Genomic DNA, 72,089 nt, shown 5'->3' on the forward strand with positions numbered 1-72,089 from the left:
TCACACAGCCACAGGGAGGGGAGAAACATTCTTTAAAATGTGAGTGTAAAAATGCACATGCATGCACACACACAAAGTAACAGGGGAACTTAGGGGCAGGTTTAGTGCCTGAAATTGCTTAATTTTTTTTTTTATTTAACCAAATTTTGAATTGATGACGTCCCTTTAATTCTGATTTTTTTGATTGCCCAATTTGAGATACTTTAGGCATCAAAAATTGAAGCACTCAAAATTAAAGCCACTTTTGAAAATGTGTAACTTAGTGTTTTCAGAATGTAGCACTTCTAGTGTAGACTGGCCCTTGATTTGCATTGCTCCTAACTTGAGCCGCATCCACACACACGACCCCTTAACCTAAGCGGCAGTGCTCTTAGCAGGAGTTGGGTGGCCCACGGTGCGGGGAGAGTGTGTTTGTGTTGTGTGAGGGGAAATAGCACAACTCATCATCTGTTAACATGACCACTCTGTGCAGCTGGAGTGTTTCACTGTATAGCCACTCTCACTGAGTTAGGTTAACTCAAGTGTAGAGAACTTGTGCTAACTCTGCAGTGAAGTGTGCCCACAGCAGTGATTAAAGCCAAGTCTGAAGAAGAGGAAAAGTCACCATAACAAGGTTTACTGCCAGACTCTTCCTCTCCTCTCGTGATGGATTTTGAAATTCCACTTTGTCCTACTTTTCTGATAGTCTGGAGGTATGATACATGGCTTCACTATCATCCAGCTCTTCAAAGGCGTATCTGTCCCATTATCAGGGGAAAAACCCCAACCCAAACCATATCACAACATACTGACTTTTGCTAGTGGGATTTAAGGGCATGGTGCCCTTTGCAAAGGGCAAGTTCTTATTGTTTCTCTGAATGCAAAACTGTCAGGGACTGCAGGAAGTCACGCAACAGTGACAAATTTCAAATGACGTTATTTAAACAACGAATAACATTGAGCTGTACCATATGTTCACAGGGCCCAGTCCTGCTCCAGTAGTACTTCAGAGGAGACACACTAGGCCTACAATGCTGTAAATATCAAAAGCAGACTTTTTCATGTAGCATGCTAAATAGCAGGGCTTCAAAAGCTCACTTGTGGAACCCACAGAAGGTTTCAGTTCCTCCAAGCTGTATTCTTTCCCTTCTCCCTAGATGTACTATGTTAAAAGAATATTCTGGCATGACACTAGAAAAATATCCCCAAACCCTGCAATACCATTATTGACAGCTAGTGTGCTTGGGGCTCATAGTGTAAAGTATTACTGTGTATTTTATAAGAGCAAGGAATTTTACATTCGCTCCAGTGAAATTGGCTGTGTATCAGAACCAACACAGATGTTTACGCTAGAGCGAATCCTGCAAGACAAGAAGCATGTAGCTGCAACAGAGTACAGCTTATGGCCTGCAATAGTTCCAGTGACCCAGTGTGTATTCCTGCAGTTCATAAACTCCCTGGCTTACAACCCTCCCACTCCTCCAGTTTACCAACAACTTTCCCTATTCATTCAAGCTCAGCTGCTCAGTTCACCATGTACATCCATTCCATACAATGTTTCTGCTGCATTATGTGCTTTCTGGGGTCCCTCTGCTGCCCAAGATTTCACACAAACCAATTAACAGACACAATAGCTAATCTCCCTGCAAAGCACCAAGAATGCAGCAGTGTTCTGTGGAAAGCCCCTTACTTTCCCAATCCGTGAAAGTCAGTCATCACATGCACAGGCTTCTTGTACTACAACATGAGTCATCACTGGGAGTTTTCTATCATAAACATCAGAGCAGTGGAAATAAGGGGATTTTCCTCTCCTCCAGCACACTGTGTAGTAAAGTAATGGAAATATGTTACTCTTACAGGAACTATAGTATTTAACTTATTTGCTTAAATGAACCTGGAACCTGACTTAAGGGGGAGTCCTTGTTGATCTCAAGGAATCAGTTAATATGTAGCGTCTGAGGAGAAGGAAAGAGTGACTTCCTTGTCAAACGTTAACCACCCAGGTTGTGATCCTAGTTAAGCAGAACTGAATCTTATCTTATAAATACTGCAATGTCTAGAATTGCAGTAACTGAACTCTGAAAGAAGGTTCATAATCATTTGCAACAATAAACAGTTACCAGAAAGCAAAGAACCCAGGGGAAGGAATATATTTCTTCTCCAGTTGCACAAAAGCTTCAACATATGAGGTGCCAGACAAAAACTGCAATACGTTGGAGGTAAGGAACATAGAATGTGTCAACACTTTAGGGCAAACTAGAGAAGAAACATCTTTCATCAGAAATTGCATATTTGTCTGACTTGAAATGTTTTGCAGAGCTGGCACAATTTTTAAGAATTTCCTCTGGAAACCAGGCAGGATTCCGTCAGTATTCTGCCCGCCAGACAGATTTTCATAGGAAACTTGCTTGGTTTCCTGCCAGCTTGTCTGCCTCGTTCTTTGGCAGCCCACCTGGCAGGTTGCTGGGGAGCCTGGGTCACATCTCAATTCTGTCTTGTGGAGCATTTTGAAATTTTTTTGCGGGGGTTCCCAAACTGGAATGAAACCAAATTTTCAAATATCAGAATCTTCTGTGAAACAGAATTACTTTTCTCTGCACAGCTGTAGTAAACTGCACTGCAGGGATATTATAATTATCCCTAAACCAATCATCATAAACCGAGAAAATTTAGAATTAATTTCAGATTGGAAAGAAATCCAAATAGGTGAAACTATGGAAATGAACTCTAGGGCACCTGAGCAACCTTAACTCTGCCCTGTGGTGACACCATTCAGCTGGCTGAAAATTGGAATTTTCTTCCCATGGGAAAATCTGAGGTTTGGTTTCATCTCAGTTTGGGATGAAAAGGTAATCATTATTTCAAAATATTTTGTTTCAATCATATGAAAATATTTCATTATAATAAACATTGAAATGTTTCTACTATCATATAGCCTAGTGGGTAGAGTACTGGGCTGAAACTCTGGGTTCTGTTCCTGGCTCTGCCACTGGCCTGCTGACCTTGGGTAAGTCACTTTACCTCGCTGTGCCTCCATTTCCCCATATGTAAAATGGGGATAACATCCTGACTTCCTTTTGTAAATCACTGCTCTCTAAGGAGAAAAAGTGCTATATAAGAGCTAGCTATTGTTTTATTAATAATTATGAGTGACACTTTAGTGTGTGTGGCCCTAGATTAGTCTAAATTGATTCTAAAAGACACTCATAAAATTTACAAAAATCCCTCATGTTATAACAGAGTGGTTTGGGTGTCTTCAATTATCTCCATACCTTACCATGTGTGGATTTCTTTTAAGTTACGCCTTCGTTCTGAATTTCCTAGGTTTATAATACTTGTTTGGGAGATAATTACAACATCTGTGATGTAGTTTACCCTAAAATTACTGTTATGGACTCTCAACCTTAACTCTGTTTTTGTCTGGAAATATATATTTAGCAAAAGAGAAACAGAGAAATGCGTGTAAAAATACACACATCCTCAATCTTCAAATATGCATAAAAAGGCACATCCCAGAGGTTATATTTGAAATTCTGGTTTGTGTGTCGAACAGCTATCATTTTAATGACCATCCTGAATGTAGTACTTGACAACCCCAGGCATCCACAACCTCTGTTTATCCATATCTTCCTCCTCAGAAACATTCAATCCTTTTATCTTCAAACCTGAACAAATCCCAATTGGCACAAGCCTGTGCTATATATGGTAAATATTGTATCTGGAACTTATGGCAAAATCAGCGTAAACCATTTGATGCAAGTGTTACCCATTAATACCTCTAGAACAACTTCCCCTCTGACAATAGTCTACAAATAACTGAAGGGTGTTAAACTCCAAAGGTGGACAGTAGTGCGTTAGGATGTCGTATGCAGGACTGTCTGAGAGGAAGGAGGCAAATTTATAGGGACAATTTTGGCTGAAACCCTTCCCAATGCTGTGATGCATGAGGTTGTGTACGAGTCTTCCTGAGAAAGTGTGGTGAAGCAGAGAAACTGTCCACCAGCACAGAAGGGGTGAGAGAGCCTTTGGGCCAGTTAGCCCTGTCCTGTTGTACCTGCAGCCAATGCCAGGCCTGGAGGGGAGAGGAAAGGAGGGAGCCTGCCTCAGTTTGGGGCTGACTGGTGAAAAGGCAAGAGCTAGCTGATCGCTAGCCTGCCAGTCGAGGCAGCCACCAGGAAGTAAGCCCCATCTTCCTGGCCAAAAGAGACAGTATGTAAGGGAGAAAGAGAAATTGCTCATACAATAGAGGGCTCTGCTTCTCGTCAAAAATACTTTCTAGTGTAGCACGCTTTTTCTATAATAGCTGACAGGAGCACCCGGCCTAAGAGGAACCCAGGTGCCTGAAGCTTGGAGACCTTGTCGGGGTCTTGACCCTGCCAAATTTATGGCTGCCACATGTGGAGGAACCTGGGACTGCAGCAGGATGCCACCTAGGGTCCACTAGGGAGCACTACTAGAGACAAGTCACCACAGGAACTTGGACTTTTGGGGCCATGCCCCAAACTGAAAGGGCAATAGTTGGAAGTAGCCCGGGGCAGTGGACACAGACTCCCCTACTCAGGGGTTGACTTACACAGAGCCTTGGGCTGGGACCTGGTGGAGGGGAGGGCCTGGGTTCCCCTATGGCTCCTGTCTTAAAGACTGAGGAACCTTGACCACAGAAGCAGGAGGCAGGAACACTCCAACAACTAGTGATGTGAGGCTTTGATAACTTGACAAAACACTAGCTAATGCGCTGTGGGGAATAATCTTGCATTAGCAAGCATGTAGAGGAAAAGCACTTCTTGACTTTCTACCTCTTTCCTGCTGTGTGAAAACAGGGGGGTGGGGGGGGGATTAAAAAAGAGAGGTGAAGCAGGCAATATGAGAACATGTTCTTTCCTGATACTGCCATTAATTCCTAGTTCAGGAAGACAGCAAGTCTGCAAGAACAACCTTTCTAGTTCTATGTGACCCAGGGACCCCTTGGTGCCAACTGGCAGACATCTCCTAGTTCAGACATCTGCATAATAGTTCACTAAAGGGTGGCATGTGAGGTCTGTACCAAGAGCCATAGCCCATTGGTCATTATAATCACTGTGAAACATATGTAGGGATAATATTTAAGTAGTTATGTATCTACATCTCTTGGTGACATGCCTTTATCTTGGAGAGGTTCCTTTCAGGCAGGAGGTAACTGACACGTATCTCCCTGTCTGGCCATCTGTGTCTGGTATATTACATGCCTAGATGCATATTGAGTTAGGTGCCAGTTGAGAGACTGTGAAATCTACAAGAGAGGAAATCTGCAGGAAGAAACAAACAGCAGGGGGATTTTCTGTTTAGGAATAAACGCACAGAATTGGTCTGGTATATCTTGGAGTGCAAAGGGACACACTGAATCCTTCACCCAGGAGGCAAACTGACTGCATGTCTGCATCATGAAAGGAGGGTCAAAGCTAGCTTGTCCGTAAAGCACTACACAGATTCTGAGTTATCAGTCCTTTATTGGACATGAGAATATCCTGTTAATTAAGTCTAGGTTGTAGAAAGCATGTTATGATTTTATCTTATATGTAACCATTTGCTATTACCAGCAGGAGAGTGGGCCAGGGGCTGGATGCTCCAGGGAGATGCTTGGAGGGCTTGTGGGCTGGGGTGTGCCAATTGCTAATCTGTAGAGTGACAGCAGGGCCAGCAAGGCCTAGAGGAGAGTGCTTGTGTTGCCTGTGACCGGTGGAGTTGGGGAACTGAACCATGGCAGGCACAGACAAGAGTTCCTTATGCTAAGGGCAGGTAGTAGTGAGGAAGCATCACATGATATTGATGAAAAGCAGAAGTGTGTTCTCTTTCTTTCTCTCTTTTAAAGAAATCTCCAAGTTTCATATTAGATTCAAGGGTTGTGTAAAGATCCTGTCTGTTTTCTTACTTTAGGCAAAACACTTTGGATATCCCTAATTGTTACTTGAATTTCTCAGTAGTTATTGGGTAAATGACACTGCATTGTGCTCCATTAAAGCAAATTAAATCAGTGGAAATATGTACTCTGGAAAGTTGGCAAACAGATCTCCTGAGTTTTAGTAATAATCTTTTGACAGATTTCTAATGTGTTATTTGTTGAGCAGTTCTTTATTGTAACAATCCACTGTCAGGCTGAGGCCTCATATCAGGCATAATTCTGGGGATCAAGGACTACATGTTGTTGCAAGAGAAATTACTCTTGAATGAATTTTTGCCACTGAGGATGGCTCAATCTCATCACTTCATATTATTTTCCTATTTCTTTTACTTCCTTTTCTATGGTAACCTGATTCTCATTTTCATCAGAATGAGTAAGGTGAAGAGCAGGGCACTCAGCTGAGAATCCTGGAAACTCAGATTACAAGATTTACAAAATACATCAAGCCTGAATCTACTTAGTGAAATCTACAGCAGTATGGCTATAACCCCCGTCAGTGTGATCAGACACTTGGGAGTAAGAACTGGATGAAACTTTTTGTTGTTGTTGCAAAAGTTTTTGTCGTGAAACTCAATTATTTGGTAATTTGACAATCAACTTTCCCTCCCACTGAGTAAGCATAAAAATAGAACTGCTAACCTGTATCTAACTTTTCCAATTAACCACCTCACTTTGGTGTTATTTTTTTGTGATCTTATATGGCAATTTTGAAGCATGTGTTGCAAAACTTAGATGCATATTTGCTTGCCTGCTAATGGAAAACCCCTGAGAAATGGCAATGGGCAAAATGGTTGTTTTCCCCAAGTTTTTCTCCTGGAATGGACACAAACGGAAGAAGAAAAGGAATAGTTGTGGCACCTTAAAGACTAACCAATATATTTGAGCATAAGCTTTCGTGAGCTACAGCTCACTTCATCGGATACATACTGTGGAAAGTGTAGAAGATCTTATTATATACACACAAAGCATGAAAAAATACCTCCTCCCACTCCACTCTCCTGCTGGTAATAGCTTATCTAAAGTGATCACTCTCCTTACATTGTGTATGATAATCAAGGTGGGCCATTTCCAGCACAAATCCAGGGTTTAACAAGAACGTCTGGGGGGCGGGGGTGTAGGAAAAAACAAGGGGAAATAGGCTACCTTGCATAATGACTAAGCCACTCCCAGTCTCTATTCAAGCCTAAGTTAACTGTATCCAATTTGCAAATGAATTCCAATTCAGCAGTTTCTCGCTGGAGTCTGGATTTGAAGTTTTTTTGTTGTAAAATAGCGACTTTCGTGTCTGTAATCGCGTGACCAGAGAGATTGAAGTGTTCTCCGACTGGTTTATGAATGTTATAATTCTTGACATCTGATTTGTGTCCATTTACTCTTTTACGTAGAGACTGTCCAGTTTGACCAATGTACATGGCAGAGGGGCATTGCTGGCACATGATGACATATATCACATTGGTGGATGTGCAGGTGAACGAGCCTCTGATAGTGTGGCTGATGTTATTAGGCCCTGTGATGGTGTCCCCTGAATAGATATGTGGGCACAGTTGGCAACGGGCTTTGTTGCAAGGATAGGTTCCTGGGTTAGTGGTTCTGTTGTGTGGTATGTGGTTGCTGGTGAGTATTTGCTTCAGGTTGGGGGGCTGTCTATAGGCAAGGACTGGCCTGTCTCCCAAGATTTGTGAGAGGGTTGGGTCATCCTTCAGGATAGGTTGTAGATCCTTAATAATGCGTTGGAGGGGTTTTAGTTGGGGGCTGAAGGTGACGGCTAGTGGCGTTCTGTTATTTTCTTTGTTAGGCCTGTCCTGTAGTAGGTGACTTCTGGGAACTCTTCTGGCTCTATCAATCTGTTAAATCATAGCAGCACTGCTATGGGTACCCGCATGGCCCCACAGTATACCAACATTTTTATGGCTGATTTAGAACAACGCTTCCTCAGCTCTCGTCCCCTAACGCCCCTATTCTACTTGCGCTACATTGATGACATCTTCATCATCTGGTCCCATGGAAAAGAAGCCCTTGAGGAATTCCACCATGATTTCAACAATTTCCATCCCGCCATCAACCTCAGCCTGGTCCAGTCCACACAAGAGATCCACTTCCTGGACACTACAGTGCTAATAAACAATGGTCACATAAACACCACCCTATACCGGAAACCCACTGACCGCTATTCCTACCTACATGCCTCCAGCTTTCACCCTGACCACACCACACGATCCATTGTCTACAGCCAAGCTCTGCGATACAACCACATTTGCTCCAACCCCTCAGACAGAGACAGACACCTACAAGATCTCTATCAAGCATTCTTACAACTACAATACCCACCTGCGGAAGTGAAGAAACAGATTGATAGAGCCAGAAGAGTTCCCAGAAGATAAGCTTTATCCACTTTAGATAAGCTATTACCAGCAGAAGAGTGGGGTGGGAGGAGGTATTTTGTCATGCTTTGTGTGTATATAATAAGATCTTCTACACTTTCCACAGTATGCATCCGATGAAGTACGCTGTTGCTCACAAAAGCTTATGCTCAAATAAATTGGTTAGTCTCTAAGGTGCCACAAGTACTCCTTTTCTTTTTGCGAATACAGACTAACACGGCTGTTACTCTGAAACGGAAGAAGGACTGTCATTTAAACAAAGCTAATGAGGCTTTGTCAGGGAATGAAACTGACTGATAACAAGTGTCGTTAAAAAAATCCCTGTTCTCTTCTGGATCAAGAACACACATGCTGAAAAAAAGTAATCTCTGTTTGCTGCTATACTGACTTGTCTTTTGCCTGCCTTTCTCCACTGGCCAGGCACACACGCACACACTAGTATATTTTGTGAATATTTAAAGGCCATTTTTATTTACAGTATGATACTCCAACATCATATCTTCTTGTTACTGGGTATTGGTTTTCTGGCGTACACTAGTTTAAATCCTAGGGCTACAATTTTCTTTTAAATCTAATTTAGTATTTTATTTTTTCACTTGATGCTGGAGCTGATGGGATGTTGGGTGACTGGATGATAGGGAAAACCCCAGATTGATACAACTTCAAGCCCAGCGTGCAATCAGTCCCCATTGATAGCTTCTATGCTGGGATTTCTTTGCTAGAAGAGGCAAATTTTACTTCCCAAGAAAAGAATATGTGCAAGCTAATTGTGTGTGACTGAGATCCTTGAAATGGGTTTGCAGACAAAGAATAATCATTTAGAGAAAATAACCAAAAAGGCAGAGGTCCTGATTTTCCTCTTACTAGGGTGACCAGATGTCCCGATTTTTGGAGCTTTTTCTTACATAGGCACCTATTACCCCCCACCCCCGTCCCAATTTTTATACTTGCCATCTGGTCACCCTACCTCTTACTTACATCAGGGTAACTCCCTGGACTCCTGATTTTCACTAGGATTGGTGAGAGGAGAATCAACTTCAGAATGGTCAGAGAATGTATTCAAAGACTAGCTGTTGTAGTTTTCTCTTGGTCCTCTGGGCATTTTGTTTCAGTTTTTTTGATACTGAGGCGTAACAATAGCATAGTACACAAAAGAATCTATTATTATTTATTATTTTATTATTCAGAGATGTATTATTGTTAGTCTCTGTCACTTGTTCCTTAGCAACTAATAGCCTTAAAAGTTAAGTATAGCCCTCTGCTAGCTAATACAGAAAGAAGCCAATATTTTTGACTGGAAGCAGAACATTCTATTGTATGAACAATTATCCTTTCCCCCCTTACATATTGTCTCTTTCTTTATGTAATAGAAAACAACTGACTGATTCCTTCAACCCAGTATATTGGCCAAAGTGCTACTACCTTTCCAGTAAATTCTATGATCTTCATAGAAAGAAGCTAAACACGAGTCATTTCACACTCCGCAGGCTCTTTATCCAGATAGCATGAAAGTTCAGTCATGCAAGCAAACCTTTATCTTTCCGTTAAGTTAAGTGGTGTATCTCGTTGTGAGGATATATTTGGTGCAATACTTGATTGTACACTGCTAAGCAGCGCAGTGACGTGCTTCTAAAGTGTGGCCCATCCACATGCAGTCTATCTAGCAGATGCTATGCCAATGAACTGGGATAAGTATGGTTTATAATCAGGTCAGGTTTGGAAGTCTACAGTTCCATGATAAATGAGATACATTTACTTCACTAATGCCAATTACTTCAACTCGATTTCAATCATGTTGTTTGTTAATTCTTTTACTTCCTTATTCCTCAAGTACCCATTCTTGCTCCAGCCTTTATGAGCTGAACATTTAATCCAGTTATAAACACAGAGAGCAAATAACTATCTTTGGATCTTCTTGTATTCTCAAAACATCTTATTCATTGTTGGCAAGTTTCTCAATGTTATAAAGACTGAGGCAAAGCTAGTGGTTAGAATTAATAAAATAGAATTCTCCTAATCCTTAACTTGTGATCTGGCAAGTGGGCCCTAGGAAAAACTGGGTTTTCAAGCTATAACAAACAGAATAATTCACAAATAGCTGCAAGGTGTATTTGTACAATCATTCTCTTTCTTTTATGCTCTACACTCTCTGGGATTTCACAGGGTTTTAACCCAAATACTGCCTTTTAATTTGGACAATTTGAATCCATCTGGGTAAGACTTTTACACAACTAGAGCAAGTTAGTTCAAGAAGGCGATGAAGCTCACCTTCTTTATACTTGGACATGGCTGACATCACAGAGCGTACTTTATACAGATGCCTTTTTGTCTCCCGTTAGGCTGATCTGCTTTTGGCGATCAGTTCCTTTAGCTAAAAGTATTTGCACTACAGCCCTTTACCCTGCTGGCAGAATTCAGAAATATGGCTAATATAGACAATCAAGGCTAATCCATTTTTCCCCCTCCCTTCTTGTTTTCTTTTAACATCTTCATCTAAACTAATAACACAACTCCAGGATAGGATCCCATTGCCTATAAAGCTCTCAAGATTGAATTATTGATAGCTATAGATTTCATGGGGGCTATATTGCAATACCATCCGTTTATAATAGACACCGAGCAGTAATGGAAAACCCTTAACAAACATAGTTAATGTCCCATAAGACCCATATTTGATTCTTTCTCTCCTCTCTTTTCATTGATTTTAACCTAGAGAATCTTTGCCAGTGACTAACGTTTGCTGGAAGGTTACTGCTCTTGCTAGTGTTCTGTAGAGCAAAGGCTACTGAAGAGAATTAACTAGATTAGAAATAAAATAAAGGAGATGTTACAGAAGTTTAAAAATAAATGTCCAGAAGCTGTTGGAAGATGAGAGATCTTGTGCATAGTTACAAGTCTTACAGCTGACCTCTGCAGTCTTCACTACTTGTTATTGGTCTCTAACCCTAACCTTTTCTTGTGAGGGTACAGGCCAAACTAAATGTCAACTTCCTCTTTTTGTTTCCTAGGGAATTCCCCTCCCATGTGAAGTTTGAACGGAGACTTTAACTGCTCAGAGATATGGATGAGTAATAGAAAGCTTTGAAAGCTGGAATTTTCCCCCTTTCACTTCCCACTCTCCATAAGAATCAGATAATTTTCACCTTTAGAAAATGACTTATCATAATATGTCCCATTCTGGGAAACTGAGGGGTGCTGATAAAACTCAGCAGCACCACACAGCATCAGGGCATATATGTTCACAATATAGTCTTATCACTTTGCCCATCAAAGATCTACAGTTACCTTCTGCAGCAAAACGTGGCAACTGTCTAAAGGTATGCCTACACTGCACATTATGGCCAGGATCTGACTCAGGTTTGAGCTGAAGCTCACCTTTTGTCTACACACAAATCAGTTTGACTCAGGCCCTAGAACCCTGCTGGGCTTGGGGGTCAGAGCTGAGTCCCTCTGCAACTCAAGTCCAAGCCCTGTCATTTTGCAGTGTCAACACCGCTCAAGCCACAGACCCAAGTCAGAATGTCTGTGTAGTTCACTATGTATGCCTTAGCGTGATTGTGAGATCTAAGTCCAGCAATTGTAAACCCAGGTTTACAATGCAGTCTGGAGGCTCAAGCGTGCACTTTGAAACAGAGTCTACAAGCCCGGGTCCCACAGACCAAGGTTTACAATGCAGTGTAGACATACCTGTAAGAGCTTACAGCAATACTGTATAATACGTTTGGATGGAAAGTGGAGAATACTACCATGTGCAATTGAAGTAGGGGAACTTCTGATATTCAGAATGTAACTACCCAAACTGAACTTGGTGTGCACATTGGGGTTAACGTCACAGCTCTTGCAAAAAGTGCCAGGAGAATTTCTGAACGTCAGTAGCTAAAATCCTAGTTCTACATGTGGTATCAAATTTACTAGTCATCATCTCTGGCCTGTATGCAGATTAATAAAGGCCAGCTGGGACTGATTTGATCAATTAGTCTGACCTCCTGCATAACACAGGTCATAGAACTTCTCCATTTGAACTCGAGCCTCTGTTTTTGAAAAACATTAAATCTTGAATTTAAAATTGGCAGCGATGGAGAATTCACCACAACCCCTGGTAAAGCATTCCAGTGGTTAATTACCCTCAGTGTTAATGTCACACTGGAATTAAATTGTACATCCGCTTCCAGCCATAGGATCGTGTCATATCTGCTAGACTGGAGAGCCCATTATCAAATGTTTGTTCCCCATGTAGGTACTTATAGACTGTGGTCAAGTCACCCCTAAACCTTCTCTTTGTTAAGCTATATAGACTGAGCTCCTTGAGTCAATTGCTATAAGGCATGTTTTCCAATCTTTTAATCATTCTCTTGACGCGTCTGTGAACCCTCTCCAATTTATCAACATTCTTCTTGAATTGTGGATGCCAGAATGGATGTAGTGTTCCAGCAGTGGTCACACCAGTGCCAAATACAGAGGTAAGATAATCTCTTTACTCCTACTCAATATTTCTCTGTTTATGCATCCACGGATCACATTAGATCTTTTGGCTACAGCACCACCCGGGGAGCTCATATTCAGCTGATTATCCACCATGACCCTCAAAACTTTTTCAGTTACTGCTTCCCAGGATAAAATCCCCAATCCTGTATATATAGCCTGCATACTTTTTTCCTAGATGTATGACCTTACATTTGGCCATATTAAAATTCATATTGTTTCCTTGTGTCCAGTTTACTGAGCAATCCAGATCTCTCTGTACCAGTGACCTGTCCTCTTCATCATTTACCACTCCCCCAGTCTTTGTGTCGTCTGCAAACTTTATCAGTGATGATATTATGTTTTCTTCCTTGTCACATAGTGTACGGCCAAGAACTGATCCCTAGGGAAGCCATTAAAAATACACCCGCTAGATGATGATTCCCCATTTACAGTTACCATTTGAAACCTATATGGTATCTAACAAGAAGAGATAATTATATTCTCCTGCCGGCTTCCTCTGATTCTCTGCAGATTCTCTGCAGGGAGAAAGGGTCACATGTGTTGAGTGGTGCATTGTGTGTTGCATCATTGGTCCTCAAAGTAAATAATTTGATGCTCATTTCAAAGTGAGGGCTTTGACAAATCCCTTTCAGAGCCCAATGTGTGAGGACACTCACTTACGGATACTGAAGAGTTAAAAAGAATAGGATGATTACTTGTAAAGTGAAATCCATCATAGGAAAACACTATACCAAGGTCCTTGTTTCAGCATGCAGGGATGCAAAATACGTAGATTGGGCAGAATTCAATTTTATTTTTTTTATAATCTTGAAGAATAGTATCACTGTTTATTTGTAAGCCTTCTAAATTGTTTAATCATTTAGAATTTTCACAGTTGCGGGATGTTGTGGGGAGGTCAGACAACAATTATTAATGATAGTAGACATTCTGATTCAAAACATTAAATCTTTAAAACTTAAAACATCACATGTCAAAATATACAAAGTAAATATTCTTAAATCAAACTTGAACAAGTTCCCAACCAGCATTGTTCTTACTTTGCCTGCCCGCAAATTTTGATTATTTTTGAGGGAGATATTTTTGTTGGTTGTGTGTGTACAGAGCAGTCAATGTTCACTGACATTTACTGAAAAAAACCTAATCTTCACAAGCTTAAAAATATGCCAAAAAAAGAGGACAGGGAGAAGATGGGATCGTGGTCCCACCAGGACCAGCTCTAGGCAAAGCAAGCAGGTGCTTAGGGCGGCACAATTCCAGGGGCGGCATTCCGGCCACTCCCCCACCCCCCTTTTTTTTTTTTTTTGGCTCGGCCAGTTGCACTCTCAGAGCTTGGGGCAGCTAATTGTTTGCTTGGGGTGGCAAAAAACCTAGAGCCGGCCCTGGGTCCTACCCACCTCTGTAATAGGTTGTGGAGTGGGGCCAACACACAGGGACAAACAACTGCTTCATCCATTAGGAAGAATAAACCAGATTGTAGAACCCTTCTTTCAAAGAGCAGCATGGGGAAAGACTGCCTGCCTCAGGCACAATCTCTCTGGTCTTCCCTCTGGGATGACGCTGCTCTGTGCTGTGTCCTGCACAAGCCTGTGACCTGACTGCTATAATCCATCCCTCAGCATTCAACTTAAGAGGACAAAGAAAAAGGGAAAAACGAAGAAGAACGCCACTCTGCTCATGCTTGAATATTGTGGGCTGTGTTTTCTCTGCTTGATGCACATGTTTTTTCTATCCCTACTGCAAGTGTAAGTTTGGCACAGGCAGTATGGAGACCAGGTGCATTTGCTCTATGGGAGCCTTGTGCTAGCCAAAAATATTGAAAGAGAGATTTGCTTCTGTCATTGTGGCTGTGATTGAGTCAGTCAATAGTGCTTTTATCTCCATAAAGGAGCTATCATTAAAACAATGAATTAATCCTAACCCAGGCATGGGGTCAAGAAGGCTAATCTTTCAATGTCAAACGTAACATGTTTTTGCCGTTTATATACTGTGACAAAGTTCCTGCTCTACCTTGGTGGGTCTTGGGCTTATTGGCAGATTTGCTCGCCTTGGAGCTTCACGGCAGCCCTCAGCTTGGCCATTTTTCTGAATTCACAGTCCAGGTTGACTCCTCCTGTGTCTGACCAGGAGTTAGGAGGATTTGGGGTGAACCCGGGCCCGCCCTCTACTCCGGGTTCCAGCCCAGGGCCCTGTGGAATGCAGCTGTCTAGAGTGCCTCCTGGAACAGCTGTGTGACAGCTACAACTCCCTGGGCTACTTCCCCATGGCCTCCTCCCAACACCTTCTTTATCCTCACCATAGGACCTTCCTCCTGGTGTCTGATAATGCTTGTACACCTCAGTCCTCCAACTGTCCACGTTCTCACTCTCAGCTCCTAGTGCCTCTTGCTCCCAGCTCCTCACATGCACACCACAAACTGAAGTGAGCTTCTTTTTAAACCCAGGTGCCCTGATTAGCCTGCCTTAATTGATTCTAGCAGCTTCCTGATTGGCTGCAGGTATTCTAATCAGCCTGTCTTAATTGCCTCCAGAAGGTTCCTGATTGTTCTGAAATCTTCCCTGTTACCTTACCCAGGGAAAAGGGACCTACTTAGCCTGCTCTCCTACTGCTGCCCTCTGGCCTGGGCTTTCCTTGCTTTTTGCCCCTGCTTTTGGCTTCGCCCCCAACGGGGCCAAACGCTCTCCCCCTTTCTTTTCTTTTTGTTGTTTTTTTTTCTTTCTCTGCTGTTGCTAGAGTGCTGGCCGGCTGCCCGCTGGCTGTTAGCCCCCCGCCCACCCGCCCTCGGAAGCTGCTGCCGCTCCAGCTGAAACCCCCCCCCCCCCCCGAGAGAGGGGGGGCCTGCTGACCCACTCCTCAGAGGAGGGGAGTGGAAGGACCCAGCCCACAGACCCAGCCGCTTGCTGTTTGTCTGCGGACCCATCTCCTGCTAAGAGAATTTCTTATCATCTGCTCCCGCATCCCTGGAATGTGAAAAAGAAAGCTCGGAACAGACAGAGAAACAGCTGTCTACCGGAGGAACACCGCCCGGGGAATCTACAGATCGCCATGGAGGGGGCCCAAGACTGAGTAACTTTTGAACTGTGCTCTCGTGTGGGGGGAGGCCTTGACTGTGTCGTGACTGTGTTTGTAGGGACACAGGGGGTGCGGAATGGAGCTGTCCCCCGATCCATCTGTGTCCCATCCCCCCCACACTACTATCCTCATCGCTGCCCCCTCCATCGTCATTGCTGGCTGTTTAACATCTGCCTCTGGACTTAGCTGCTCACCCTGATTCCACCATGTGGGCCAGAAGCACCAGCCAACCAAACAGGACTCTCTGGACAAGCGTACGGTGGTTCATGTGCCCCCCCCGAACTGCCTATCCCACAGTCTGTGCCTTTTTACCTGATCCCAACTCCAGTTAACCACCTGCCACTGCCCCCGCTGGGGCATTGGCAATGGAGGGCACGGGGTGACCTCCGCCGCTGCCATGCCCACCGCCTCCCCAGACTCTAGGGGAGCCCCCCCCAGCTGGCGGGAAAAGCCAGGGCAAGAAGAAGGGGAAGGGCCCCACTAAAACCATGAGGCCCTCCATGGCAGGGGCCACCCCCACTGCTGCGGCCCCGCCACCAACCACGGCATCCTCCCCGCTGCCCCCTCCACCAGCTCTGTGGGTGTCCCTCCCTCACCCCCCAGGATGTATGCCTGGGCAGCAACAGCCCCCCCACCTGCTGCCTCGTCATCTCTCCCGCCCACCGCCTCCACCACCATCAACAGCAGCCGGGGCCCCTTCCCCACCATGACAAGGAAGCACGGTGTCCGATGCCTCCTGGTGCCCACCTCGCCTCACGTGGAGACCTACGTGCAGGCGTTGGCGAGGGTGGTGGGGCCCTCGGCCATTGTGGCGGCCTCCAAAATGTATGGGAAGGTTGTCTTCTTCTTAGCATCGGAGGCTGCCGCCCAGAAGGCAGTGGAGAGGGGCCTGGCGTGGGGGGGGTGTTTGTCCCCCTAGAGCCGCTAGAGGACCGGGGCGTCTGCCTGGTCCTGACCTCTGTCCCTCCTTTTCTCCCCAATGCTGCCCTGTTATCTGCCCTTTCCACCCTGGGGAAACCTGTTTCTGTTATCAGCCCTCTCCTGTTGGGCTGCAAGGACCCCACCCTCCATCACATCTTTTCCTTCCGCCGGCAAATGCAGCTTCTACGGCCATCGGCGGCGTGTGACGGAGAGGCGCTCGAGGGGTCCTTCCTAGGCCCCCACCAGGGGGCCCGTTACCGGGTGTATTTCTCCACGGGGGAAGCCCGGCGCTACCTCTGCTGGGCATCGGGGCATGTCCGGAGGGACTGCCCCTTAGCCCGGCAAGGAAGGGCACCTGGGACCCCCGAGACCTGGCAGGACATCGGCCCCGTCATTGCTGACGTCCCTGGCCCCCCGATACCCGAACCCACCCCTCCTCCTCTTTGGACCACCACTTCTCCCGCTCAGGCCCAAGGGGCACCTCCCCTACAACGCCCAGACAAGTGGGAGAGCCCCGCCCTCACTGCTGACAATCTGGCGGGGCCTATGGAGGAGGGTGTGGCAGAGATACCACCAGGCATGGGAGAGAGCCTGCCCAAGGGAGAATCCTCCCTCCCTTATGCCGCCCCACCGTCCCCCGCACCCCCAAGCCTCTGAGCCATCGCCTTTACCCCCTGATACGATCCCTGCTAACCAGCCCCCAGATGATGCCATGGAGGGCTGGGTCCTAGTCCAGGGGAAGCAAGGCAAGCAGAAGGCTCGAGCTCCGCCTCATCTAGCTGAGGCGGAGGCCCCCTGGAAGACCAGGAAGGGGGGCACCGATGCCGAACCTTCTGCTTTGCCCACGAGTGCGTCCCATCCACCGGGAAAGACGTGGTAACACCAGTGGGAGACCCTCCCCTCTGAGACCCTCGAGGAAGCCCCTTCTGTCCAGACACTACCCGAAGCCCCTGTGAACCCCGAGGCAACCGTCATGGTGGGTGCCAGCGGGGAGAACCCCAGGGTGATGGAAAGTGTCCTCTCCTCCATGTTCGAGGAGATCCCTAGATCTGACCCCAGTCACCCAGGGGGAGGATGACCTTTTGCCAGCAAACCTCGATTTGGGCAACCTCACTCCACCCCTCTTTTCCCCATGCTCCCTCCCGCTAACTGCCGTTTCTGCTCCCACCTCCAAGGAGCCCCACTGACGACCACTGAGCCTGCTCAGGTGACAGCCAGCGCCATGCGGCCAGGACACAAGCCACCAGGGACACCCCCCGTTGGTGCAGAGCAATCGACTTCCTTCCCGGGCGGGGGCCCAACAGAAGATAATTCACCTCCTGATGCTGTGGCTGCTAAATCCACCATAGAGCCCATGCCCGGTATTACTGAGATCTCCCTCCCCACCCCCTTAACCCTCGAGCCTGATCGGGAGGTGCCACCATCCAGCTGCTTGCCTCCCGAAACCCAGAACCTCGCCTCTGCCCCTGCCCCTGGCCCTACCCCTGTCCAGTCTACCTCCTGTGATGTTATTGCCGCCCCAAGGGCTGTCTCCTTCCCTTTTCCAACCGATGACCCCCAGGGAGCGGCCTTTGCATTCTCCTGCCCTGACCCATTAGGGGCTGCTATTTTCCCTCCACCGCCCCCTATCGCCCCAGGGCTTGAGGCGGGCCTAGAAGCTCCAGCCCATCAGCCACCCCGTCGGGGGGCCGCACCCTGCTTGCCTGTTTTAGTGGGCCACGGGGCTGCACCAAGGGCCCCGCCAGGGAACAACCGGGAAACTGTAACCCCACCCCCCCATGAGCTGCAAGGAGAGTTGCGGAAGTTTTTAGAGGATGTCCGTGGCTCCCGCAACAAGGTACAGCTTGCTCTCCAGCGATGGGGGGATTTTTTTCAAATCCTCCGGGCCACAAGGGCCCTCATGGGGGAAGGTAAAGGGATGGGGAAGCAGGATGCTGTTGCCTACTGGGGGGTCCGCGTCTTCCGTTACCAATTACTCACCTACGGGATAGGTCAAGGACTGTTGCGCGGCCCGCTGTGGGATGCAAGTGTCCCTGCCAGTGAGGATCCCCCCCGGCCCTCCCCAAGACACCTCTCACTATCACAACGTTGAACACCCAGGGCTGTAGGATGTCTCTCTGCAGGTCCCAGGTGCTCTCCTTCCTTCGGGAGGGAGGGTACTCTGTGATTTTCCTGCAGGAGACCCATACGGATCCGACTGCCGAAAATAGTTGGTGGCTGGACTGGGGGACAGGGTCTACTTTAGCCATTCCACGATTCGGCAGGCTGGAGAGGCGACTCTGTTCTCCCCCGACCTATGGCCCGAGGTGCTAGGGGTTGCCGAGGCCGTGCAGGGTCGCCTGCTGCATCTCCGGGTCTGTATGGAGGGGCTCGTGGTTAACCTCGTTAATGTCTATGCCCCGACATCGGGCCCGGAGTGGCTGCAATTCTATCAGCAGGTGTTCGCCTTCCTTGGCACCTTAGATTCTCACGAGTGCCTGGTCCTGGGAGGGGGTTTTAATACCACCCTCAAGAAGCGAGACCGCTTGGGGACCGAGCAGTGCCCAGCCACCGCGGACACCCTCTGGGAGATAGTTGAACATAACTCCCTAGTGGACATCTGGCGTGACCACCACCCGGATGACACTTCCATGTTCACCTTTGTCCGGGTGGAAGCCCATCGGTCGAGCCACTCCCGGTTGGACCACATTTATCTATCACGTTTCCATCTCTCACGAGCCCACTCCTCCAGCATTTGGCTGGCCCCATTTTCTGACCATCACCTAGCCACCGTGACAGCCTCCCTCTGTGCAGAGAGGCCGGGACCAGCCTATTGGCATTTTAACAACAGCCTGTTGGAGGATGAGGGCTTTGTGATGTCCTTCCGGGAATTCTGGCTGGCCTGGTGAGGGCAGCGGCGTGCCTTTCCCTCAATGCGGCGATGGTGGGACCTGGGGAAGGTGCACACCTGGCTTTTCTGCCGTGACTACACCCGGGGCACCAGCCGACGGAGAACTGCGGCGATAGAGCAGTTGGAACGGGAGGTCTTAGAGATGGAGAGGTGTCTGGCCACCAGCCCCGAGGACCTGCTCCTCTGTGGAGCGTGCCGGGAAAAGCGGGAGGAGCTCCGGGCCCTCGAGGACCATTGGGCCCGGGGCGCCTTTGTTAGATCCTGCATCCGCCTCCTTTGGGAGATGGATCATGGCTCCCGCTTCTTCTATGCCCTGGAGAAAACGAGGGGGGCCAAGAAACACGTCACCTGCCTCCTGGAAGAAGATGGCACCCCCTCATGGAACCAGCGGGAGGGAACCAGCATGGAACCAGCAGGAGGGCCCGAGCCTTCTACGCAAGTCTTTTCTCCCTGGATCCGACCGACCCTAGCGCTTGCAGAGTGCTTTGGGAGGAGCTCCCTACGGTCAGCGTGAGCGACCGAGACCGGATAGAGTTGCCTCTCACTCTGGCCGAGTTCTCAGAAGCCCTCCATCTTATGCCCACTAATAAGTCTCTAGGCATGGACGGGCTGACCGTGGAGTTCTACCGTGTGCTTTGGGACGTCCTCGCCCCAGACCTAGTGACCGTCTGGGCTGAGTCTCTGCAGAGCGGGGTCCTCCCTCTCTCGTGCAGGCGAGCTGTGCTCGCCTTATTGCCGAAGAAGGGGGACCTCCACGATTTACGAAATTGGCGTCCCATCTCGCTCCTCAGCATGGACTACAAAATCGTAGTGAAAGCAATCTCGCTGCGGCTAGGGTCTGTGCTGGCGGAAGTGATCCACCCAGACCAGACCTACATTGTCCCGGACCGCAGTATCTTTGATAACCTATTTATGGTTCGGGACCTTTTGGAACTTGGGCATAGAGACCGTCTGTCGTTCACCCTCCTGTCCCTAGATCAGGAGAAGGCGTTCAATAGGGTGGACCACGGGTACCTCCTGAGCACTCTGCAGGCGTTTAGCTTCTGACCGCAGTTTGTGGGTTTTCTCCGGGTGCTGTACGCTTCCGCAGATTGTCTGGTTAAGCTCAACTGGACCCTGACCGAACCGGTCAGCTTTCGGTGAGGAGTACAGCAGGGGTGCCCCCTCTCGGGTCAGCTGTACGCTCTGGCGATCGAGCCCTTCCTCTGTCTCCTCTGAAGGAGGTTGACAGGGTTGGTGCTGTGGGAGCCAGAGCTGCAGCTGGTCCTGTCGGTGTACACTGATGACGTGCTCCTCGTAATCCAGGACCCCAGTGACTTGGCACGGGTGGAGGCTTGCCAGGCCATCTATTCGGCAGCCTCCTCTGCCTGGGTCAACTAGGTCAAGAGCTCTGGCTTGGCGCTAGGAGACTGGCGGCAGGCGAGCTCCCTCCCACCCGCACTTCAGACCATCCGGTGGAGCGCGGGTCGACTGCTCTACCTCGGCGTTTATCTTTCTGCCACGCATCCCTCTCCGCCAGAGAACTGGGAAAATTTAGAGGGCAGGGTGATAGAGCGGCTCCGGAAATGGACGGGACTATTCAGATGTCTCTCCCTCCGAGGGAGAGCACTGGTGCTTAATCAACTAGTCCTGTCCACGCTCTGGTACCGGCTCAACACCCTGGTCCCAGCCCCGGGTTTCCTGACCAACCTCTGGACATTGATTCTGGGGTTCTTTTGGTCAGGAACGTACTGGGCCCCTGTAGGGGTCCTTCATCTATCCCTGAAGGAAGGAGGACAGGGCCTGAAGTGTCTACACGTTGAGGTCCGTGTCTTCCACCTCCAGGCCCTACAGAGGCTCCTCTATGCTGCAGGCAGTTCGGCGTGGAGCACACTGGCGCACGCCATCCTGCTCCACATCCGAGGGCTCCGATATGACCGGCAGCCTTTTATCTCTGTCCAGGAGGTCTTCCGCGAGACCTCTCGGGGCTGCTGGTCTTCTACCAGGACTGCGTCCGGACTTGGAAACTATTTTTAATGACCAGGTCCGTGGCAGCCACTGAGGGGGTAGATCTCCTTGTGGAGCGCCTGCTACACAACTCCCAGCTCCGTGTGCAGGTGCCGGAGTCCCGCTCGGTGCGCCAGAGCTTGATCCTGGCAGAAGTCACGAGAGTCGGAGACCTCCTGGACTACTACCGGGGAGACTGGCTGGATCCCCTGACGCTTGCCCGGCGCATGGGGCTCTCCAGACCTCGTACCCCCTGGTGCGTACTTCAGGAGGTGAAGGCCGCTTTGCCGCCCGCTGCTCGAGCTTACCTCGACCGGGTCCTGCTTGAGGGCATGCCCCGCCCACCCTCTACCCCAGGCCCATCGGACTTTTTAATTGGACCCCTGCCCCGCAGAGCCAATCGACCCCCCCCTACCCCTTCACTGCGAGCCGGCTGCATGAACTGCAGCCGGTCGCTTCCAAACCACGCCAAGGAAATATCTATACACGCTCGCGCTCCACACCCTTCATGCCCTCACCCTAGTGTCCCGCCCCGACACAAAGTGGCAAGACCTTCTGCCACCTTTGGAGGGTGAGCAGCCCCGGTGGGCCAGCCTATATTCCACCTTGGTTCTGAGGCCAGTTGGGGACATCAGTTGGCGGCTCCTTCACGGAGCTGTGAGCACGGGCACGTACTTGGCGTGGTTCACCCCCATCCCAGATACTTGTCCCTTTTGTGGTGTGAGGGAAACCCTGGCGCACATATATCTGGAGTGCACCAGGCTGCAGCCCCTGTTCCAGCTCCTCACAAATCTCCTATGACACTTTTGGTTGCATTTTTCCCCTCACCTTTTTATTTATGCACTCCACATCCGTGGCCTCACAAAGTCGCAGGATCTCCTAGTTAACCTCCTCGTGGCCCTGGCTAAAATGGCCATCTATAAAACCCGAGAGAGGAGGTTGGCCGATGGAGTTTTCTGTGACTGTAGGGCCGTTTTCTGATCCTTGGTCTGTTCACGTATCCGGGTGGAGTTCCTCTGGGAGGTGTCCACTGACTCCCTTGATGTTTTTGAGGAGCAGTGGGCGCTGTCCGAGGCTCTCTGCTCAGTGTCCCCGTCCGGGTCCCTTTGTCTGACTCTTTGATTGGAGGAGAGAGTAAGGGACCCCAGCCCCAGCCATTGCTGCTGCGGACACCATCACCTTAGAGGGGTCCTTTCACACGTGGGTGCACGTGCCCCCTCCTCCTCCCAGATTGTCCACCCCACGGCCTGCCCCTCTTGTTCGGTGCTTTCAGAGGAGGGAATTGTTGGTGACACTCGGGCGTGGCGCCAGGTAACTCGAGGGGGTGGCAGACCTTGAGAGTCGATGAAGCCCCCTCGCTCTGGGCCACCAGATAACTTGGAAGGGTGGAAGACCATGAGAGTTGAGGAAACCCCCTGCTCAGGGCCCGGGCAAGCTTGAACACTTCCCTCCCCTGAAGCTAATGAGAAAACAATTGTGATTGGTTGCTGTGTTACACATTGCATATGCTGCTGTTTTTACTTTGTAAGTGTGTTATGCAAATAAAAACATCTTTTGCTTCAAAAAAAAAATTACTCTCCTGTAGCCATCTGGCCCGACCCTGTCACAATACACACACACACTGAGTACATAAATTTCTGTAGCTGACTATTGCAGTAAAGCTACAGAAAGACATAGGTACAGTGCTTGTTACTGCACCCATACAACTTAGCTCCCCACCCCCATTCAAAACCCCTGCATGCTTATTTGTGGGTTTCATTCCCTGTGATGGGGGGCTGCATTCATTAAGAAAAATCAAAATACTCATGCTTTAATGCATACTAGGACTGTGCTGCAGAGCATGCCCACTTCCAAATTCATCGGGCAAATGTGTAGGGTGAGGAGCAGTGACACAGGGCAAGGTGAAAGGTTAGTGAGCTGAGTTATGATTCAGTTATGAACAAGAGCTAGCTAGCATAGAGTAGTTTTAAAAAGGGACTGTGAAGGTATTCTAGATCTGACAGACTTAAACTGAAAACGGCATGTACTGTATCTGGAGGCATTTGACAATTTTCCTATGATGGCAATGATTATAGGATTTCAACATTTCCATTATAAACCAGTATTTTTAGGGGGTTCCCACAGGGGAACAGGATGCAGCCTGTCTCTTTAAATAACACCAAAAGAAAACAAGTTGATTGCCCATAATTTTTGCACATACTTATACACACATGGCAGGGAAGTAAACCACTCTGTCTTCTTGGTTTTGCAGATCAGCTGTTTGAAATCATTGTGAACCTAATTACCCACTAATCTGAGATCTCATAGCAACGTAAGTATCACTGTGTCCAAAAATAGTCGTGCCTTCATCAAACTTTTCACATCTTATCACTGAGCAAAAGCATGTGTAGGAAATGGTGTCTGTCAGATAAGAGCTGTTAATTATCAGAAAATGGGTGAATGCATGATTGGCTTTCGTCAATGTCATCACATATAGTTAACACGTAGATTGTTTATATGTGTATATTGTTTGTACAGTTCATTGGACCCCATTAAACATTTTTTAAAATTCTTTCAGATGTGCTGAACCTACCTTACAGTGAAAAAGATAATCAGTACAGTTCCCAATTACTGTATATTTTCCTGTTCTTCACACTTCCTGTCGTACCTGTCATATTTCACATAAACCAAACATTTGTAGGAAAAATTATACATTAGTGAAATTCCACACCTGTGAGTGTAAGGACACAGGCTCTGTAGCTCTTCTCAGGCCAGAAAAAAATGCCAAAAATATTCTGCCAGGGAACTTGCACCTGAAAAACGGAGTTTGAACACCCCATTACTTACTTTAGTTGTTAGTAAATTACTGAGAGATCCTGTAGGATTCTTCCAGACAGTGGTCTGTATGTAGTAGTTTATGTGCAAGCTGTGTAATACAGTTCCCTATGGATGAAGTTAATGGCAAACTCCCATTGACTTACTTGAGCCTGAATTTCATCCTAGAACTACCACAACTTCATATGCTTATACCTTTGTGTATAAAACATACAGAAAGCATCTGTTATTTTTAAGCACAGATATAATTTACTCATTGTGAAGTTGTCTTAATGCAATAATATTAATCAGTAGAATCATAACCCATAACTAATTGTTTTAGGCCCTACATTTACTAAAGCTTATTTGTTCATACAAGTTTGCACAGCTCAATGTAGCAAATCCACAAGATGCCAGTTAATTATCATACACATTGTAAGGAGAGTGATCACTTTAGATAAGCTATTACCAGCAGGAGAGTGGGATGGGAGGAGGTATTGTTTCATGGTCTCTGTGTACATAATGTCTTCTGCAGTTTCCACAGTATGCATCTGATGAAGTGAGCTGTAGCTCACGAAAGCTTATGCTCAAATAAATTGGTTAGTCTCTAAGGTGCCACAAGTACTCCTTTTCTTTTAACCTAGCCTCAAAACTCTTGGGCTAGTAAACTCCTTGGTATATAGTCTTGCTCCCTTAAAATTCATCTTCCCTGAAGAAAGGGGATATCTTCTGTTACAGGAACTGATTGTTATTCTGTGGAACTCACCTTTCAAGTAAGGAAATCCCGTACCACAGAGAATTTCGAAGGGATGGGACTAGTTCCAAAGGCCACTGAAATGCGGTAAGAGGAATAGAAAGTTCAGACAGAGAGTTGAATGCTGATTGCACAAAGAACCTAAAAATCTGTGGAGTACAACTGCATGGAACCAAAACTGAGGCTACTTTATTTAAAAAAAATAAAAGCAAGAAAGAAAAGAAACTAAGTCGCTGCCTTATTCTTTCTGTGAAATATAGACTAAATCTATTTTGTACATAAATATTTAGAAAATAGACCAGCTAAATCCCCTTCTGATGCGAAGCAACTGACCTAATGGAAATATGAGTTGACCTGGGCATCATGGAAGTAATGAACTACTGTAGAACACGTATACAACCTAACAATTGAGTCTGTTTTCTGAAGCATGCTGTGGTTGCAAACCAAGAGTCTCTTTGACTTTTCATAGTCTGTATATGGCTTTTTAAACAACCAACCAAACAAATGATCTGCATTATATTGGGCCATCTTGAACAAAGTGTTCTTTGTGGTGTCAATGCTTTGGAGGAGACACATCGTCTATTAATAATGAAAAAACAAGTTGAGAAGGCGGAAAAGAGATAAATAAGGAAATGAACTAGATTTTCCAGGATGTAAAGCAACATGTGAACCAGAAGCACTGTGGGTCAATAACTGGCTGGCAATGAGAAGCAGTTTATTTATATACAATGGAAAGCACCAAATGATTTTTTAAAAGGGTACTTGCATGTTCTCTCAGTTATTGTAGTAACCCTCTAATGGGCTTCTAAACGCTGAAGCTATGTCTCTATAGCTATTTCAAGAAGCACATGCCATTGCACTCTGAATGTCCATTCTAAGTGCTTGCGGTTAAAATTATTTTGCAGGAACTCAGCAAATTGCATGTCATCTGCCTGGTGCCTCTGGCTAGTCTTTTCAACATGGCTGGTGCCTCTGGCTATCTTTTAAACATGGCTGCCTGCAGCTCAGCAGCTGCCTAAGCAAATAGCTAGAAGTCTTTTGAAGACATAGTGTCACTATTCATGTATAATGAATTGGTCCAGATTTTCCTTTATTCACACATTTTTAAATTGTACTTCCATTGACTTCAGAGACTCCACCGTGGTTACGAAGAGAGCTACCAGGCTTAGAGTATCACAAATTGTTTTCTTTGAATACATTATATGTGGGTCAGCATATTTGACTTTCCCATTTACTATCTACTATGTGGTCTATTGTATAAGGGTGAATTTCAAAATACACAATAAAATTCACAGTCCTACTACACTGTGTATGTAAAACTTTGCACGTGTAATTACCCATGTGTAAGTACCTGTGTGTGTGTGTAATGGTCACCTATGCATTTTGGACTGGGCTTTGACAATTGGTCTTATGTGCTAGCAGGTCCTGTCTGCTTTGAACTATGCTTTATCCGGTGAAGCAAGTCATAGATTTCAATTTTTTATTCAAAAATTTGCACTACAAAGCTGTCATATTCCTTCTGAAGAATATGTATTTCTGTGTGGTCTCGGTCTGGTTTCAGGAAGACCTGGGTCTATATAATATAAATGAGAGGGACACTGAGTGGGGGAAAATAATGCTGCAAAATCCAAATAATCTCTTGCTTGGAGAGACTTCCAAAATGTTCCAAACCCAGAACGAAAAACCTGCTGTCTGAAGTGGGGCAGTGCCTGACAGCCAGTGCACTATGAAGCAGTCCTGTCCTCTACACATGGCACTGAGCTATGGATATGGGGCACCTGTCAGTGTAATGTCAAAGAGCTGCTCAGAGAAAGGAGGGCCATCAGTTCTGCTATCATAGGCAGAAATGTGAAGGCAGGAGACGCAGCAAAAAGTCACACCAATTAGTTGGTGGCCAATGTGACAAGGGCAAATAGAATAAACAACCAATATATCTCCTGCTCTCTTTCTCTGTGTATTAAGAAAGAACCCAGATGTTTTAAAATTTGGGGTCTACAACTGCATTTAGCCAAACTTTCATGTGCAAAAGAAGTCAGGAAATGACATAAAATGTCCTAAAATTCTGTTGGTAGGCCTGCTGTCTCCCTTCTCCTAAAATGCTTCTTCCCTAATTCTATGTGGGATTCAGTGCTCCAGTGGCTGGTTCAGGCCTCTCTCTTGAGTTTAGGTCATCCAATCAAGGACCAGAAAATAATATTATATGACTTATGTGTCCAGTCACATACAGTGACTAAGGAATAATCATAGGATTCTATTTACAGGTAATTCAGTGTCTGTAATTTGTTTGGATAAATGATTTGGTACATTATTGCAAATAAGAAATGTGGGAAAATTGGGTTAGTGAGAATAACTCATGATTTTATATAAATAGTCATTCACCGTGGTCTAGTATTTTCAGCACCTTCCCTTGTTTTTGTCTGAAGTTGATAGGTTTTTCTTTTTCAAATAATTCTTTGCCTCTTGACCTTCAGAATCACAAATATTTAGAAAAAAAATTGCCTTCTGACAGACTACAAGCTTGAAAGCTTCATTTATCTTCCAAAAACATACTCAGTTAGATAAACATAACCCTCTTCATGATTATTTTATATTAGTAACGCTATTTATACCTTGGCATCCTACCAAATGCATCTTGAGTCTGTTACGATGGCATGAGAACATTTCCAAAATAACACATTTCCAGTTTCCAGGAGAAAATATGCATCCCTTTCATAATCTTTTAATTCATTTATTAAAGCTCAGCCAATAAAAATAAATATTTAGCATGAACATGAGGGCCTTTTCATTTGCCTGGAGCTCCTTAGAATATTAATAGCATTTTTAAATGTAACTTGCATGTAAAATCTTAGGCCCTGATACTAGAAAGACAGGCACATCATGACATCAGACAGGCTCAACTTTCTACCTGTGAATAGTTGCTCTGATGCCAAAGAGACTACTCATGTACTTAAAGTTAAGCATGTCCATATGCTTTGTAGGAACAGGTCATTAGAACATTTCTGGTTTTTCCTTGTTCATGTATAATTACAGGTGGACCTAGAAGGTACGTCCTCCAGTTACAAGCAAGTCTCCCTCTGCATTCTTAGAACTCTGCAAAGTTTGCTGTTGTGGTTTTTTTAAGGCACTGTTTTGATACATCAAAGTAAATTATGATTAATTATTGATCTGGTTCATAATGATAGTTCTTAAAGACCAACCAAAAATGGGCCCCCATTATGCTAGGCCCTGTACAAACATAGTAGTTGATGGGTCCTGCCCCGAAGAGCTTACAGTCTAAACAGACAGTCTCCTTCCCTGACCCTAGCACACAGAGTGAACAATGTGATTGCAGGAAATAGCATGTTGGTTCCATGATTTTTTTCTTTTTGCAGAGGATGAGGGGAGGTTTAGTCAGGAGGAGATAAGCTAACCAGAAAGAAAAAGGGAAGGAAGAGGCAATATGGAAGGGAAGAGGGGGACAAGGACGGGGAGAGGAGGTTAAGAGAGGTAGGAGTGAAGTAAGGCTGAGATGAAAAAGACTGAGAGAGATTGGAGCAAACAGCCCATCAGCACAAGGCAGAGAAAGTCCAGTCAAAACTGTAGAGAATTTTCTGAAATCATGGAAGTTCGAAGGGCTCTGCTTAGCCTTTGAGTTCTGCTTGGCCTCCAGTTCTACTGACTGGTGTCTCAAGCTGGCTCCTTCCTGCAGTTTTTCCCCAATGGTGGGAGGAACACTGTTGCTTGAAACCTAGTGCCCAAAGAGGAAACTGCATAGCTCTGGGTAGGGGACATCCTGGAGGGCGGGGGGAAGAGGTTGCCTAAAGTGGGCCCCATTTCACATAGAATCATAGAACCATTGGGTTAGAAGGGACTGCAAGGATCATCTATTGTAACCCCCTGCCAAGATGAAGAAGGTTTGGCTGTGAACTTTCAGGGCAATATGAGCTATCTGACCAATACTGGAAGATGGGGAAAGAAGCAGAAAGTGTTGTGATGAATCTGCTAAGCAGAAAACTACTATTCCCATCAACCTCCTCCCCACTGATCTCTGTCTCTGCGATACAGCCATGTGAGCACATCTCTATTCCCTGGCTGGTTGGGGGAGGGGCAAGCTGACCCTGACCCAGGCAGGAACCTGGCACTTGGGGAAATGGCAGCCACATGGCAAGCCAGAAGCTTCAGGGAATGCGGATGCAGGGAAAGCTGCTAGGGAACTGCGTGCACAGCAGGCTGCAGCAGGAGTGGGAAACTGCCTCTGGAACAGGGTGTGCCTGCCAGACATTGCTGCCAGACTCAGGTCTGTGCAGATCTCGTGGGGAAGCAGCAGAGACTGGCCAGGCAGCTAGTGCAGAGGGGCCCCAGTGAGACCCATCACTAAGTACTCCTGAGGTGGAAACCTGCAAGCTCCTATTTGTCTCTAGCAGAAGCTGGACTAGGGTTGCCAACCCTCCAGGATTGGCCTGGAGTCTCCATGAATTAAAGATTAATTTTTAATTAAAGATTATGTCATGTGATGAAATCTCTAGGAATACATCCAACCAAAACTGGCAACCCTATTGGAGAGGCATCCCAGACACTAGGTCAGAGGAGCCCTGTGCCTCTCAGAGGACTGTCCTCCCTAGGGCCCAAATAGGAACTACAATTGTTTTACATTAAATCGTAACTGTTTAAGCCCCTGTACCCAAAGTATTTGCAAACTTCCCCTATATGCCAGCCCTAGTAAAATGCCCCTGCATTTAGCCACGTGTCCCAGTTGTTATTGAGACACACCAGGTTGGACTTAGCATATGAATGCCTTCTGCTCCTGTCTCTGGACTAGTCTACACTAGAAGTGCTACAGGGGCATATTGAGAGAGATGTGATGTCTTTTGGGCTGATCTAGTAAACATTAGGGGGGAAATACAGATTGGTATTTAACATAGCATAAGTAACTGAATTAACTGGAATGAAAAAACTGTTTCACAACAGGCAAGAAAAAGAATAGATTATTATTCACTAATCTATAGTCCCCAGGAACAGGAAGCTCGGGACATTGGCCATTTTACAGATTGACAGAGTACAAAGGAGGCTTCCTGTAACTGATAGCTTAATGGTTTTATATTAAACTAAACAATCCAATACACTATCTACAGAAGACAACTGGCATAAAATCTAATAAACTGGATAATCAGTTATAGGTTAATCTACTGCTCACAGTCTCCATTCGAGGTGGCCAAGGGAGGGCAACAGAGGCTTGTCAGACAGCTAGATAATGGGCTTGCCAATTCTCAGGCCAGTCGCTACCTCCATCTGTGTCACAGATTTGAGCAGCCTTAGGGCTACCTTAAACTGTATCCACTAATATATGACCCCAAACTGGGGACCATTCACCCACTTAGAATTGTCAGAGCATTCTAATCATTCCCTCACCTACCCGTGCCTACACTAGGGCTAGGAGAGGGTTTTGTGTAGAAGCTGGCTATGCAGGGTCTATGCCAGCTGAGGAATTCTCTGCTAGTAAGTTACTGCCAATATACAGCCCCTTTACACCAACAGAGCTTCATGAAGGGCTGGGATTGGATGAGAGAATCTTATCTAATATGCTTTGAGATAAGTAACGAGAATTGGTTTATAACTGGAGCACCATATATCAGAGGCCGTAAGTGGCTACATTCATGGTGACAGATGCATTAGCAGTATATGAGAGCAAAAAAGAGAGGGAGAGAACATGAGTGACGGTGATCTAAATTTCAACCTGCCTATCAAGTAGCGATCATATGAAACCCCAGCCCCCTTCCTGCCTCCCCTGCATAGTTTGTGGCCCTCTTCATTCTGCCATTGCATGAGACTAGACTGAAAATGCATCCGGATAGGGAACATGTTTGCATATCTGAACTAGGAGGCACCAATCACACTGCTGAGTGCTATAAAATAATGCAAATAATACTAATATTACCCACACTTAATAATGGCAATGTCTAGTTTGTTTGGGTAAAGACTGCAGAATTAGGCTTGATATCAGTTTTCATCTGTCATATTTTTTAATTATTCTCTGTGTGTATGTATATATAAAGTATATCAGTGAAAATGTACTATCAAACAATCTGCAGTTGCTGTTACAGTACAGTCAGAGCATGTATTAAGCATGCTGCAGTATTTGACATAGGGGCAAGGTAAAAGTATGTACATTGGTATCCAGAGCCTTATCTTTAAACACCTTGTGTTCAACATATGTGAAATGGTTCTGAAGCTGGTGCCCTCCAGTCTGCCATATGCTATCACAATCAGACATAGATTAAAAACAGGGCATTTTAAAGGAGTCCCATGACTGATATACTGTACTTATCCATTGCATGAAAGAGAGTAGTGACTGATAATGACTGCTGGAACATCATCTTGTCAGATAATACTGGACCCAAAATATTAATCTTTCCTTGTTAGCTATAAAACATTTATTGCAAGGAGACTTGAAATTTGAACATTCAAAAGCAAGCAAACAAACAAACCCACCAAGGAAAGGCCATTATTCTTTTACCCTGTTAAAATATAACTACAGTTGTGTGGCAAAGAAGTAAATGTTTGTTAGGGTACTGTTTGAATATGTTTATTATGGTTTGCATTGTAAATATAGGAAATACAAAGCCATGGTACTGGACAGTATTAGTTTACTCTTTAATGGCACCCATCGAGAAGAGGCTTGTGCCCCTGCCTTTTTAAATTATTTTTTTTAATTTTGAAGAATTTAATTTAAAATCAGCTAAAAATGTCTTATAAAAGATACACTGCTGTTACAAAGTAATGATATTAGCCCAGGTTAATGTCTGGTGTAACGTCATTGGGTTTGACCCATTGTTTAGGTGGTTTTGTTATTTCCGTAGATAACAAAGCATGAAAGATAGTTTGATTGGGAACCAAAGCCGATGCCTTTATGTTGTTCGCGTCTTCATGTCTCTTTCTTCTCATCCTGAGTTTTCCTGTTGTCCTGTGCCTCCAGTTGAGTCTATCTGCATTCCTGTTGTTGCTCTCCCCTCGCTATGAGGTGAAGACATTGCAAGTTGCCCAAGAAAGATTCCTCAGCCCTCAAGCCCTAGCAGTAATGCACTGTGAAAAGTGGTTCAGAAATGTGCTCTCCCCTCAATCATCATCCTCTTTATGTACATTCCATAGCAAAGATATTGTTCTCTTAGGGTGAAATTCACACCAGTGCACAGTACGCACAAAAGGTAGTTTACATAGCGTTGTGGGCTTTGTACAGTGACATTACAGTAGCTTCCAGAAACCCACTATCTCTTGGCTGCAAATCTGGGCAAGAGCCAAAGTGGTTTCTGTTTTATAGATAGTGAACCAGAGAGGTAGGGAAAGCTCCTAAAGTGATTCACCAAAGGAGAAAAAGGATGCAGTTTAGTATAAACAGGATTTATTTAAGATTTAAACAGATATTTTTTTCTCCTTGGGGAAATAAGCTGCCATTTAAATATCTATTTAAGGATATTTTACACATTGCTGCAATCACTTTCAGATGATTTAAACATATGCATAGTTATTGTTTATTCCGTCTGTCATTTCATACATTTTCATTCAGCTTCTGTTTATTTTGAAACTCCTTTGATGTATCTTGATTTTAGGTGTTGCCACACTGAGAACTCTTAGTCAAGGGAGCAAATACTTCAAAAAGACTTTTCAGCATTAAGTGTAGCCCTCCCTCTTCCTGCCCCTCCCCTCCTTAAGCAGAAGGGAAGGGAGAGGATTTAAATGCTGACCTCGCTTGTAGCAATATGTCAGCTTACCAAATATGGCTTTGCTTGCCAAATTTCTTTTAAGTACATGTCTAAACCTTTCTGATCTCTGTACAGCTCACCACAAAGTTGTGGTCTTTTGCTTGGGGGTATTTCTTGCTATCAGATACCATTACTTGTGTCTTGAGTAGGGCTCTTAGACATCCGCCCTTAGATGGTGTCATTTTCTCAATTTGTCTAAACTAGGCAGCTCTGGCATTATTATTAGTATATTATTACAGTTATAATTTATTTTACAGTAGTTCTGGAGGCCCAAACTGAGGTCAGGGCTCCATTTTGCTAGATGCTGTACAAAGACAAAAATGAAACAGTCTCTTCTCTGAAAAGCCTGTAGTCTAAATGGGGAAGTGTGACAGAGTGGGAATTGTTTGTCTGAATACTGTGTGTGCCTCAGTTTCCCCTATATGCTGCATGGTTAACTAGGTGGTGGGAAAAGGCTGTTTACTTTTGGGCAGACTACAACAAAGGTGTGAATGGTGCCTAGCTGCCTTAGGTTTGGGGTCCCAGGTCAGTGGAGGTCTATGAAGACAGTGGTAAATCCAATTACCAGGATATTTACTACCTAGCAACTCCCGACCATTGAGGGCCCACTCCCTCCACAGGAAGCCAGCTGTGTTTGACCAGCTGGACAACAAAGGATTGAGGAGGGGCCAAGTGGGACTGGCCTGGGAATTGGAACTAAGAGGGACAGAGCAGGAATCAAGCGTGGACACTACTTGGCTGGAGCTCTGGGTAACCAGAATGGACTATTCTGTAACTTTCTTTTCTCAGTGCTAAGCAAGGACTTTCTATGCTATGTTCTAGACAGCTAGTAAACCCTACTGCTTTTACAATGCTGGGTAAGAGTCCATTGCAGATGCTGAAAGTGGGGATGCATTGCTCCCTTTGGGTGTACAAGTCTCCCTCAGGTGTCTAACTCAGGTGGACTTATTGATGGGAGCTCACAGTGTGAAGCAGGGGTGCTGAAGACTCCCAGGTTCAGTCCAGGGAGGCAGTGAAACCAAGTGGCTTACCCTAGTGAAAGGGTCATACCCTAAGGGGGTCTGGCACCCTGAAGGGGTCCTCCCAGGCACTGTTCCAAAGCTGTCCCAGAGCACCATTCCTGTGGATCCGTGACAGCAAGACAAACAAATTGTGGGACGGAAAACAAAGAGGTGAAGAAACTTGTCCAAGGTCATACATACAGTAGGTCAGTGGCAGAACCAGGAATAGAACCCATGTTGCAAAGTCCCACTTCAGCACCCTACACTCTGGATGTGCAGCCTCTTGGAAGTGCTGGATGTCATAGGTTAAGGATATTTTTATTTCCAGTTTGTTTTCCTTTCCTCCATCTATGTTGTTTCATGTCTGTTTCCTTTTGTGAAAGTTAAATTGTCAAATTTGACTTGCTGAATGAATAGTCACTAAAGAACAAATCTGTCATAATTTGTGTCACCACAAAGAAGTGAACAGTTCTTAAACGGTTTGACAGATGTACCCCTTTTTTTACTCATCAATAGACTAATTTTTTGCTAATTTGTATACTCTTTAAAACTGTTTGGCTGTTTAGGCTGAAATTTGGTTGCACAATGGATTGCTTGCTAACTGCGTTCTGTGAGTATTCCTTTATTTGTTTTATGTATGATCTCTGTGATTGGTCACTTAGTTTGTGTAGTTTTATTTCTGTTCTGAGACTGGATGAACTAATGTTCATAAACTTCTTCCACATGCAGTGAATTTTATTTTGTGATTGAATATATTTCAGCTAGAGACCCCAAATTCATGTTCTGTGAAAATTTTGTCTGAACAAAACTTTACTCACACATATGACTAGAGAGGGGGTGCAAAGCAAAATTCTATTTAGAAATTAGCGCCGTGTTCCTGCATCATTTTTCTCAAAATTTCCTCAAGTCTAGTCACCACTCGTGATCTTGTTCTGGACTTCTTTGTAATTGGTGAAACAATGGCAAAGGTTCTGAGATATAGTTTTTTTTTCATGAGTTATTATTTTAAGATGAATTTCATCTAATGCAGGAACCTCTGCACTGGGATGAATTTCACCCCTAATGGTTCTTTTGTGCCTCTGGGGGTGGTGTTGGTATTGGGATAGCGCGTGATCTTTCACTTTTTAAATTTTATTCTTCTCTTCCATAGTTATCTTTGGAGCACCCCACACTTATCTGGCCTCTTACAGTATTCAGAAAGTCACTTCTGAATGTTTTTATTGATGGTTTTTGTGTTGTTTGCAGTCTTGTTATAAAGTTGCGGAGACATCTCATTCTGCGAGCAATTTCTACATCTGCCTTGCTCAAAATGTAGCCCAATATTTTCTCCAGCACCTCAAATTTTATTCAGTATGACACTTTTCCTACTCATGCAGGAAAAATACATACTAGATATAGTTATTTCCTTTGACCTTCTAGCCTATGTTTGTGCCTTTCTCTTGTTTTCTTGTTGATGTCTTTCTTTCTGCAATTACTGTTCTTAATTATGACTTTCTTCACTATCTGGAATCTTTGAAATTCTTGCCATTGCTCATCATTATCTTATAAACTTCATAACATCGCCCAAAGAGCTCGTTAAATATTATAACTCCTCTCCTATGCACACGCTAAATTATTGGTGTTGTCCACACAGAGGCCTAATCTTCATATAAAAGTTATATCAACATCACCATATTGCTCAGCAGTGTGGATTTTTCACACCTCTTACTGACACAGCTATGTGGACCTAACCCCCAGTGGAGATACAGCTGTGTTAATGGAAGAATGCTTTCATCAACATCGTTCCTGTCCTTCGGGGAGGTGGTGTTCCTACGCTGGTGGGAGCTGCATCTATGCTACAGGGTTATGTCAGCATAGCTACAGCAACACAGCTATGCTCATATAGAATCCACAGAGAAGTGTCTGAGGATATGCCTAAGCTTCATCAGCACCATGTTCAGTTTTTTATGGGTGAGTCTTTACAGCATAGTTAGCTTGGGTTTTAACTCCACTGTTACTGCTGATTTGAGTTCCATGCACACACAAAAATCTCCAGCTTGAGTTAAGTGGTACTTTAACCAGTGTTGGGTTGAAGCTTGAGTGCTGCTAAAGTTTGAGCTAGTAATGCAAGAGCTCCAGCTGCAACAGCTCGAGTTACAACAACTCATCATCAGCTAATCCAATCACTCTGCTATAGCCGTATATTGAATCTTGAACAGAGTATGAGGATGTTCCAGTGATATTGGGGGAGAAGAATATTGAAGTCAAGATCCACTGTGAATATTGAGGAGTAAAATTTTGACTTTAGAAAGGAATTATTTGGCATAATGTGTGAGGAATGGTGGGTTCCCAGACAGTCTTCAGATACTACCACTCTGCAGCTAACTGGTACCAGCAGGAGACATGGAATGGGGGACCCTAGCTTACCAGAAGCACTGCCCACAAAGCTCCTGATTGGAAGAGAAATCCGGCCTCTCTAATTGGCTTAGACAGTGGTTCCCAAACTTGTTCCGCTGCTTGTGTAGGGAAAGCCCCTGGCGGGGCGGGCCAGTTTCTTTACCTGCCGCGTCCACAGGTTCGGCCGATCGTGGCTCTCAGTGGCCGCGGTTCGCTACTCCAGGCTAATGGGAGCTGCTGGAAGTGGCGCGGGCCGAGGGACGTACTGGCCGCTGCTTTCAGCAGCTCCCATTGGCCTGGAGCAGCGAACCGCGGCCACTGAGAGCCACGATCGGCCAAACCTGCAGACACAGCAGGTAAACAAACTGGCCTGGCCCACCAGGGGCTTTCCCTGCACAAGTGGCGGAACAAGTTTGGGAACCACTGGCTTAGACGCACTATTTAAGCGAGAAGGAGTCACAGGAATTTGTCTGAGCAACTAGGTGAATCCCTAGTTGGCTGGTACTTTGGACTTTGCCCTTTAGCCTGAATCCTGCCTTGTTCCTAATTCCTGTCTTCCTGTCCTATTCCTGGTTCCTGCCCTCCTGTCTTGTTCCATTTCCCTGCTTCTATGCCCTACCCTTAGCTACTGACTCTGGCTCCAACCCTTGGGTTCAGTCCTGCCTGTCTTTGGCTCTGATCCCAGTTCCTGACTCCCAACTCCTGCTCTGACTGCTAGGCCTGACCACCACTGCTCTGAGCACCAGGTCTGACCGCCTATGTTCCAGTCCATGACATAATATAGCTAATATGCCATTGTTTAGCTGTTAGGGAAGGACCTGGACTGGAATTTTCTTTGTATTCTAATGTCTTTCTCTATATTAATGAAATTTGGGTTGCAGAAAATGATTTCACTTCACTCTGCCGGTACCGTGTACAAGGAAATAGTGACATTAAGGAATACAATTAAAGGAGTCATTTGTGACTTTGCTTTGTAAAGTCGTATTTAAAAATAAAAATGATTTCTGTATTGTAACAGATTTAATTTCCATGATTCTTGTAACCTTTTGTTCCCATATTCTATTAGCTTAGTTGCTTAATATGCCCTCAGGCTCAAGTTGGTTATGTAAATGAGACCACAAGTGAGGACACCCGCACAGGGACTGTTAGCTACTAAAACCACATTTGCAATCAGTCTTTCATTATATTTAACCTTGGCCAAACACAGCTGGATGAGGTTCAGTCCTGAGTTATTAGACAAACAGAGTGAACAGACTGAATAAGTATGGCCCATTGTTCTTTTTTTATTAAGGTAACTATTTTTCATAACTTAATGGCTTCATGGACTGTACTTCAAAAGCCATTATTGCAGTTCAACTCATAAGTTAGTTTCAAACAAAGATTGTCAGTAGAATAAAGTGAAATATAAAAAGTGCCTTGGACCTCGCAGACCTAGAGCTGTAGCTCACGAAAGCTTATGCTCAAATAAATTGGTTAGTCTCTAAGGTGCCACAAGTCCTCCTGTTCTTTTTGCGAATACAGACTAACACGGCTGTTACTCTGTGACCTAGCCAGGTGATCCCAACTCAGGCTTCCACCGGTGACACTCATGCCTTTCTTGGACATTAGTCTGGTGTCCTAGAAAGCGGAACATCAGTGTTGCTTGCTTGGTTCAGAACTAAACTAGTGCCTAACAGCTCAAGGATCTGGAAGTCAAGCCACCTCTATCACCCTGCTGACAAATTGTACCAGGTGCCAAATGGTCAGTTCTGAAAATCTGGCCCAGTTCATCCCATAGACAAAATACCTGCAAAGATTTTGTTTTTTCCAAATATGTGGCTACTTACTGATCTATATTACAGGAAAGTTAATTGATACTTTGCTCTATATTTGGGAGCCTGTTTTTGAACCTCACTCCAAGAAGTGAATCCCATAAAAATCACTTCTGGCAATGAACTTCTTAGAATGATAGAGTTCATGAGTGGGGGAACAGAGGGGCTTGAAAGTGTCTTTGAAGGGAGTAAATATTAGAATTTCCATACATTTATTCTAGTTTTAAATGTTCTTTTTCTTATAAAGGCTTTCAAGGAAACTCTAGCATGTCTCATGTTCCAACATCTGCCTCCGATGTATTTGACACACTTCACTAAAGGAGCTGAGCTCAACAGAGTATTGAGACAATGCTGCCAAAGGCAACAGATGATATTTTAGGAGTTCTAAATTCCGGAATATTATCACTATTCATTGTGCTGTATGAGAGAGCAGCGATTAAACTTTCTGTCTCTTGATACAGTGTTTGAAGTCATCTGCTGATATCCCTGGAATAGTGTCAGATTGGATCTGCTGGACCCTCAAACACTAGTCTATGCTATTAGCCAGTTTCTTTACAGCTATTAGTGTGTTTCACACATTGTAGAATGTGTTCTGCATCTATCTGTCTACCTTGGGTGATTCGTTCTTAACATTTTTGTGCTGGTGACTTAAAGATTTAGTTCCACTTGCACCACTGCTGTGATTGTTATATTCTCTAAGAACTTAGAGGAAATGCAAATCTATTCAGCTGTTTAAAATACACTGAAATGTCATAAAGACTTTTATAACTCATATACATTTCTGCTTAGTTTTAGCTGAACTTGTTACAGGTCAGAATCTGAAGAATTATGGGGAAAATCTGGTAGCAACTCTTATATTTAGGTTGCCCAACACTTTCCTTTATAAAAGATTCGGGCAACTTTTTTTGAGGTGTATCATCTTCATTGTTACCACAAACCTTTGAAATTTAGTAGGGAGAAAGCCCTCGGACTAAAGAAGTGCCTTTGTCCTTATCCCGTGTGATTCCATTCAGGTTTAGCTAAGATATAAATGGTTTAACATCACCATTTGCTTTCTCTCACTGGTGTTCTTCAGGGAAATGTTGAGAGCCTGCCAGAATAATAACTGAACAAGAACATTAGAAAGTGCTGGGCTCATAATGCCCCCAAAGGTGCAGCCACAGCACGTGCGGCATTGGGAACTATAGGAACAGACAGCCTCTGTGTATGGAGGGAAGAGAGCACCTAAGCCTTTCTCCTGGCCTGCAGTCCTAGCACTTGGCCCTAGTAATCTAGGTGCCAAATACAGTTGGGCTTCTTGTATCAATGTGACTGGAAAATAAAGAGGCTCTAACCCAGAGATCTAGTCTATGAGCAATAGAACTGCAGTATACCACCAGAGAGAAGTGAAAGAAGTGAAGCCCGCTACCCGAGGGGGGTGCATTTGAGAGGTCTGAGGTGCGCCCTGCATGGTAACTTGTTGCTTAAGTGGTGTAAGGCTGTGCTGAAGGTTCAGTGTTTGAACCATGGTGTCAAGGAGGAATGTGACGCAGCAGGGAGGGGGGAGTGTTGACCTGGGAATGTGGCAGGGGAGTTTCAATGGGAGACCTGAGAGCCTGTAACCTGAGCCAGGAGGGGGAGGGGGAGGTGACACCTCTGCCCAGGAATGTGAACAGAGGCTGCAGGAGAGAGCCTGCTAAGGGGGGGGGGGGGGGTTAGTTTCAGTTTGGTGCTGGGTGGTGGAACGCAGGGAACCCCAGGGCTGAGGTCTAAGCTCCCTGCTCCCCCAGAAGGACTTGACTGAGGGGTCCTGGTTGTACCCACAAGCTCTGTTTAAGACTGTGTTCCTGTTGTCCAATAAACCTTCTGTTTTACTGGCTGGCTGATAGTCTCAGTGAATCCCAGGAAGAGGAGTGCAGGGCCTGGACTCCCCCACACTCTGTGACAATTTCACATTACAGTTTGTTTTTTCCTTTTTTCCTCCCTCCTCTCCCCACCACCATGAAACTGCATTTAAAACAAACAAACAACCCTGTTATTTAGACTGTAAAGTCAAGCACTCAAAAACTGGGAAATGCCTGAATTTTTGTTTCTTCTGCAACTTTAACTCTGGCTCCTTGTGTGCCTTATTTTACTCTCTTTAATTACATGCTATTTTTCCCCACCGGACCCCTGCTCATTCAGTGCACAGGGTAATCATTATAACAAATAATATTACCAAACAAAAATCATGTCCTTAAAAAAAAGAGTTAAAATTGAAAGTGCATTTCAATAGAATCCAGTTAATTCTCAAAAATCAGTACTATTTCCTTATAAAAATTTTGCGCCTTTAAAGAAACTTCAAGCATTTTTAAAATATATATATATATATATATATATTGCTGTCCAACAATACATATATTGGTTTGTTGAAGAAAAATGACACTGTGTGATATTGAAGAACTGGTAAAAAGACTTGCAATATATTCTTTCATTGGAAAAAGCTATACATAAAACAAGATCAAAACAGAGGGAGTTTGAGTTCATTTGGGCTCCATTCATGGATTATGTGAAGGAATGACTGCAAACCCCAGATGTGCCACTTGAACTGCAATTTACTAAAAGCACCTTTTATGTTTACCTCATTAGATTGGGCTGCTTCCAAATTACTGTAAACCAAAGCTTCTTGACTGTGGTCTGTAGAATGCTGACTGTCCACAGAACAGTTGCTCGTGGTCTGTGGAGGACTGGCCAGTCACATGATGTAGGCTTCTTCTCGGTTGCTAAATAGCTTTAGAAGAAGCTAAACACCATTAAATTCTTTCCTAATACCTCTTTTCCAAGTAAACAATTGCAAAGGGAAGTGGTCTGTGCCATTGTGAAAGGGTGAGTGAGGACGTGATTCACAAGGCAGGCTTTGTATTAAAATGTGGCCCACAAGATGGAAAAAATGTGGTAGCCCTGTGTCATAGGGTCTCTTAGCCCCTTTAAGAGGAGATGGGCCCAGTGCTGCCTGTCATAATCCCTGGGATTGTGTGCATTGAACACAAAATTGGCCAATAGTCAACTCCAAAACTCCATCCAGTTTTAAAATAGAACTGTGAGCACAGGGTCAGAAAAATGCATCCTATTACAACATGGAACATGGAATGTAGACAGTGCAGGAAAGGGTCCCTACACCATCTGAAATGTGGTATGGCAGGGAGGTGCAGGCCTCTTTATCATGTAGAACCCAATGAACAAATGGGGGAATAAAAGGACTCTTAGGGTATGTCTACACTGCAATTAGACACCCATGGCTGTCCTAACCTCAGGCTCTCGGGTTTAGACATTTAGGTTGTTTAATTGTAGGGCAGACGTTTAGGCTCGGGCTGCAGCTCTGGGATCCTTCCCCCTCGAAGGGTCCTAGTGCCTGGGCTCCAGCCTGAGCCCAAACATCTACACAGCAATTAAACAGCCAGTTGTGGGTGTTTGATTGCAGTGTAGACATGCCCTTAGACCATCCAGAACCCAGGAAACTGTAACCTAGAAATAGGTGGAGGGCAAGTCTCCTATTACAATCTGGAACACAATATGTGAACAGTGAAAGCACAGGCTCAGTGGAAGTCCCCGGTCAAATGCATATGGTATTGGTGGAAGCACAGGAAAACCCCAATTATAAGCTGAAACTCAGAATGTAAGTCATGTGAATGCAGACTCAGTCAAAAAGCATTCATTCTAGCTTGGAAGGAACCTAGTAAATAAATGCCACCATCACAGCATCCCAATGTCTATAAGTAGAAAAAGGTCTTGTCAGGATTCAGAACTTTCTGGTTGATTTGTATGTAGAGCTTCAGATCTAAACACCTCCAAGATTCAGGGGTATTTGGATCCAGAGTTTTGGTTCTGGCCCTATTCAAATATTTTTCTGATCTGTAGTGCTTGCTATGGGAAGGTTATGAACTATGCTGAGTAAAAAAATGTCTCATTTGGAAAAAGAGAATCACTGTTGTTAAATTGTTTCCATAAGTAGCAGTGGTAGAAACAGCATGTATTTTCCAATGTTCTAGTATTGTTACACTGCTACTCGCTTCTCTGAGCGTACACATCAGAATCTCAACACACATCTCTGCCCATCATCATCTGTAGGAGTGATCCATGCTGATGAGGGATTACCAGTGGAGCACAGTGGTAGTGGGGAGCCTTCAGAGTCTGATTAAAAACAAATGGATTTACTAAAATCGTGGGCCTGACTTTCAACTGGTGTAATTGTCCTATACCCATATCCCTCAACTGTTCCTCATTTCCAGTGAGTTACTCATTTTAGTCACAATTACCTAAGACTCACAAACTTGGTGTCCCTCATATTTGCTGTTGAAATTTGTTGTAAATTACCATGAATCTGAGATTATAAAAAGAGTTTTTCATGCTTAAGCAATGAGTCCCTCAGCATTTTGTTTCTTCCTGCATAATTTTTTTTATATCCTTCATTTTGGGTCTTTATCACATACTTTATTACACATTTGGATCTAGGCAAGTTGAGAGACATGGGTGTGCCAATTAATGCCAGCTGAGGGTATGATCCAGTGTGCATACAAGGATACCAGTGGGACTGAATTGATCCTATTCAGGTCTAGTCCATACCTAGAAGAAAGGAGGCCTGTCTCTTTTGCACTTATTTATCAGTTTTCTTTGAGCAATCTACAATAAATCTCTGGCATAACAAATAGCTTCAAAATCCGTTCTTTGTCTCTGCCTCAGAGGAAAATAACAAACAATACACAGTTATGTCCCTATGCTTGCTCAATCATTTTCCTGTACAATAAACAAGTTCTTACCAGGGCCAGGCTGATTAAGTACCTTTTGGCCTCTCCTGTGTGTCTCATTGAAATGGTTTCTTCTTATACTCAGTGACTGAATGAGGTGCAGTCAAGTTTGAAAGGCATAGTTACAGTTATCAACGTGGTATGCAGGATTTGTGCTAGTCCATGCTAAACAAACAAACAAATCCAAACTATATATGGCCCCAGATGGGCTGATACCCACTCACCTTCCATTAAGGAATTTACCCTTCACCATATCAGGCACTACTGAGCTGGGACAGAGAAATAATTTTCACATTCACTTTAACAGCTCTGAGCACCTGCGTAGGGCTTTTGCTACAGTTAACATCTGAGATATTATTATGATTTATTATGATATTGTAGCACTTAGGAGACATAGTCATGGACCATTGTGCTAGGAAAATGATTTTTGCAGCTGCATTCTGCATGGATATGAGTGGGGGCAAGACTGCTCTTGTCAACACTAGAAAAAAAGAAGTTGCAATAATCAAGATTCATGATGATGAGAGCCTGGTTAGAGTTTTAACTGTGTGGATTGATGGGAGAGGCTGTTTCTTAGAGACGTTGTGCAGAAAGAATCTGCAAGACTTAGATGTAGCCTGGATGTGAAGACCTACAGAGAGTTCTGAGTCAAAAATGATATCCAGGTTACAGGCCTAAGTGACAGGCAGAAGAGTGGTGTACTCTTCAAAGATCAAGAAAGGAGGTAGCGGGAAGGGCTTGGAGGAAGATGAAGAGCTCTTAGTTTTAGCCATGCGGAGCTTGAGCTGAAGGCTAGACATCCATGAGGAGATATCAAAAAGACAGGCTATGATTTTAGTCTGGATAGAAGGAGAGAGAAAAGCATGCTTGTATTGTGAGGGGGAAGAGCGGGAGGAGAGTGAAAAGTTAAGGAGACGAGTAAGGGAGGGGATGAGAATAGGTGTGAGGGAGATGAGGAGAAAGAATGGGGTCCCTGGGGCAAGTGGAGCAGTTAAAAGAGGAGAGCGGATGGGAATAAAAATGATATGTAACATGTTTGTTAAGGCAGAAAGCCATGGAGCTTTAGATTTTAAAGATGATTTATGCAGGGAAAACCAATTAATCACTATTGCTACAAAATAAAGCATAGTAGATCTTGATAATATTTAGACCTCATCAAATACTATCCCTCACCCTATCCTCCCTCCAAAAAGGAATATTTTGCAAACAGTAGAGTTTCTAGTTGATTTGAGCACATTCAGGCTGTGAATTCACAAATCTTCAAAACTGGTCTGCCCCACTTGAATGAATGCATGTGTTCAATGGGCAATACATTTATTCAGCCACAAATACGTGTCCTGGACATAAAATATGTATGTGCGTCCTATCCGCAAACATTCTTAGCTGATGAATTTTGAAGCTTGGAGTTTAAATACCAACATCTGATACTTTGTTAAAAATCTAGTGTGCCATTTGTGCACTTGTGATATTCTTCCAGTATTTTTGAATACTGAATAGATAACGGGGCTAATATACAAATGCTCACCTAATTTTGTATCCAATGAATACCATTCAGCTAGAACTAAAGCTAACAGTGCTACTGTATGAGACTGTATAAATAACTCATGTCGCTACTACCTGTGATGTCTGCTGTTCTAGCTACTAATTCACATTCTTCAGTTCCTTTCTATAGATTATAAAGCATTGGATCTTCTGCAGTAGCTATCCTGTCAGCTAAAATGACAGCAACTACAGCTAAAATTTCCGGTTCTGACTCATTATTTTCCACCTTAACCTGTGCTCTCTTAATGTAATATTAGAGGGAATTACCAGACAGTGCTACTGATAGTCTTTTAAGTTCTGTTTAATTGAATGTACAGGCAGTTTCATCTTGGAGAAAGGCTTTTTGTTAGTGGTGTTTGTGACAACCGACTGGGGTTCCCAGAACTGTGACCCACTGTGTTACCCATCTCAGCCTCAACAAATCAGCTGAGATGGGTAACATCTTTTGTTATTGCTAAGCTATGTGTCAGCTTCCTGACACACCAGCTTGTCTGCCTTGCCAGCAAACTTTTCAGGACTCTGCCTGTCCAAACCTGGCCTAGCAGGTAACAATCAGTGAACCGCAATTCCTGAGTTCCTCAGCAATGTCTATCTGCAATGCTCAGCCCCTCGCACTGTAGCACCCACAAAACCTTACCAGATTTGCTGCTCTTTTAAAGAGACAGTACACAGCAGCTTATTAGCTCAACTGAGGTTGACAAACCTTCCGCTTCAGACAAAGCACTAAGATGGTTTATGATAAAAGTAAAACAAATGTATTAACAAAAGGGCATAGGCATACGTGATATCAAATAGAAAGAACTAAGATAAAAATGTCTGTGGATAAAAAGAAAACATGCTTCTAAGACTAAAACTTAATTTAACCAGCTATAGTTTTGTTCAAGATGGTTTCCCAAGTTAGAGCAATGTCTCCAGTGTGACTGGCTGTTCCAGCCAGGATCCACTCTTAAAGAATCAAAGTGCTGCTTTCTTGTTTCCCCAAGAGATGGATAACTTAGGGGTTCCCTCCTTCTCTTTTTATAGTCCAGTTTGTATTCTTCTGAAGGGTCTCTCCAGCTAAAGCTCCTTTCCCCTGCTGGGTATAAATACCATGCTGTCTGGTGTAGATTCCATGGTAGTTCCTCGCCCACTGGTGATTTTTACAAAGCAAATGATCTCTTCCTGCAACCTCTGATACAAATGAATATCCCATTGAATTTGGCCAACACCTCAAACCGGGTATGGCCTCTTTTTTCTCTGGAGAAAAAAAATGGTTTTTTAACTCCCCCAGCATGCCTGGTTTAAACATATTTGAGTCACATATTTCCAGCCCATCTGTAAAGTTCTTTGCTGGTTAACCATTCCTACATCACGCTAGAATATTAATGATATGTGAGTTAATTAGTTTTCCAATGATAAATTACATGCCACCTTTTGGGTAAATATCATGACATCGGTGTGCCATCTGGCACAGGGGTGCTTTTAAGGTCACAGTGGTGCAATTCTTTTTTTACATTAAATATAATACCAGCAAAACTGGATCTCTTTTTAGGTGCAGAACAAGGCTCATAGACAACCAAAAAGAAGTGGGATGGCTTCGGAGAGTTGGGGGAGCGAGAGCAGAGAAATAGTGGATGTGGGTCCAAGATTTCCCTCATGGAAAATTTTGAAACGACAGCTACAATTTCCTGCATTTTAGATGATTTTAAGGTAATTCTGGCTCTTGCATTGTCTCCACACATCTCACACACTCCTACACTTGCACTAGCTCTAGTAAACACAGCTGCTCACGTGCTTTCGTGTGCTTGTGCTCTCCCTCTCTTGTGACCCATTAAACACATATGATGGGTCGGGAAAGAAAAAGCGAGCATGGGCGGTTTTGTATGTGTGAGAAGTCAGAGATAAATCATACAAGTGTGTGCGCACACATGTATGATAGCTAGAGACGGCTTGAGGGTGTGTGGTGAGTGAAGAGAGTGAGAGAGCACGAATGTGACTTAATGCCGTGAATATCTGGGTTCTGCTTTATTCTGTTTCAAGAAAGGGTTTTGTGCATGTTTGCTTTAGTATAGACTTGTCTGGCATTAATTTTATGGAGTGAATTCTTTGTAATGTCTCATTTAAAACCATACCATTTTTGTATATTTGAAGCCTACTACCTCTCTTGCACAACAATGTACAGTGCAACACCATCACGTGTCCCTTTTTTGCTGGTTTTGCCCGGGTGTTGCTGGAATACTTATTGTGTAATGCCAGCCCACAGCCAGTCACCACAGTACAAAGAGATCAGTGGGTGGCACACTACTTTTACTTTTTGAGGCCATATCTTGTTTACATGTATTGCGAGAAAATGTGGGGGTTTTCAGTGACAAAATTCAGGTGTAGCATACTATACTGGACAAGTGCGGTGTGGTTAATACTGAGGTGGGCAGCTTAACTTTTTGAATGGTCTGGGCCTGATTCTTATTTACACTAAGGCGGCCCCTTTATACCACATTGGCAGCCAACCAATCTTAGACAATGAGGCCTTGACTTCAAATGCAGGTGTGGGTGCTCAAATTCTCTTGTAGTGTAAATGAGTGTACAGCAAAAACTGAAATTCAAAAGCAATGTAGCCTAACTATAATGTTTAAATATTCCTTCTGGTTGTTAAATTGGTCTTAAAGCAGTTTTAAACTGTTTTACCTTTAACTCTCATGCCTTTCATGTCCTTTTTCAGCAAGATGTTGGCAGCCATCCACTGTGCTTGGAAATGCCAAATGCATTTCAATAACATTCAATTTTAGATATGTTTCATTGTGAGAGAAGAAAAGGAGTACTTGTGGCACCTTAGAGACTAACAAATTTATTTGAGCATAAGCTTTCATGAGCTACAGCTCACTTCATCGGATGCATTCAGTGGAAAATACAGTGGGGAGATTTATATACACAGAGAACATGAAACAATGGGTGTTACCACACACACTGTAACGAGAGTGATCACTTAAGGTGAGCTATTACCAGCAGGAGAGCGGGGCGGGAGTGGGGGGGCACTACCTTTTGTAGTGATAATCAAGGTGGGCCATTTCCAGCAGTTGACAAGAACGTCTGAGGAACAGTGGGGGCTGGGATGGGGGGGGGAATAAACATGGGGAAATAGTTTTACTTTGTGTAATGACACATCCACTCCCAGTCTCTATTCAAGCCTAAGTTAATTGTATCCAGTTTGCAAATTAATTCCAATTCAGCAGTCTCTCATTGGAGTCTGTTTTTGAAGTTTTTTTGTTGAAGAATTGCCACGTTTAGGTCTGTAATTGAGTGACCAAAGAGACTGACGTGTTCTCCGACTGGTTTTTGAATGTTATAATTCTTGATGTCTGATTTGTGTCCATTTATTCTTTTATGTAGAGACTGTCCAGTTTGACCAATGTACATGGCAGAGGGGCATTGCTGGCACATGATGGCATATATCACATTGGTAGATGCGCAGGTGAACGAGCCTCTGATAGTGTGGCTGATATGATTAGGCCCTTTGATGGTGTCCCCTGAATAGTTATGTGGCCACAGTTGGCAACAGGCTTTGTTGCAAGCATAGGTTCCTAGGTTAGTGTTTTTGGTGTGTGGTTGCTGGTATTTGCTTCAGTTTGGGGGGCTGTCTGTAAGCAAGAACTGGCCTGTCTCCCAAGATCTGTGAGAGTGATGGGTCATCCTTCAGGATAGGTTGTAGATCCTTGATGATGCATTGGAGAGGTTTTAGTTGGGGGCTGAAGGTGATGGCTAGTGGCGTTCTGTTATTTTCTTTGTTGGGCCTTGTCCTGTAGTAGGTAACTTCTGGGTACTCTTCTGGCTCTGTCAATCTGTTTCTTCACTTCAGCAGGTGGGTATTGTAGTTGTAAGAACACTTGATAGAGGTCTTGTAGGTGTTTGTCTCTGTCTGAGGGGATGGAGCAAATGCGGTTTTACCGTAGAGATTGGCTGTAGACAATGGATCATGTGGTGTGGTCTGGATGAAAGCTGGAGGCATGTAGGTAAGTATAGTGGTCAGTAGGTTTCGCGTATAGGGTGGTGTTTATGTGACCATTGCTTATTAGCACTGTAGTGTCCAGGAAATGGATCTCTTGTGTGGACTGGTCCAGTCTGAGGTTGATGGTGGCATGGAAATTGTTGAAATCTTGGTGGAATTCCTCAAGGGCTTCTTTTCCATGGGTCCAGAGGATGAAGATGTCATCAATGTAGCGAACTGGACAGTCTCTATGTAAAAGAATAAATGGACACAAATCAGACGTCAAGAATTGTAACTTTCAAAAACCAGTCGGAGAACACTTCAATCTCTTTGGTCACTCAATTACAGACCTAAAAGTGGCAATTCTTCAACAAAAAAACTTCAGAAACAGACTCCAACGAGAGACTGCTGAATTGGAATTAATTTGCAAACTGGATACAATTAACTTAGGCTTGAATAGAGACTGGGAGTGGATGTATCATTACACAAAGTAAAACTATTTCTTCTTGTTTATTTCCTCTCATACTGTTCTTGTAAAGTGCTGGAAATGGCCCACCTTGATTATCACTACAAAAGGTTTCCTCCCCCCCCCCCACTTCCCCCGCTCTCCTGCTGGTAATAGCTCACCTTAAGTGATCACTCTCGTTACAGTGTGTATGGTAACACCCATTGTTTCATGTTCTCTGTGTATATAAAATCTCCCCACTATATTTTCCACTTTATGCATCCGATGAAGTGAGCTGTACCTCACGAAAGCTTATGCTCTAATATTAGTCTCTAAGGTGCCACAAGTCCTCCTTTTCTTTTTGCGGATGCAGACTAACACGGCTGCTACTCTGAAACCTGTTGTGAGAGAAGTGACTTCCTCTATCTTGAATTTTCAGACTGAGGGGCTGAGCAAAATGGGTGGAGTTTTTTGTTAGTCTTACACAAACTCTACACAAGTACATGTCAGAACACTTTTGGGATGTTTCCCCTGCTTGGAATATGTGTAGAGATACATTCATCAATGCACATTCCATAGTACATTGGAATATGTTCAGTAGGACATTCTTAAATGCGCTTCCTCTACTAGAAATCTGACAAATAACAGGTGTTTTTGATTAATCATCTCAGCTGAAATAATAAAAATGCTTTAAATTGTGAATACCAAGCAGTCCTTTAACAAGCAGACATTAAATATTCCTAGTGCCCGTCTGTTCATTTTGAGTGAAATAAAATGAAATTGCTGTGATCATTAGACATTGTGGGGCACAATCCAAATATGCTACAGTTACTGCAAAACATAATGAAGCATTTTCTTTTCCAGGAATTGCACAAACTAAAAGGAAACAAAAGTCATCCTGGCATGGTACATGATTTTGGCAATAACAAGATAGAATCCTTGATGAAATACCAGCATACTTAGTCCAGGCTTATTCATTACAGTTGAATTTTTCTATTCTTTTCACTCATTATACTCCTCCTACTCAATTAAATAAGAAAAAAAAATCTGAATGTTGGTTTTCTTCTCTGTAAGCCACTATTGCAATTTATCACCTTACCCCCAGTCATGAGATTGTTTGATCCAGGTTCTACTGGGCAATTCCACTTCAGCTGAAGGACTTGGGAAGGCTTTGCAGCCAGCATGGAACCTTCTGGGCTGGGAAAAGGCCAAGACTGGGAGACGTTAATGTAGGGTAGAGCAATTGAATGAAAAAAGTCTGAAAACCAGGAGGTCAATTTTGCATGGGATTTGGAGATAGGACACTAATGACAGTGATGGAGGTAATGATAATTATCATTGCAATAATACTTAGTGCTTCTAGTGCTTTTTATCCAGGATCCCTCTTCTTGGAGCAAGAGTCTCCACAGCTGTGTGGAATCCCTGATTTTTAGAAAGAAGGCCTTTTTATTCAGACAGTTGGGTGTCCCCTTTAGAGATGTCATGGGTACTGGAGATTATGGCTTTCTCCTAGTTCAAAGTTTCCTGCCAACTCAAAGGTTGAATAGGTATTGTGCTTCCTACTCTAATAAATACCTGTTGAGAGCATATGCTGTTATTTGTTATAGAAGTACGATCCTCTCTGGTGGAGTGCTTTCAACAATAATATTTCATCACTGGAAAAATTTATTCTGAGAGAAGAGGCACTAGCTACAGAAATGAAAATGATTTCATCTCATGAAGATAAGAGGAGCTACCTGTGGCTAGGTCGGGAGAGTGCTACTCTTCTTGCACTTCACTATTGATTCTTGATCTTAAAGTCTTCTCCTGAAAATCACAAGACAGAACCAAGTGAGCAGACATAGTTTCTTGGAAAAGAAAGCTCTTAATCTATATGAGTTTTGTTGAATAGGGTATTGTTGGAGTTACTGTAAGACTGCTGAATGACACATCAGTTTCCTTATCTTTCACAGAGGTTGCTGTACAGAAAATAGCCCAGCCAGAATCTAAATCAACATACTGGAATTCATCAGAACTTGCATGGACTCCAGCATCTACCTGGATGAAACTGCAGTGCTGGAAAAAGATTGAAATTGGTTCACACACAAAGCTAACTTTGGGGGTTTGTGAAGTCCATGACCAGGAACCTCCAAGTTTTTGGAAGGTCCTGACAACTTTATCTGCAAGAGGTCTGTTGTGGTCACCATTACTAGGGCTTAGGCCATCTGGCAGTTCCTTCTGGCTCTCAGCAAGCTGGCTGCATCTGCAGTCTCCCGTGCTGAGCTGCCATTGCAGCCTCAAGCCAACAGAGCTAACACAGCCGGGGAATGGTGTGCATCACAGCCAGTACAGCAGGCCCAGCTCAGATAGTTGAGTTCCATGGTGAGGTGGAAATAAGGGGCCCTGAATGTTATCTCAGCACTGAGTTTCAGGAGCTCATCTTTGGTGCAGGAGCAACAGAGAATAAGAGAGTCCAGCCCCCCACTGAGATCTCCTAAGAAATGTAGCACAGTTAGAAGACAGAGAAATCTGGGAAGATGAAGACCCCTTTTCCCTTCACCAGTGGTGTGTGGGTAATGAGGAAGGCAACAGAGAGGGATGCAGGTGGGTGAAGGGTGGCAAACAGATAATAGGAACAGAGGGAGAGTCACAAAATCTGGGGGAATGAGACCGAATAATAGGATGGATGGGGTATTCAGGAGAGAAAGTGAATGAGAGATGTGAGGAGAATCAGGGACCCAGGCAAAAAGGAAAACATGGTTGAGGTGGGTTGGAAAAACTCAGGGGCACCCAGGAAGGAGGGAAAGAGAGAAAAAGTCATGGAGGAACTTGCGGGTTAAGTTGTGTCCATATGTGGTGAGTCTGTGTGCTGGTACATTGAAGCAATGTCATGTGTAGAGCCAAGTTCAATAGATATAGGGTCCCTCTTGAAGAATAAAACTGACCCAGAATTCTGGGAAAAATAAATAAATCCTCCTTTGGTTGCCCTAGCATGCAGAAATCCTCCCCCTTCCCCCTCAACCCCCCGCCGCCCTCCGCAAGCACTCTAAAGCTATACGCAAGACAAGGGAATCTTTATTAGGGAAAACAGGGACATAGAATCTGTGAAAATTCAGCAATAATCTAACATTCAAATAAAGATTGAAGCAATCAGTCATTCTCCAGTAGTCCACTCAACTCCCTCCCCAGACAGTCTCTGTGAATGCCCAACACACAAGAGTTCCCTGGCCATCTTACTCCACCCACCACAAGCCCCGCTCACAGTTCGGGTCAGTGGCAGTGGTCCAGGTGCTCTCTGAAGATCTGTCTTTGGTCCTATTGAAGCAGCTCACCAAGTCCCATCTTGAGGTGCCATCACCTGACCCAGCTTTGTGATTCAGTGCAATCACAAAGAGGGAGCTGAGGTTGCCTCAGTTCTACCACCTCCTCACTGGTCTCTGCTGAAAACTCCTCTGTGCCATCTCTGTGAGGCATCCTCTCTGCACTGCAGGATCCTCAGCAGGGGAAGCCAAGATTCTGGGGTGGAAACCTTACCACTTGGACATAGGTGCCTCACCACAAGGAGATAGCCCTGTCCCGCTTCCTCTCTGAGTTCAAACTTCACCTCTCTGCCAACGTAGAAGGCTGGTGCAGTTCGGGTGGTCTCCACAGGTAGCTGGTGGAAGTGTGAGTATTAGAACTGGTCGAAAATTTTCAGACAGAGCAATGTTCGGTTGAAAAATACTGATTGGATGGAATCAAAACATTCTGTGGGATGTGTTGATTCCATTGAAACTTTCATTGGAAACCAGGCAGGCTGGCTGCTGGGTTGGCTGCCAGATTGCCTGGCTCACTAGACTAGCCTGGAATGCCCAACTCCTGAGATCCCTGGTTCCCAGGCTTTGCTGGTTCCCAGACTAGCTGGCTCCTGAGTGGCCTAGAATTTTTTGCAAATTCCTTTTTTACATTACATTTCAGTTTTCACAAAAAGAAATTTCGGATGAGGACCCCTTGCAGCATTGTAGTCTGCCACAAAGGGGTGGCGAGTACATGACCTTACAGGACCTCTCAAACTAACTTCACTCGAGCTCCTCCAAATCCTAAAACCAGCTCTGATCAGATTTTCCCACAGAACTGCTAATTCAATCCCTTTGTCTCTGGTGGTGCATATAAATAGGGATACTATTTTGGAAAATGTCCAGCAGTTCTTGCAAACCGGGCTTAATGGCATATGCCATCTGAATGCTTTCTCAGGGTTTGTCTACGCTTGACACAGCTGCAGCTCTGCCACTCTAGCACTTTAATGAAGTCACTCACTGCAGTGATGGGAGGGGTTCTCCCATCAGCATAGTTAATCCACCTCCCCAAGAGGTGGTAGCTAACTCAGTGACAGAATTCTTCTATTGACCTAGCACTGTTGACAGTGGGGCATGCGCAGTGGGTAGCAGAGGCAGGGGAAGGCTTGTGCCTCCTCAAACATGCCCATGCTCTGCCTGCAGGCCTCCTCCTGTCTGCTTCCCACGCTTCTGTAGCTGAGAGGCTGGGGCAGGCAGGTGCACACAAGGCTGGGGGCCCTGGGGCTACGGCCGTGCTACACCGCCCGTCCGTCTACCCAGCACTGGGGCTGGGGATGTTCGGGGGCTGGGGGTGCTCCGGTTGCGCCACCTGTCCGGAGTGCTGGGGCTAGGGGTGCACAGGGGGGCCGGCGACTGCAGGGGGAGTGTGCTGCATGCTCCAGCGGGGGAAGGGGGGATGAAAGGGGAGAGGAAGGGAGGGGATAGGGCGTTGGGCAGAGGGGACAGGAGCTGGCCTCCCCCAGTGGTGCATTCACCCGCCACCCATGCAGTGCGGGTTAGGTCAGCTTAACTATGTCAGTCAGCTGTGTGGATTTTGCACACCTCTGAGTGATGTAGCTGGGTCGACTTAATTTTTGGCCTAAAAGTAAAGAATCAACAGAATACTACCCTTCTTCCACAGCACAGTGGTGGAGCCGGGCACCCATGCTCTCATATTGGTGGAGCATGGGCACCACAGGCCCATACAACTTGCCGCCCCTGGTAGTACACTCATAAATCCCATCTAAAATACTCCCACTGTAACAGGGGCCTTGGTCTGTACCAGCAGCAGAACTGGCTTTGTAGCAGCTCCAAGAAGGGGGTGTTCTGGGGCAGGCTGGAGACAAAGTAAAGGAAGAGGAAGGAAGGGACAGATCTGGAGCAGGAGCATGGCTTGATATTTTCATGTTCTATGTGTAAGGGGACTGTTCAGTGGGGGTGTTTTGGTTGGCTAGCTCCCAGTACTAAAAAGGGGGAAGGGTGGATGGGGAATCAGGACCCTGAGACTGACAGCCCCCAGGAAGAATGGGGAGAGGCCAATGCTCCAGGTCAGCCTGAATGACAGGGTGGGCAGGCTAATCAGGAGGCCAGGGAGGTCCCGTCCTCCGTGTGAGCGGGAATTGCCTGGGTCAGACAGAGTGGGGCTGAGCTAAGGAGAAAGCAGGGGCCTGAGCTGAGCTGGGCCAGATCCAGAGGGACCAGAACAGCAGCCCAGAGAGAGCAGACCCTGTCCTGGGAGCAGAGCTACAGCTCCAAAGCCAGAGGCACAGCCCAGAGAGAGCAGACTTGCCCTGGAAGCAGAGCTGCAGCAACCAGAGCCAGAGGGGCCAGAAAAACAGCCCAGGAAGCAGGTCAGTGCTGGGAGCAGAGTCACACAAGCAGCCTGCAGAGCAGACCTGTCCTGGGAGCAGAGCTGCAGCAACCGGAGCCAGAGGGGCCAGAGAAGCAGCCCAGGGAGCTGGAGGCAGATCAGCAGCAGTGCTGAGACAGAGTGGTGGAGTTGGGGCTGGAGCAGTCCGGAGCTGGGTGCGGTGAGCAGCTGGGGAGACCGAGGGGGACCCTGGGCAGCGGGCCCAGCACAAGGAGATGCCTCAGTCAAGGGGCTCTGCAGGCCAGGCTTGGATCGTAACCTCGACAGGGCGGGGACCACACTAGGAAGAAGGGTCCTACCACTTAGAGCCTGAGAGCGTGTGGCCACCACCAGAGCAAGTGTCCAACCCACAGCATCCCTGCAGCACAGCCAGGGCCTGAGAAGGAGGCCTGGGACTTACAAGGACAGACTGTGAACTGCCCTGACATTCCAGACACACTGTTTGTGATGTTCCCTGCCACAGAGCGGGGTGATGTGTTTCCTTTAACCTTTCCCATTTTTCCTTATTCTTTTTAAAATTAATTGTTGATTAAATAACTTGCATTTGCTTTAACTTGTATGTAGTGATCAATGGGTCAGAGAAGTGCCCAGTGCAGAGAGAGTACCCCGGAGTGGGGATACCCAGCCCCTGTCCTAGGTGACCACAGCAGGGTTGGCAGTTGAACCCCCCAGGAATCCTGGGCCCAGCCTTGTTGGGGTTACGAGGACTCTGCCAGACAGGAGAGTGGAAGGGGAGTCCTCAAGGGCAGGGAGGCCACTGGGTAAAGGAAGTGGGAGCGAGGACTCAGATCCTTTCGCTAGCCCACTTCACCGGGGTAGTGCAGAAGCCAGGAAAGTTCCCCACAAGAGTGGGACTATTCCCCCACTTACATATGCACCTCTGCAGTGGCCCATGTGATTCATTACAATAGTAGTGCAAGTTAAGGCAGCTTTCAGCACCTAGGTTCAAACCAGCCCTGGGAGTCCTGAATGGGGAAGGTGCAAGCTGCTACCCCTCCAGTCCTGTGAATCTGTCATTGTGTATCTTTAAGACAGATTCCCTTAATTTACAGACCAAACTCAGGTTTAAACATTGGAACTAAATAGTTTTTAAAAAATGGAAATGCATTTGCAAAAAAATCTACAGTCAGAAATCATTATTATTTCTTTTGGGGGGTGGTCTTTATGTCAGGGATGTGTTTGTTGCCACCCATATGAAAATCTGCCTAAATTTGGCCAAGACTTTGAAAAATCACAGTTCACACATGCTCAGCAGAGACTTGCTAGAGTTTAATATCTAAATTTTCTGGAGATTCCATCTACCCTGAGCAGGGCTGCAGGGAGGTGAGCAGGCCTTTCCCTGCAATTGTTACTGTGGGCCATGCCTGGGCACCAGACCTGAGAACAGGGAGCCTGTGCTCCTCTGCCGGTGCCCAGCCAATGCAGAGGAAGAAGCCGCTTGACTGGAATTTAGAGGGGAGAAGGCAAGACCTGGTGCCAGCTTTGGGGCGGGGGAGCAGATTAGGGCAAGGAGCCTTGGTGGGAGACTCAGATTGGAGGCAGTCAGAGAGTGGGGGGAGAGGGAAACTGGGAGTGGGAACTGGGGACTGGGAGCTGAGAGAGAAAGGGGACAGTGGGGACTGGAACTTGACCTGGATGGGCAAGGAGATTGGGCAGGGGGATAGGGAGGGAAAACAAGAGGGACTAGGAGCTAATATATGGGGGGAAACTGAGATCAGAGGAAGAACCCAGGACGACTGGGGCTGGGTGGGCAAGGAGACTGGGAACCAGTGTTGCAAGGGAGAGGAGATGGGAGGGGAGTGGAGGGGAGGGGAGACAGATGATGAAGAGCTAAAGTGTGGAGGGAGACCATGACAAGGAGCCAGTCTCGGGGGAATTGAGAATGGCTGGGAAAGGAGACTGGGATGAGAAGCGTAAGGAGTGGAGACGGGGCCTGACTAGGTGACCAGAATGGAACTGAGACCTGTGTGCTGAAAGTGGCAGGGGTCCTGTGGAAAAAAAAGAGTATATGATCATGCAATTAAAAACTGTATCACAATACATGTACATAAAGGTTACGAATTAAGGTTGCATAGGGAACCTTTCCTGGCATTTCCTAACTTTTCAGTGCTAGACTTTGCAACCTTAATAATGTTCTTTTAATAACATTTTTGTAGGAATATAATACATATAAAAGGTTAACAAGCTGTCTGCTGTTTGCTATGAGACTGACTACAGCACTCAGACGTCAGGCTCTGAGGATGTCTCATGTCACATATGTACAGCTACAAGCCTAATTTGTTAGGTAGCACCGGTTAGACTGTTAAGAATTTCGACATCATCTCCACAATCTTCCCTGCCTGGAGTAGTTTTCCAGGAGACAGAACATCCTTGGGATGATCTCATATGAAATGCTTTTCCTGCTCTAATTTCCACGTGTATACTTTTCCTGGCTCAGAGTCAGTGACCCAATTCTTTTCTTTTCCCTTTTGATCTGATACTGTTTCCAAGTTTTCCTTGTGCCCTTTTCTGCTCCCTGGCCTCTGCGTTTTATTTACTTTCTATTTTAGCGATGTTGGATGTTCACAGTAACTACCATTGCTCCTCTAATGTGCAGCAATTCAGGGACTGCGGATTGAGCTGGCAGGGGACAGGAGGCAAAGAAGGGGAGCTGGGGACCAAGAACACTTCTTCTGAACTACCTCTAAGCCTCAGCTGGATCTGCAAAGACGCATTCCTGCGTCCATGCAGAGCCCCAATGAAGTCTTGGGCATAAAAGCTTGGAAAAAACAGTAGCTCTCTCTTCTCCTGGGGTGGAGAGAGGGCTAATCTAGAATGGTGTCTGTGCGTATCTTCTTTCCCTGCTAAAGTAAAGAAGGACTCGGTCAAAACCTCTCCTGACAAGTGGGAGCGTGCTGTGTTTGGGTAAATAAAATACCACAATCATTAAGCTAAAACTTCTTTTTTTTTTTTTTTTCAGTTGGGAAATTCCCAAACTAGTATGTGCATGTTTCCCAAGTTCCCAACCTAAAGTGAGACATGCTTAGGCCAGTTAAAAGGCTCAGTGAGCAGACTCAGCAGTTTCTCTGCCTTTAATTTTAGTTTTTATTCCTTTATTCCAATACATATATGAGGTCAACAAAAGGCTACCCTGGCCTTTCAAGGCCTCTTGTCTTTTTTTGATCCACTCCATTGCCCTTCTGGGATTGCATTGACTTCAGGACTGCACTTTTCTCAGTTGGTAGATAAGGTTTTGCACAAAACCTTTATCTTTTGCATTATCTTTTGCATATCACAGTGTCACTAATAGGCCTGCTGTATTAAAGTGCATGTGGACCATTAGAAACACTATTTCCTGGAGTTACTACTGCCATTGTAGTCACTATTTTCTGAGGGCCAGTAGTTCTTGCATATTTTTTTAAAAAGCCCCCTTTAAGCAGGATTTAATCAGTCTTCAGAGAAACCAAGTTAGCCAATTTTAAATTATATAAATTTTTAAAGAAAGTTTGTCCCATTTGGGGCCTGCTCCAACACAAGCTACCAGCAGCCATGTGAACTGGATAAGTCCTGTAGGGATGCCTATCATGACTCCATATTAGGCTGACCTCTTCAGGAAAAGGCCTGGCTGTTGCACATCCCTACAAACATAAAAGAGCAAATAAGCTGTCTGCCATACATGCTTTACAACAGCGTGTTCTCAAACCTTTCAGTCAGCCTGTGGTACTCTTAATCTTCAGTAACTTCTCTGCATGATCTTCGTTGGGATGATGGTAGGTTCAGGGTTCAATCTTCTGGCTGATACTTATTGTTGGTTTTTAAAATTAATGCTGGCAGAAATCTCCCAGGTTTCTCACCAAGGAGAGCTCTGGGGAAGCTCCACCTCTATGGATATTTTATTTTAAAGGGAATTCTTTAGAGACAGCGTCAGACCTCAGGAGTTCCTGGCTCCCAGCACTGAGTTTAGAGCACCAGGCCCTTCCTTTCCCTTTTGTCATTGCAGAAAACTGGAGAAAAGGTTGAGTTGTTTTCATTGAAATAAAACTCTGGGAGCACATGGAACGTTCTGGGTTTGTTTGTTTTTTCATTTCTGAATGGTGGAATGACTCAGAGTCTATACAGGTATAAACGCCTTCTCATGTTACTCACAGAACTAAAAGTGACCCAGTCATTGGCTTGTAACAAGAAGAAAAAACTTGAGATGAAAGAGTTACATGTTGCCTCAGTCATACCATCATGATTTTTCTTTCAAGTGAACTCTTGGAAAAACCACAATTTTATGTCAGGTTTCAGAGTAACAGCCGTGTTAGTCTGTATTCGCAAAAAGAAAAGGAGTACTTGTGGCACCTTAGAGACTAACCAATTTATTTGAGCATACGCTTTCGTGAGCTACAGCTCACTTCATCGGCTGCATACTGTGGAAACTGCAGAAGACATTATATATGGTCTCTGTGTATATAATGTCTTCTGCAGTCTTCTCTTTTGCAGACTAAATAAGCCCAGTTCCCTCAGCCGCCCCTCATAAATCATGTGCCCCAGCCCCCTAATCATTTTCGTAGCCCTCCTCTGGACTCTCTTCAATTTGTCCACAATCCTTCTGTAGTGGGGGCCCCAAAACTGGATGCAGTACTCCAGGTATGGCCTCCTCAATGCCAAACAGAGGAGAATAATCACTTCCCTTGATTTGCTGGCAGTGCTCCTACTAATGCCACCCAATATGCCTTTAGCCTTCTTGGCAACAAGGGCACATTCATATCCAGCTTCTCGTCCACTGTAATCCCCAGGTCCTTTTCTGCAGAACTGCCACTTATCTAGTCAGTCCCCAGCCTGTAGCGGTGCATGGGATTCTTCCGTCCTCTGCACTTGTTCTTCTTGAACCTCATCAGATTTCTCATCAGAAATCCTCCAATTTTTCTAGGTCACTATGGACCCTATCCCTACCCTCCAGTGTATCTACCTCTCCCCCCAGCTTAGTGTCATCCACAAACTTGCTGAGGGTGCAGTCCATCCCATCATCCAGATCATTAATTAAGATGTTGAACAAAACTGGCCCCAGGGCAAACTCCTGGGGCACTCTGCTCGATACTGGCTGCCAACTACACATTGAGCCATTGATCATTACCCTTTGAGCCCGACGATCTAGCCAGCTTTCTATCCACCTTATAGTCCATTCATACGATGGGAGACTGTATCAAAAGCTTTGCTAAAGTCAAGATATATCGCGTCCACTGCTTTCCCCATATCCACAGAGCCAGTTATCTCATCATAGAAGGCTATCAGGTTGGTCAGGCATGACTTGCCCTTGGTGAATCCATGGTGACTGTTCCTGATCACCTTCCTTTCCTCCAAGTGCTTCGAAATGGATTCCTCCAGAACCTGCTCCATGATTTTGCCAGGGACTGAGGTGAGGCTGACCGGTCTGTAGTTCCCCAGATTCTCCTTCTTCCCTTTATTAAAGATGAGCATTATATTTGCCTTTCTCCAATCATCCAGGACCTCCCCTGATCACCACGAGTTTTCAAAGATAATGGCCAATGGCTCTGCAATCACATTAGCCAACTCCTTCAGCATCCTCGGATGCATTAGATCTGGCCCCATGGACTTGTGCATGTCCAGCTTTTCTAAGTAGTCCTTAACCTGTTCTTTCACCATTGAGGGGTGCTCACCTCCTCCCCTTACTGTGCTGCCCAGTGCAGCAGTCTGGGAGCTGACCTTGTCTGTGAAGATCAAGGCAAAAATACCATTGAGTAAAAATAAGCATTCAGCTTTTTCCACACCATCTGTCACTAGGTTGCCTCCTCCATTCACTAAGGGCCCCACACTTTCCCTGACCTTCTTCTTGTTGCTAACAAACCTGTAGAAACCCTTCTTGTTACCCTTCACATCCCTTGCTAGCTGCAACTCCAGGTGTGCTTTGGCCTTCCTGATTACACCACTGCATGTTCGAGCAATATTTTTATACTCCTCCCTAGTAATCTGTCCAAGTTTCCACTTCTTGTAAGCTTCCTTTTTGTGTTTAAGCTCACCGAAAATTTCTCTGTTAAGCCAAGCTGGTCTCCTGCCATATTTGTTATACTCCCTGCATATTGGAAGGGTTTGTTCCTGTGCCCTCAATAAGGCTTCTTTAAAACACAGCCAGCTCTCCTGGACTCCTTTCCCTCTCATATTAGCCTCCCAGGGGATCCTGCCCATCAGTTCCCTGAGGAAGTCAAAGTCTTCTTTTCTGAAGTCCAGGGTCCATATTCTGCTGCTCTCCTTTCTTCCTTTTGTCAGGATCCTGAACTCGACCACCTCATGGTCGCTGCTGCCCAGGTTGCCACCCACTTCTACTTCCCCTACCAATTTTTCTCTGTTTGTGAGCAGCAGGTCAAGAGGAGCATGGCCCCTAGTTGGTTCCTCCAGCACTTGCACCAGGAAGTTGTCCCCAAGACTCTCCAAAAACTTCCTGGATTGTCTGTGCACTATTGTATTGCTCTCCTAGCCCATGTCAGGGTGATTGAAATCCCCCATGAGAACCGGTGCCTGTGATCTGGAAACTTCTGTTAGTTGTCTGAAGAAAGCCTTGTCTACCTCATCCTCCTGGTCTGGTGGTCTATAGCCAATGCCTACCACGACATCACACTTGTTGCTCTCACCTCTAAACTTAACCCAGAGATTCTCAACAGGCTTTTCTCCAGTTTCATACTGGAGCTCTGAGCAATCATACTGCTGCCTTACATACAGGGCAACTCCTCCACCTTTTCTCCCATACCTGCCCTTCCTGAACAGTTTATACCCATCCATGACAGTGCTCCAATCATGTGAGTTACCCCACCAAGTCTCTGTTATTCCAGTCACATCATAGTTCCTTGACTGTGCCAGGACTTCCAATTCTCCCTGCTTGTTTCCCAGGCTTCTTGCGTTCATGTACAAACATGTAAGATAACTAGCTGATTGCCCTACTTTCTCAGTATGAATCAGGAGGCCTCCCCTGTTGCACCCTCCTCCTTATGTTTCCTCCCAGTATCCCACTTCCCCACTTACCTCCGGGATTAGGTCACCATCCCCTGGCGAACGTAGTTTAAAGCCCTCCTCACTAGGATAGCAAGCCTGCCCGTGAAGATGCTCTTCCCTCTCTTTGTTAGGTGGATCCCATCTCATCTTAGCAATCCTTCTTCCTGGAACATCCCATGGTCGAAGAATCCAACGCCCCTTCTCTGACACCACCTGCTTAACCACGGATTTACCTCCACAATTCGATGGTCTGTAGCTGGGCCTTTTCCTTCAACAGGGAGGATGGACGAGAACACGACTTGGGCCTCAAACTCCTTTATCCTTCTTCCCAGAGCCATGTAGTCTGCAGTGACCTGCTCAAGGTCATTCTTGGCAGTTTTATTAGTGCCCATGTGGAGAAGCAGGAAGGGGTAGGGGTCCGAGGGCTTGATCAGTCTCAGCAGACACTCCGTCACATCCTGAATTCTAGCTCCAGGCAAGCAGCACAGTTCTCGAGTCTCTCGGTCTGGTCAGCAGATGGATGATTCCGTCCCCCTTTTGAGGGAGTCCCCAACCATGACTACCCATCTCTTCCTTTTGGGAGTGGTGGTCGTGGAATCCTCATCCCTAAGATAATGCATCCCATGCCTTCCAGTTGATGGGATCTCCTTCTGATCCCTTCCCTCAGATGACTCTTCCAAACCATTCTTCACCGTAGTACCTGTGCAGAGAGCCTGAAAACAGTTTCTTACCTCTTTCTGCACTGAGGGTGCATAGGTTCTCCTCTTTCTTCTTCTGGAGGTCACATGCTGCCAATGTGCTTCCCCGTTCTGCACAGCCCTCTCAGATTCTTCAGCATGCTGTGCCTGTGGTACCAAAAGCTGATTTCTATCCAGAAAATCTTCTTTTCCTCTGATGCAACGCGGGGTTGGTACTTGGGTCTCTAGTCCTTTAACCGTCTCTTCCAATATGGAGACCAGATTGCACTTTGTACAGATGAAGTCCCTTCTATCCTGTGCGGGAAAGACAAACATGGCACATCCTGTGCAGGTCACAACAGCTGATCGCTCACTATCCATAATGTCTTCCTTCTAAGAGCCGCTTCAGATGTTGTATTTACTGCTCACAGAAGCCTGAAAGGCAAAAACAGAGGTGTAAAGCTTTCAGAATTCAGTCATGAGCAGAGGAAAAACATTGTTGCCCTGAAATCTGCTTTTCTGAAATGTCTCAATTCTTCCTAGGTCACTGCAACTTCAAAGGGCTGCCTTTTTAGTAAACATAAGAGCATTTCAGGGTTAAGCCAGAAGTATCATGAGGGAAAGCAGGAATGGGAAAGGGGCTTCAAGGAGGGAAACAATAAGGATGGAAAATAAATATTTTTAAAGTTATGTAGTATGGAATTGATATTAAAATCATCGTGTGTCCTCTCATTACATAGGGCCTGCAGGATCTGATATCAACGTGTGGGTGGTATTCCTGTTGGAGGGGAAGTGTTAATTTTCAGGAATATTTTTGTATTTTGGAACGACATAAGGGAAAATAACAAGGGTAGAAAAAGAACTGTGGGGGCCAGGCAGGGAGGATGGTGACTGCAGTAACAGCTACCACAGAATTTGAAGAATAGCAGCAGATGTAGGGAGGCAGCTTGGTCCAGAAGAATGAATACTGTGTTGGGAGCTCTAATGGAAACACCAAAATGCTAATCCTGGCTCTGCCACTGACTTACTGTGTGGCCTTATGCAAGTCAATTTCTGCTCTGCCTCAGTTTCCCTATCTATTAAACAGGGCTGGTAATTCCTATGCACTTAGTAATGGCGGTAGGAAGATAAGTTAATGTTCATGCATTTTTTTGTCTCCTGTCTTTGAACAGCCAGAACAGAGACCCACTGTCCCTCCTCCCATTCTTGTGGCAACAATCTTGTGGGGGAAACACTTCCCATCCATTTCCCTCCCATTCAGCAACAGTGGGTCAGGAGTGACTCTTGCTGCTGTCTCCTCACACAGCCCTAGAACGAGGTAGGGTCTGAGGTATCCCCAGCTGCATCATGCAGTAACAAGGGGCATTTCAATGCGAGTTATCATAGGTGGGGCAGCTCAAGGCCTAGGCTATGAGAAAGCTAGCAGGGGTATTCCTGAACCCCCTCACCCTGAAAATGTTGCCGGGGGATTTCAAGAGCAGGGGTCTATTTCTACTTCCTTCCTCCGGAAGATGCAGATAGAAGGGCCCCCAAAAATCTCAGAACGGGAGAGGGCTGTAACTAGCCACTGTGCCTTACTTCTCAAGGAAAATGGCTACAGGTAAGTGCTACTGGGTTGTGCTGAAAGGAAGGGCTAATGCTCACTGTGCTAGCCTACAATAATTTGCTTTTCTGATTTATTTTGCTTCTTTAACTATAAAATCTGCTTCAGGTTAAAACGTACTAGATGATCACACTGTGGAGAACAGCAAAGAGAGGCCCAGACTTCCTATCCATAAGGCATGTTTGGGTTTGTATTTATTTATTTTTGGTCTCTTAAAGCACTTGCTGCATACATATAGCTACCGTATTTCCAAGCTTGTCAGTAATGAAAAGATCTGGTTTTTCTCTTTTCGTTTCAGCGTGTAATTTTCCAGTTCAGCCTTTTCATGGCAAATTAATTGCTGGCTTTTTTTTTTTTCCAGGGAGCTTTATTAGAGCCCTTGGTGCCAGCTCAGCTTTTTAGAAAGCAGTGGGGTGAGGTGGCTCCAATAATTACATTAGTGGAATGGGCACAGGCTTGCCGTTAAGATTTTAGCTTCCATTTAATCAAATCTGTTTCTTGGCACTTCACAGTTCAAATAATGAATTTCTTGCCCATTTTCCTACGCGGTAACGTAAAGTGACTTTTCATCTGTGCCTCCCTCCCCTTGCCTCCCTGGTACAAGTTGTTGACTGAGCAGTATGCTGCGCTGCACTGAATGCATGGTAACTTCCATAGAAACCAGGGTTACTTCAGAGTATTTGTGATAATATGGCTCATAATTTGGGTCGCTCCAGCGCATGGAGAAACCAAGGCTGCTGGCAGCCACCAGCTGTGATACACTCATTGATCTATTGTAATTGCTGTGAACTGCAGCATATCAATAGTATTTTATTTGTGAAAGAGTTTAGCAAGAGTGGATGAAGGGGGCACAGCGCAGTAGCCTTGCAATATACTTTTGCTCATCGTCTTTTGTGTTAACCCCTTGGAAGCCGGAACTTTGCTTCTGGCTTTACTTTTTGGCAATGTGGCCTACTGGAGAGAACACTGGCCTGGAACTCGGGAAACCTGGATTCTATAACTGGCTCTACCACTAGTCTGCTGACTAACCTTGGGTAAGTCACTGCCCCACACTGTGCCTCAGTTTCCCCACCTATAATGTGTGGATAATGATGCTAACCTCCTTTGTAAATTGCTGTGAGCACTGTAGCTGAAAAATACTAGGTAAGAGCTAGGTATGACTATTATTATTGTTAGGATAACCATAAGTCCTGTTTTGGCCAGGACAGTCCCTTTTTTAAGCCCTGTCCCAGCTGTCCCGACTTTTTTTGGAAAAAGTGGGCATTTGTCATGTTTGCTCTTGCCAGCTTGGTTGGTTGAAAAGAGCAAATGGGACAAATGCCCACTTTTGTCAAAAATGTGGGGTGCAGTGCAGAGGAACATAGGTGGGGGGGTGAGTGGCGATGCCGGCCCCATTCCGGGGCGGGAGGCAGAACTCAGGTGGGGGTCAGGTGAGGCTCCAGCAAGCAGCAATGCCAGCCCCAACCTCGTGCAGGGGGGCATACAGGGCTCAAGTGAGCAGTGACACCAGCCCCAGCCTTGCATGGGAATAGTCAGGGCTTGGGCAAACAGCGATGCCAACCCCAGCCTTGCATGGGGGTAGTCAGGGCTCGGGCAAGCAGCGATGCCAGCCCCAGCCTCGCACAGAGGGTAGTCAGGGCTCGAGCGAGCAACAACGCCAGTCCCAGGCTTGCACAGGGGGTAGTCAGGGCTCCGGCGAGCAGTGACGCTAGCCCCAGCCTCTCATGGGGGGGTCAGGGCTTGGGTGAGCAGTGACACCAGCCCCAGCCTCACGTGGGGGGGCAGGCAGGGCTCGGGCGAGCAGTGACACCAGCCCTATGTGGGGCAGGGGGGCAGGGCTTAGGCGAGCAGCTTGGGCTAGCCCCACAGGGTGTCCTGTTTTCCCTTTGGGAAATATGCTCACCCTAATTATTGTAATGTTTGTATAAATTACATTGCTTGAGATAGTTATACCAGGGCACATAAAGCACACACAGAAAACACATATAGCAGGGAACAGTCCTGCAGTGGCAGGGAAGTGAACTAGAGATGAGCGAGCAAGTCTTTTCTCTCAGTTCTGTGAATGAATGTGCCTGATCATGGCAAATCATCAGTTTGCGCATCCCAGCGCACTCATGAGAACACTTCTGAGTTACCAAGAGCAGAAGAGGGAGCACACACATTCTTAACAAAATTCATGTGATGAGGTTGGAAATGAATAAAAACCAGCTAAAGAAAATATTGTGGATTCTAATGATCAATTGTAAGAATTCTAAGGTATGTCAGATTTTGGGGCCTAAAAACCTTGATAGTGCCTCTTTTAAATTTGTGTTATTTCACTACACTAGACTATAATCATCATTTCATTGGTTGATGAGTCCATCATGACTAGGGAGGAGTGAAATGGTTGCTCCAGTCAGAAATAAACAGCCCAGGCAAGGTCAAAATGGTGGAGCACTTCACTGTATTTCTTGAAAGATATGAGGTATTAAATGTCAGATGCACTCTTTGTCAAGAAAATGAAGTACCAAGGCACTAGTGTAATCTTCTTCTTTGAATGACAGTCTTGTCACTTTCTTCTACTGCCCTGTTACTAGGCTCAAATTGATGGAGAACGCTGCTCATTTTGTTAACTTGTTTAAATAAAGAAATAGGATTAGGAAATAGAGAGAAGAGGCAGGGGGAGAATACATAACCCCCTGCCTCCTCCCACCCAGATTTCCCATTGTTAAACATTTACCTTTCAAGCCCTGCCTGTTGCAATGTAATTTGTAGTATGGATAAATAGATACTAGGAGTGCAATAGATGCAACTAGCATTATTGTTTTATTGAAGGGTTTTCTATTCTTTTTCTCCATGCATGGCTACTCCTGTCTCTTCAGCAACAGCAACAGACTTTGCAGCATCTGAAAACAGACACTTCGGACTAATAGGTGGGCCCAAGAAAATTGTTATTGAGAGAGGGATTTGTTAACCTTTAAAAAGGAAAGACTGACTCCCATTCCAAATGTATAAACCTTCTGCAGTGCTCAGCAGCTTTAACTCCCAGGAGAGCAGGCCTTACTCCTGTGGTCATACTGCTCAGAGCCCTTTTTCTGCCTGTCTCGTAAGCGTTCCTGAAGATGAAGGGACCTGATTCTTCAAGGCCCAGCACCACTGATTTGATAGTGTCATACGTTCGCTTTGCACTGGTGTCAGTGGCTGCGCACGGTTAAGGCAGCTGAGGATCAGGCAGAGTCTAGGTTCTGACCTCTCTTTATGGCACTCCCCACCTACCCCCACATAAAAGTCCCAAGCTCATGAGGGCACAGTGAGACAAGTATAGTCTGGAGACGTTTCATTGTTGTTATCCACTTTAAACGATATAGCCCTGTGTTTTATTGGCAGTGGTGCACAGGGGTGTAACGTGAATAGCTCCTTTGTAGAGAGTCAGATTTGCAAAAGCTCTTTTAAAAGCTGCTGTCTTTTCATACATGCAGAAACTAGACACAGCTAGGAAAAGAAGCACAGTGGTCTGTTTTGTACAGGTGTTTCTCTTATGATATATAGGGCTTGGGGAGGTGGGGGGGGCAGGATAATATCTAGTATCAATTAATCCTTTGTCCCCCATTTCCCATTTAATACTGATGATGTGGGATAAGCGAGTGTGTGACAGCTGCCATCTTGATTGACACACCAGTGACCTCAAGAGCTAAAAGCATGAGTCTCACTTTGTAGCTTGAGCCCAGGGTCTCTAGCTGGGCCATAACAGACTGATATCCTCTGCCCTTTTGCAGGCTTGCCCCAAAATGCTCAGGCTAGCTCTGCTTGTTACCATTTCAGCCCTCCCTGAGGCCTCCTCTATATTATCTCATTACTGACAAAATTGAGTGGCTGAAGCTGAAGTGGTGCTGATCACAATTGAATTGCAAATGTAGACAAGGACAAACTGTATTCAGCTCTGTTTCAGCTGAGGTTTAATCACAATTACCTGACATAGTGCAGGAAACAGTTTGTCCTTGTCTATAGCTGCAGCTAACCCATATTCCATTGGTACAGTTATGCAGAATAGACACATTGTGCCACAGGTGTGCCTGCCATTCCAGTAACCATGACAGCTGTTGCAAATGGAGCTTCCCCACCATCCTGGGAGGACTGCATGGGATATACACCTTGTTAGTCCCCACAACCCCTGCCCTTGCTGCTGAACTGAGTGGGAGCTCTGCAGCCATGTTAGTCTGTCCCTCCTGTTGGTATTTGCCTTCCCAGCCCAGAGCTAGAGGAAGCGATACTAGAAAGGAGCCTTTTTCCTCCCCAGCCAACTCACAATCCAGGTGAAAACCACCACATGCACCTTCTCCACCCTCACTCCAGCTATGGGACACCTTGCCAACAGTCAAGGAAGACCCGCCCACCTCAGGTACCAAAGGGAAACCCTTTCCCAACTGACCATGCAGATCATTGTCAGAAGGGACCCATAAAACTAACTCATCAACAGTTCTTAGAATCATAGAATCATAGAATATCAGGGTTGGAAGGGACCCCAGAAGGTCATCTAGTCCAACCCCCTGCTCGAAGCAGGACCAATTCCCAGTTAAATCATCCCAGCCAGGGCTTTGTCAAGCCTGACCTTAAAAACCTCTAAGGAAGGAGATTCTACCACCTCCCTAGGGAACGCATTCCAGTATTTCACCACCCTCTTAGTGAAAAAGTTTTTCCTAATATCCAATCTAAACCTCCCCCACTGCAACTTGAGACCATTACTCCTCGTTCTGTCATCTGCTACCATTGAGAACGGTCTAGAGCCATCCTCTTTGGAACCCCCTTTCAGGTAGTTGAAAGCAGCTATCAAATCCCCCCTCATTCTTCTCTTCTGCAGGCTAAACAATCCCAGCTCCCTCAGCCTCTCCTCATAACTCATGTGTTCCAGTCCCCTAATCATTTTTGTTGCCCTTCGCTGGACTCTCTCCAATTTATCCACATCCTTCTTGAAGTGTGGGGCCCAAAACTGGACACAGTACTCCAGATGAGGCCTCACCAATGTCGAATAGAGGGGAACGATCACGTCCCTCGATCTGCTGGCTATGCCCCTACTTATACATCCCAAAATGCCATTGGCCTTCTTGGCAACAAGGGCACACTGCTGACTCATATCCAGCTTCTCGTCCACTGTCACCCCTAGGTCCTTTTCCGCAGAACTGCTGCCTAGCCATTCGGTCCCTAGTCTGTAGCTGTGCGTTGGGTTCTTCCGTCCTAAGTGCAGGACCCTGCACTTATCCTTATTGAACCTCATCAGATTTCTTTTGGCCCAATCCTCCAATTTGTCTAGGTCCTTCTGTATCCTATCCCTCCCCTCCAGCGTATCTACCACTCCTCCCAGTTTAGTATCATCCGCAAATTTGCTGAGAGTGCAATCCACACCATCCTCCAGATCATTTATGAAGATAGTCAACAAAACTGGCCCCAGGACCGACCCTTGGGGTACTCCACTTGATACCGGTTGCCAACTAGATATGGAGCCATTGATCACTACCCGTTGAGCCCGACAATCTAGCCAGCTTTCTACCCACCTTGTAGTGCATTCATCCAGCCCATACTTCCTTAACTTGCTGACAAGAATACTGTGGGAGACCGTGTCAAAAGCTTTGCTAAAGTCAAGAAACAATACATCCACTGCTTTCCCTTCATCCACAGAACCAGTAATCTCATCATAAAAGGCGATTAGATTAGTCAGGCATGACCTTCCCTTGGTGAATCCATGCTGGCTGTTCCTGATCACTTTCCTCTCATGCAAGTGCTTCAGGATTGATTCTTTGAGGACCTGCTCCATGATTTTTCCAGGGACTGAAGTGAGGCTGACTGGCCTGTAGTTCCCAGGATCCTCCTTCTTCCCTTAGGTTGTGTGGGTGGCCAGATACTCACCAGCTAGCTCCTTATTTTGGATGGGACAGAAGGAAGGAAACTGAACTTTTCAGAACCAATCTAACCCATCTGAAACTGATTCTGTCAAAATGTTTCCACTTCAGGCCACTGCACTCAACTGTAAGTGGCTGCAGTTTTACTGAATTTCAGAGGCTCTGAGTTCCAGCCCTTACTTGCTTATTGCTGAGAATTCCTTGCCACTGCAAATGTATTTGTTTAATGAGAACCAGATTTGGATCATAAACCTTAAGCCTTTCGAGCTTTTTGTTAGCTAATAGTTACCTTATTGTGACTTTTTTCCCCTACAGTAAAAGGGCATCGTTATAAAGGGAATGCATGCAAGCAAATAAAGCAAGGAAATCAGAAAATACTATGAACTGCATGTGACTTGCAGCTGCAGGGTTTCCCACAATATCGAACAGTGCACCAACAAAGTGGCTTATGTGCTCTAACAAATATCAGCTGTTCGTTTGGGGTGTAATGAACAAACTAGAGCCAGAGTGACAACTGCTTCAAGTAATTATGAAGACAGCTTGCAAACTATAGCCCCACTTGTTTCAGACTCCAAATGATGACAGTCAGACGGCTGAGCCTGTCAGCTTGATTTCAGAGCACTTTTATTTCCATATTTCAAAGGTCAATGCATGTGTGGTGGTGACCAAAGAAAGACTATGTGTGTAAGAGAGACACACATGCAAAGGAAAGTATTTTAGCTTTTCCAGTAATCTGATATATTAATGGTGATAATCAGATATCAGTGATTATTTGCATTATAGTAGCACTTAGAGGCCCTAACTGTGAATGGGATCACATTGTGCTAAACACTGTAAGTACACATAGTAAAAGAGAGGTGCTGTCCTGAAGAGCTTATAATCTAAATACAGCAGGCAGAGAGGATGGTTGAAAGGAAGTACTATTATCTGCATTTTACAGGTGGGAAATTGAGGCACAGAGGGTTTAAATGACTTGCCCAAGGTCACACAAGAAGTCTGTTGCAGAGCTGAGAATTAAATCCAGATCTTTTGAGTCCCTGTCTACTGCCTTAACTGCATCCTTCCTCTCCTATAATAATAATAATACTAGTTCATGGTTAGAGCTCTGCGTGGATACAAAATTTGTCTCTGCACCCGATCCGCAATCAGCAAACCTGGTCCCTGGATATCCACATACATGGCTGCGGATATCTGCAGATTTGCAGGGCTCTATTCATGTTTATACAGGAGCATAGGCATGCATGGCACGTAATAAACAGATAAGACACAGTCCTTGTGCTGAAGGGCCTTCAATCTAGGTCAGACAAAGCATAGCTTTACGGAAAGAGAGGTGAGTTAGAAGTTTGGGATGGAGATGGAGGGAATTTTACCCAGGAAAATGTCATGAGGTTACAAATCTTCTTTGAGTGCTTCATGTTTTAGTTTTTAAAATGTATTCATTTATTTTGTTGCCTTCAGTATTTACAACTTGCACAAAGATGTGGCCAAAGATGGAGAGAGAGCTGTAAGGAACATTTTCTAGCAGGGACTTGAAAGCCGGGAGGTTGCATGGCACCCAGAATCAGGGAAATCATTCCGAGCATAGGGGTGTATGGAAGAAAGGAGGCACTGTAAGAGAAATGTGAAAGGGAGCAGAACTGGCAGAGCACAGGGTTATTATTATTATTATTAGATGCTCTCATGCCTTGTGATGCATGAGGCAACCCAGTGTTTCCATCTCCATCTGTCTAATGACAGGTTTCTTGTTTCATTGTTGCCTGTTTCTATGACAGCGACATCTCTTTTAATGGTTTTCTGAGGTGTCGTTCTTGCTTCCCTCTTACAGAAAGTGGTATCCAGTCAAATGATTGTCTAGGAATGAATATTCCTAAACAATAAATAAAATATATAAATAAAAAGATTTTACATCCGTACAGCATACCCAAACCACTTGAGCCTGGGAGGGGAAGGAAACCAAGCAATCTCTCTTTCCACTATAAGTGTCTTCCCAGTGCATTTCTCTGCTCTGACCAATGTATGAGGAATCAGGAATTTCTTCAGCCTGATTTCCCCCCCCCTCCATTTCCCTCCCCCCCTAAAAAAAAAGTACAAAATGAGTAACAAATGAGGGCTTGCTTCCCCAGGGGAAGACAAACCATCCTTAAGTTTATTGTAAATGGTTTATTCCTTCCCTGTAAGCAAATCAGTCAGTTTCTCAGTCTCTCCTTGCTTCCTGGTGCAGTCTGAGTCTGGGAGCTCCCTGAGCTTGTTTTCTCATTAGTTTGAAAGAGGAGAGAAGGAGGAGATTGTTTCTTCTTTTCTTGGGCACTTTCCCCTTTATGCCATTGCTTTAGTAACACTTTTAAGCCCCACCGATTTCATTTCTTTAATGAGACTACTCTTGTGCTTAGGTAGGCACATACTTCAGTACCTTGTTTAAGAGCGTCCTCTGTAGAACCATATGAAGATTTTGATAGTTTTCTGCAAGTTTTT

General features: G+C 45.2%; 1 long non-coding RNA gene across 1 annotated transcript; it reads left to right on the forward strand.

Moving 5' to 3' along the window:
• Positions 1-2,109: 2,109 nt before the first annotated feature.
• LOC140906662 (uncharacterized) lies at positions 2,110-52,961 on the forward strand. Its single transcript, XR_012157194.1, has 5 exons — positions 2,110-2,198; positions 23,901-23,960; positions 25,181-25,283; positions 45,957-46,114; positions 50,784-52,961. It is a non-coding gene; the product is annotated as an uncharacterized LOC140906662 (long non-coding RNA).
• The last annotated feature ends 19,128 nt before the right edge of the window (positions 52,962-72,089 follow it).

Source organism: Lepidochelys kempii, chromosome 1 (assembly GCF_965140285.1).
Source record: "Lepidochelys kempii isolate rLepKem1 chromosome 1, rLepKem1.hap1, whole genome shotgun sequence".
NCBI classification, from domain to species: Eukaryota; Metazoa; Chordata; order Testudines; family Cheloniidae; genus Lepidochelys; species Lepidochelys kempii.